General features: G+C 46.0%; 1 long non-coding RNA gene across 1 annotated transcript; it reads left to right on the top strand.

Annotated features, from left to right (window-relative positions):
• Window positions 1–9,174: 9,174 nt before the first annotated feature.
• LOC148005456 (uncharacterized) lies at window positions 9,175–47,825 on the top strand. The gene is made up of 3 exons (XR_015623512.1): window positions 9,175–9,346; window positions 9,564–10,190; window positions 47,165–47,825. It is a non-coding gene; the product is annotated as an uncharacterized LOC148005456 (long non-coding RNA).
• The last annotated feature ends 24,264 nt before the right edge of the window (window positions 47,826–72,089 follow it).

The following is a 72,089-nucleotide window of genomic DNA, read 5'->3' on the forward strand; positions in this document are numbered from 1 at the left end:
GTGTGTGTAGCTGTCTGCTGTGTCACATGTGTGGAGTTTGCTTGCTAGTTATCTGGTTATACCACTCTTCTATCCTCCCTCACTCAGAAATGGCACTGTCCACAGTGGACTGGGTCTTCGTACACTAATTAAGAACTGAAATAATCCCTGACAGACAATGCCCTCAGGCCAACCTGATCTACAGAGTTCCTCAGTTGAAACTCTGGTCCCAGATAACTCTTGGTTGTGTCAAGTTGACAGTTAAAACCAGTGTGCGCATTCACTGTGGGTCATTTGGGAAACAGTTATTTAATGATCGAAGCATGGCCTTGAATAGGAAAATTTGGACAAATTTAGCAATCATTTCGTCTTCTAGGAGGAGCAAAAGCTTTATTCTTTCTGCCCAGTAATACGGTGTGATTGAAAAGACTTTCCACTCAACCATAATGCCATTTATAGAAACCATAATGTCTATCTCTCTAACAAAACAGCTACAGACTTCAGTGCCCTGAATAAAGTAAGGCCAGTCAAGTTTCTCAGTGGAAAGCCTCCACCCCTACACATTGCCATGAAATCACAAAGAAGCTGGAGGAGAGGGTGTCCTCATAAGTTGTCCCTGTATGCATGTGGTCAATGATCTTTATCTAAAAGAGATTTGTGGCTGCAGAGAAATTTCTCACTCCAGGAAAGTGAACCTCGCTGGTACTGAGTACAGTCATATGGCCCACTATTTGATGCTATTCTGGCAGCTTTCTAATTATCCCTGCCCCGTAGTAGCAAGGGCCAGGGAAGGCTATGTCTTCCTGAGAGTTGGTTCTGTGGAAGCAGGAGACTATCACCATTAAAACTGCGAAGACAGCAGTGTTAGAGATGTTTTCCATCCATAAAAGGCAGATTTTGTTACACCTCCATGTGTGACTCTGTGCAAAAGAAGAGTCCCTGTGTGACTCTGGACACCCCACATTGCCAGTCTTAAGAGCAGAGTCATCAACTGAGATGCCAGTCAGCAACAGGACAGCTGGCTGCTTGTTTGTACTTCCCCACGGTTCTGAGTGTGACTGAAATCAATATGATCGTGCTTCCCTCTTGAAAAGCAATTGGGTCTCCGGGGCAGCCTATGATCAGGAACTCTGTCTACGCAGAACTGTGTGATCCTTTGTCACATGCCCCAAGTGGCTGCAGAACTTTTTAGAAACGTGTGTCCTCAGCATCGGTAGGAGGCGTGCCAGGAGTCTAGAGATGGAGCAGGGCAGCAGAAGAAGCCTGGTAGAACCAGAAGGTGATACAAGCTCCTGATTCCTCACCATGGCTGTGGAAATGCCTGCTTCCTTGTCTGCAAACATCAGCCATGGGGCCTCTCTCACCGAGCTACCAGAGAGACTCAGTAAGTCAGGCTGGACTCTATGGGTAGATTGCTAAAGAATATACTAAATCCAGTCTTCTATTTCCATGGATTGCCCAGTGTTCTTGGTAAAAGCTGAGAGCTGAGGGATGACTCAGGCATCCACAGACAAGGGAAGGAACGTTCTGGTTTGCCATGGACATGGCTCTTCATCCATGGAGCCTTTCCTAAGCAGCAAGGCCCCACTGAGAACCTTGACCAAGTCTCACTTCACCTGGAAGAGTGGCCCATGTGTGCGGATTCAGTGGTAGACGGCACGTGAAGCAGGCTGATACTCTGCCAAGGTAAGGCAGATGTTGCAGACATAGCAAAGAAAGTTGAGACAACATTTTCTAGCCTTACACTTCACTTCCCAGGACCAGGCTGTTGACAGCAGACACATTCTGAGACCTGCTCTCTGGGACTGGTAAATGCTGCATCTTCTGAGGCCGCCAAAAGGATGTTCCTATGCGTTGTGTGCACTTGCTCATACATATGAGGCTGTGCATGTATGCTTATGTGCATGCATACGGGGACAGAAGTCACCCTTGGGTTTTGCTTTTCTGAATGCCAGCCACCTTACTTCCGAGACAGGATTTTATTTGGGTTTACCTGGAACCCTCTAATTCAACTGGGCTGGCTACCCAGTTTGCTCCAAAGAACCATCGGCCCCCCACATGAGTACAGGGTTCTCAAGCTTGCGATACCACACCTGGACTGTTTGCTTGGATCCTAGGCTCCCACTTAGGCCCTTCTCTTTTCATAGCAAGCATTTTATGGATGGGCTAACTCCCCAGACCTCATGGCTATCTTTTTAACGAGGTTCTGGAAACTTCCCACACACTGGCTTTATTAATCCTCTCCACCACCCGATGGAGAGTTTAATACCCTACTAATGAGGAAACATAAGCAGAGAAGACAAAAACTCAACCAAAGGCACAAAGCTAAAGAAAGAGGAGGTGGCTGGGTTCATAGTGCCATCCTATTCAAATGCAATTCAAAGCCCTGTGTTCCAGCTACTCAGTGGAACGAGGCAAGCATACGTCTCATCTTTACCCCCAAGGTTGAGCTTCCTTGGAAGAGGAATTTAGAATGAGTGAAACCTTTAAACATCACCAGGAGCCCTCTATGTGACTCAGTCCCTACCTATAAAGTCAGGACAGTGCCACCATTATGTCCCACTGCCTGTGAAGAACCAACTGCAAGAGCTGTGTGCTTATTGACTCATTTAATCCTTACCCAACCCTAGGCTGAAGGTGGGGACAACTATCTCCACTCTACCCTTAGGACAGGTGAGTCACAGCACAGGATGGGAGCAGGCTGCCCACAGAAGCAAGACGATGTGTGGAGAGCATAGATTGAAGTCTAATCTGCAGATAGATAAGCCTTCCGTTGTTGTTGCTAGGGGCTGCCCCCAAAGAACATTGACTGATGCTTCAGAATGACGCTTTTCTTGGAGTCATTCAGTGATGGAAGGGGACTTCTGTGTGTTACAGCCAGCCCTCCATACCTGTGAGATCCACATCTGCCGTGCTCAAACCAAAGTCTTCAGAAATAGTCACAGCTGTACTGAACGTGTGCAGATTTTTCTTCTTGTCCCTAGCCCCTAAGCAGCAGTGCTGGGGCTGTTTAGATATCATTAATACCGTACAAGACCCTAAAGTCACCGAGAGATTTAAAGCACACAGGATGTTGTATGTAGGCCATATGCAATATTATACCACCACTGTCTGAGAGATTTTCAAGTCCATATTTTTATATCTGCAGAGGCCTGAAACTAAACAAACCAAGGATGATGCCTGCATTGTGACTGTCATATGGTTACATGTGAGAGAAAACTCGGATGAATCTGTAAGCAACTGACAGTTCTGAAGACAAAGGCCAGAGATGACTGTTGATGCTTAGAGGAAAGGAGATGCATGGTCCAAGGTGCCCTAAGGTTCAGGATGAAACTGTTTTCTCTGTGCCTTTCATTCAACCGTTTTGAGATCCAGCCATTTTAAATAACTTCAGAAGAAAGGAACTAGGCTGTTCCAGTCTCAGCCCCGAGGGAGGAAACATGACATCATGGCTCTAAAACAAGTGGAGAAATCAGTGGCTGGAGAACAGGGCACCACGGCCACAACACTAGAATGAGAGGAAAAGGCTAACCAGAGGCAGGAAACTGAGTATGAGCAAACACATCCACATATGTCTTCATTTCTCTGTCCATCTATTGTCATCATCTGTCCATCTAACATCTGTTTGTCTGCATGTTATCTCTCTCTCTGCCTATCTACCCGTCTATTATCTACCTATTTTCATCACATCTATTATCTATGGTTGATCATTATTATCTATCATCTATCATCTCTACCTATCATCTATCAATTGTCTATCTCTACATTTGTTTATCTATCATCTATTATCTATCTCTAATAGCTATCTCTCTTCTTCATCATCTATCATCTATGTATCAATCACATCTATCTATTATCTATTTATATACCTATCTATATATCTATGTATCTGTCTATCTGTCTGTCCATCCATCCATCATCTACCCATCTCTCTATCTCTCTATCTCTCTATCTCTCTATATCTATCTATCTATCTATCTATCTATCTATCTATCTATCTATGCATTTATGCATCTATGTATCTATCTATGTATCTATCTATGTATCAATGTGTCTATGTATGTATGTATGTATGTATGTATGTATGTATGTATGTATGTATCTATCTATCTATCTATCTATCTATGCATTTACTATGTATGTATCCATCCATCTATCATCATCATCTATTATCTCTCTACCTGTCTAACCTGTCTATCACCTATCAATTGTCTATCTCTATCTTCTGTCTGTCTGTCTGTCTATCTTTCATCTGTCTATTATAATCATCTGCTTCCTGACTGTGCATGCAATGGGAGCAGCTGCTCATGCTTCCTCCACCATGCTTCTCTCTCATGATGAGCTGAACCTACAGATCCTGACCCAAGCCGACCCTTCCTTACATGGCTTTTCTCCATTATTTTGTCACAGCAATAAGACAAGGTGCTATCCCAGCAGTTTTTCCTGCCTCCCTCCTAACCTCTGAGCACCACTACCTTGCCTCACGATCACAATAGCTTCTAATCATCCAGAATGGTGGATAGCCGGAGTCAGATTGGCTTGTGCGATGCATTTAAGGTTTCATCCTACCTACTCAGTGCCTTGACATTCTATCTCTTGATAGTTTTGAATAATATTCCACTGGCTACATGAACACAGTTTATTAACCTCTTCACCTCCTGAAAGGCATCTTGGTAGCCTCCAAGTCTTAGAAATTATTATTAGGAATAAAGCTTCTGTAGAGGTTCGTACACAGGTTTTTGAACAAATATAGTTTTTAAGTTCTGTGAGTAAATATTGTGGGCTGTGGTCTTTGTCTCGTGCAGTGTGGTGGTTTGAATGAGAAATGTCCCCAACAGGCTCAGGCACTTGAATACTTGCTTTGGAGTTGGGGGTGATATTTGGAGAAGTTTAGGGGGTGTGGCTTTGCTGGAGGAAGTACATTACTTGGGGTTGTATTAAGAGGTCATAACTTATTCTCGCGTACAGCTTGCCCATTCTTTTAGATGTACTTTGCAGCCTGTTCATTGTGTTGTTTTGAATTTCACAGTAAGGTGCTTGGATACAGAGCTTACTTTCATGTATTCATATGATACTTATGTTGATTTTATCCTTTAAATGATTTAACTATATTTTAGATATATCTAATTTTATTTTATGCATAGGAGTGTATGTCTGTCAACCAGGCCTGGTGCCTTCAGAGGCCAGAAGAGGATGTCAGATCCCCTTGAACTGGAATTGTGAACTGCAATGTAGGTGTCAGGACTTAAACTCAGGTCCTCAGTAATAGAAAGTAGTTGTGTTAACCTCTGAACCATCTTCCCAGCCCCCATGTTATCCTTTTTGATGAAGCACCAATGAAGAACTTTAACCCACTTTCCAGTGGGACAGTCCACTGTTCTCTTAATCAGCTGTGAGACATCTTTAGCTGTCTTAAATGGCCTCATTTTTATTAGGTATATCTTCCCATATTCACATCTGAGTTGTGGGTCATCTCCACACTAAGCTGACAATATCTTTTGTAGAGCAGATTTTGATGTAAGAATGTTACTGATATTCTTTTATGGAGTGATCCTTTGGTGGCTGTTGTGTTTGAAAAGTTGTTAGGAAGTCCAAGGTCATGCAGATATTTTTTGATTTTGTCTTTTAAGATGTTTTCAGTTTGAGTGTGTTACAATTTTTTCTGTTGCTATAACAAAGTATCTTGACAAAAAGAAACAGAGAGGGAAGAAGGAATTTATTTGGCTTACAATTCTAGCTTTCAGTCCATCACTGAGGGGAGTTTAAGGCAGGAACTTAAGTAGTCACTAACATGAAACAAATGCAGACATATTACCTGCATATTTTCATCTAGATTTCTCCTGTCTGGTATACTTCAGGAAACCACTTAGGGAATAGTACCGCCACAGTGGGCTGGATCTTCCTATGTCAATGAATCATCAAGACAAGCCCAACAGACATGCCCACAGGCTAACTTAATCTAGATAATTCCTTATCCAGACTCTCTCCCACTCTGATTCTAGATGGTGGCAAGTAGACAATTAAAATTAACCATCACTGGGCTGTACATTTTGAATTAATTCTAGTGAGGGATATCAAGTGTGTGTCTGGCTTTCTTTTTTTATGTGTGGATTTCTGGTTGTTCTAGAACCAGTTGTTGAAAGATAATCTTTTTTTTTTATATCATGTTATCATTCTTCCTTTGCAGTAGGACCGGTTGCTCACATCTGTGAATGTTTGTAAATTTTATTCCACTCCATCAATCACTAACCAGCTTTTCCCTTAACCCTGTATTGTCTTAATTACTGTGTCTTCATAATGCACTAGAAAAGTCAGCCTTCCACTTACTTCTCCATCTATACTAAACTTGATATTCTGAGTTTTTTGTTGGCATCCTCAAAGTATGTTTCTGGAGCTTTAATACAATTATTTAAATCTACAGATCAAGCTGGAGAGGCTGACATCACGATGCCTGAGTCTTGCTATCTGTGAACGCGGACTGTCATCCATTTGTCTAATTTTTCTTTGAGTTCTTTGATCAGATCCTGTAGATCTTCCCTCACATCATCTACATGTTTTATTAGATTTGTGTCTTGGTGTGTCATTTTTGGGGGTGCTAATGCTAAAGATGTGTGTTCTCAATTTCAATGTCTAATTGTTCATTGCTGCCATTTAAGAAAGCAATTAATGTCTATTTATGGACTTTGTATTCGCTCACTTTGTTATAATTATTCACTAGTTTTAGGAGAAATGGTGCCATTTTAATTCCAGAATAAATTTGGTTTTCCTTAGCCACTCACCCCCACTTCACCCCTGCACTTCTTTAGCCAGCCACTCTATCTCATCCTGGCAAGCCACATTGTCCTGTGTTCTGTCACCTTGCTCTTCTCTTTCCTATTTTTTTCTCTGTTTAGTTCATGTATGGAAAATGACAGTCTTACATTGTGATAAGCATCTTCCACACCGTCCCGAGAAGGCATCTTTCCTCCAGAATTTACACAGGAAGCAAACTTTGCTGCCCTAGCCTGTGCTTTCTTTCAGAAGACCCTGGGCTGATGGCGCTGCCTCTTGTGTTTTTCTCTGTATCCTTCTTGTTGGGCAGGAATGTGTCTTTGAGAAACACAGATGGAGGCTGTCTGATTTGGGGCCTTCGAAAAGCAGAAAAACAAAAGGAAACATGTAAACCCTACAGTTCATACTCTCACACTTCATGGATCATTTGGGCAGGTGTGAAATCCCCAGTGTTAAGTAATTTCTCTGTAAAACTCAGCAGCCCTTGCTCCCTAGAGCACGGGGACCTTCCCAGGCTGTCAAAGGCAGATGACAACTTGAATCTCATTTTTTGGTAGGTAAATGTATTTCATGTTTTCCTCTTTTGATAATTTGAAACTTGAAATATATCACTGATATTATGAGAGACGTGAAAGGGTGATGAGTAAAGTTTCGGGATGAGTAAGATTTACCTACGCTAGGAATACTGATGGAGGGCCAGGGCTTGCACTGTGGCAAGATCAAGAGCAGGCTTTGCTTGAGGGAAGTTGTGAGCCTTCTCTCGAGGCTGTCTATAATCTTGTCATGGTTTGGAAGAGGATCCTCTGAATGGAATGCCCAGGTTTATTCTCATTCCCCACCTCATTTAAAGAAATAGAAGAGACTGGCAGGCTGTAGTGACGTCAGGCATGTGATTCTAGGACAGGAAAGATGAATCAAATCTCCGAAGCAGGGCCTTACGTGTTACTGGTATGAAGGGAAGCCACAGGCTGGGATGAGATGGTTCAGTGAGGATACCCCACAGTGATAGGAGGGAGAAGGTGGTTCTGAGGTGAGGGTCCCAGCTGCATGGCTCAGTGCTGCCTGGGGAGCAGGTGGGACGTTGTGCTGCTTGGCACGGAGAGGGTTAAAGCCGGGGTGACTCTCGCATGTGCATGTCAGCAGCTGATTGCAGATGCCTTCTTCTGCCTCCCAGGCCCCTAAACAAACTGTCTGAAGCACAACAGTCCAGATTGGGTGTATCAAATGAGTAAAATGAAGAGAACACCAAGAAATAACTGGTTAGTGATTGGTGGAGCTGGCGTGGGGCTGGGGGATGGGTGTGGCTCCTCAAGATTGGAGAACTTGCTTTAGTCAATGTGCTAATTCAGGACATAAGCCCTACCCTCTTTCCTTTCCCAAGATTCAGCCCTTGCTCCTTCCCCAGTGCGCTCACCCTAGTAGCTGAATGAAAAGCTGACTCAGTCTCTCTCTCTCTCTCTCTCTCTCTCTCTCTCTCTCTCTCTCTGAAGGGGTAGGGTGGTGTGTGTGTGTGTGTGTGTGTGTGTGTGTGTGTGTGTGTGTGTCTTTCTTTCCCTTTAAAAACAGAGATACATTAAAAAAAAAAAAACAAACAGGAGATTTCAAAGAAGCCTAAGCAATCCTAGCAGTGGGGTATTTACAGACACAATTTGTTTGGTTCTGATAAAATGCTTTACTGTTACATTTTAATTTTGGTTCTCAAGCTAGTCTTGTTGCATACATAGGCCTTCACTCTTGGGAGCAGTGGAAGTATAGGAGAGAGAGAGAGAGAGAGAGAGAGAGAGAGAGAGAGAGAGAAAGAGAGAGAGAGAGAGAGAGAGAGAGAGAGAGAGATCCACTTCTCTTTAAACCCTGGTTGGAATGCTTAGGCTTCGAGACCCTCTGGTGGGGGAGAACAATGTAACAGCGCAAGGCCATGGTGCTAGGACAGTAGACCTACTTATCACCCACTAGGCTTCCTTATGGTATATCTAGAGAATCCTAAACCTTCCCTGACCTAGTGAAATTGAGGATGTAATCTACCTGATTCAGGGAGGCCAAGTGATGGCAGCAGGTGAGTCTTGAATGCAGAAAAATGTGATCTTAAATGTCAGCCTGGCCACTGTCTTACATATGACCAAAACTAACTTTCTCTGAACTTGTTTTCCCCTATCAGAAAGTGAGGAGCATCCAAACAGTGGGTCAGTGCTAGGTTAAAGAGTCTGGAACTAGGACAACAGGCTGAGGTATCTGAAAGGGACAGAAATAGAAGAGCCCAGAGTGTTTCAGACAGGAGGTCAGTAGTCATCTTTAGCACAGTGTGAGCACGAGAAGGAAATGCAGTTCGAAGTGCTCTGTGAAGGGACAGGGCATCTGGACAAGAACCTGGCGTAGGGTGCGACTGGGTGTTATCTCTGACTTCTGAATAGAATTCAGGACCATGGCAGTCACACTGTGCTTCCAGGGAGATCACAAGCAGCATGGCAGGCACAAAGCAGGGTGCGAAGAGGAAAGGGTGATGGGGGAGACTGTAAACAGCAGATACTCCTCAGAGTACACAGGAATCCCTCTGCCATAGGGCGGGTGCACCGTACACCAGTCCGTGTGGCAGCTCCAGGTATCTACCATCTTGCAGTGTTATCCTGAGAATAGCTGGTGCTTGAAAGTTGGCTGGGAAGGATACTTAGCATCTGCTGATGACCTCCTCCATCTATAAAGTGCTTTCTACTAGTGTCTACTAATCTGCATCTATAAGAGCCTTCTGCATTAATTATCTAACCTGCATAGCATCCACAATGGGGATACATGCTAACAAACTTTACCCTGTTTTACAGGTAGCATCACAGAAGTAACTAACGTCTTGTCGACCTCCAGAAGGAATGAAATATGACATCATGTTTTTCTCGTAGGTCACGTTGACTAGAGCTACAGCTGGCCCACCTATAGCAGTATTTGCTGAATGAACACCACCCTGGGTCACTGAGTGGGCTGAAGAGGATCATGACACTGTGGAGAGCTGATGAGTATTTGAGAGGCCGATTCTCACCTCCTGTGATCATTCCACGCTGTTCCCAAGGAGGACAGGAGGGGTGTCTAAGGTCACACCAGTAGTAGCACTGCCATACCAGGAATTGGGGGTGAGATGATTATATCTGGAGTTAAAGACCATCCTTGTGTGAGAGAGAATTTGGAGCCAACCTGGACTACATGTGACTGTTTTCAACACGAGAAAATCCACAAAGGAAACACAGCAGGATGGCTCTCTGACTGAGTCATTGTGGGAGCATGGTGAAGAACCTTGCATCTGTTTTTGTAGTGCTTGAGATAGAACCCTGGGCCTTTGGCCTGCTGGGCAAGTGCTCTAATGGTGACTTTTCCTCCCAGCCCTGAGGATCATGCTGGTCAGGAGGGGCACTTTTGACAATGAAAATCTATCATATGGCTTGCAGTACAAACACTCGGTGAGTAAGTTCCCACAAATGGGGGTTTTCCTAGCCACATTTTCTAGTATGTTCTTTTTAATTTGTATAGAAAGCTGAGAGGTAGAAATGCGGGAGGTGTGAGAGAGATGCCAGGAACAACTCAGAAGCAGCCCTCAGCAGGTGAGAGCAGAGAGAAGCATAGAGCCTGGGCTGAGGAAAGCGCGGGGTCCCCGGAGAAGCAGGGAAGCAGAGGTTCACAGAAAGCAGGTGGCGGCTGCCTGGCTGGGGACGGGACTGTGTCTGTGCACTGGTGACATTTGCAAGGACATGTGTAGAAGTGGATTGTGGTCATTGAAAGAGGGAAGAACCGGATGGAAGGTTCTATCTGGAGGTCTCTGAAGAGAGGCATATCTAGGCTCCTGAGGATCATGACACAGAGAACTTCAGAGGAAAGGCCAGGTGGGTGAGCATAGCACAGAGCTAAAGAAGTTATGCAGTGGGGAAGGGTATAATGGGTGTGTCCAGGGGGAGAGCAGGAGAATCTGCATGCCCTTAGTTCACACAGGCCTCCAGGAGGCCCACCACTCAACATGTGGCTCTGGTAAAGCCTGGACATACCAGTGACCTCAACATTCTGGTAGTAACCCTCTTTGTCTGCTTGGCGACACAAGGTGGCCTGGCTCAGGCAAATGTCTTGAAGTTAGATCAGCTTGGTTGTTTTCTAAGTAACTGGGGTGTGTGTGTGTGTGTGTGTGTGTGTGTGTGTGTGTGTGTGTGTGTGTGTGTTTGTGTTGTGTTTGTGTCTGTGTGTTGTATCTCTCTGTGTGTGTTTTATATGTGTTGTGTGTTGTGTGTGTTTTGTGTGGTGTGTGCATATATATGTATGTATGTATGTGTGTTTATGTTTGTGTGTGTGTGGTTGCGTGTGTGTGTCTGCGTTTGTGTTTGTGTGTGTGTTGTGTGTGTGTCTCTGCGTGTGTCTGTGTGTGTGTGGTGTGTGTGTGTATTTGTGTCTCTCTGTGTGTGTTTTGTATGTGTGTGTGTTGTGTGTGTGTTTTGTGTGGTGTAGTGTGTGAGTGTGTGTGTGTGTGTGTGTGTGTGTGTGTGTGTGAGACTGAAAGATTCTATGAGAACCAGTCCACAAATACCTAAACCCAGCAGGCAAGGCAGTGGGGACCACTCAGGTACAGGATGCTCTCTCATATACTTCATTTGGCCTTGCCTCTTCCTCCGAGCTGCTAACTGAGCCACACATGATGTGGCATAGACGGCAGAACTGTGATGTGTTTCTGTTGCTCTTCAGGAGGCCGCCTCATTGTGAGTAGATGAGAGAGACTGTATTCCAGACCCGTCCCCAGCTTCTGGGCTTCACCAGCAAATGTACCTTACGGTGTGACACTGCTCTCTGCCCCTTCGTCTCCTGGCACTACTGGATGGTGCCCTCCCAGGTTGAATGCACCTATAAAGACTGGACACTCAACCTCAAGTTCAATAGTATTTAGAAATGGCAAACCTTTAAGAGGAAAGAGTTAACAGAAAATGACCCACTGAAGGGAAAGAATTAAGGTCCTCCGGTGGTATCAGCAAGTCTGCCCTTTTCAAAAAAAATACAGATTGCTGTAAAGAAGTTACTCTGAATCCTTTCGCTTTCCCTTGCTTCTTGGCTTCCACTCACATGGGCTCTGCAGGCAGTCATCCCCCTTCCCACTCAGACTGGAGTATTACAATGTAGCCAGGAGGAGCTCACCAGCGATACAAAGCATTTGGAGCTTCTAGCCACCTGGGTCCTGAGTCACTGGGGCATTGTGTTTTCACAATGTCCACGGAGTATTTTTTAATACACATCCCACCAATTAAGATCTCATCCAAACCCTGCCTATCTGTAAGAACACTCTCATCTTGTCTTAGAGCACACCCGTGAGCGGTGCGCTCCCCTTTGTCAAGTGCCTGAACAATGACTGTACTTCCAAACAAGACCATATTTCAACCTGTCCCACCAGCTCAACCAAGCCCTTAACCAAAGTTCCTCTGGCACTGCTATGAACTCTATGTGGCCCTGTTACTTTCTAGTCTCTAACTTTGGGTCACAAACATTCTTCTCATTATGAGTGACCCAAGGTTTATATAAAACCATGAGCAAACATGGCTTTAATGGCTGAGGCCCTACAAGGGGTGGGTGAGTGGAAGAGACAGAAAGGGCTTTGTCTGTCCTGGTTCATTCATCTCTGTGCTTCCCACTTGAACGTAGGAGAAGCAACCAAGAAACATTATTTCAAAGTTGGAGCCCTGGAGATTGGAGGGCAGGCAGAAGTTAGGAGGGTGGCTTGGTTCTGAGGAGTCGGGTGGCAAGGGCATGAGAGGCGGAGCCCAGAGTGATGTTGTAGGAGAAATATTCAGGTTCAAGCACATGATAGGGGTCCCAATGCCCCTCCCTACCCACAGAGCAAGGCACACCAGGCTAGCATCCCCTCTCATGTAGGGATGATCTTATTAGAACTGTTAGAAATTACTGTACTCTATGATTGTCCCCTAAGGGAGATGATAATTAGGACCGTTCTACCCATTGCACGGAGTGAAGGTGCAGACATAGAACACAGTCCCTCATGTTTTATTTTAATTTGAAAAAAAAAGTTCTTTGCATGTTATTCCTACAAACAGGGAGGGTGAAGGTTTTTCTTCTCCCCTCTACCAAAACACCAGTTAAATTATATTTTCATAATTTTCTCAATGTGTCAGCTGCCAACAGCACTTTAAATAATAAGAATTGGATCCCTCCTGAACAGGACAGCAATTTTATTGAAAAAAAAAAAGTGCTGGAGGCCCCAGCACTCAGGGTTTTAGGAAGAAAACCACAGACTGGCAGTGGGGGTTTCCATAATGTTGAAACCTCTTGTGGGTTGCCCTGGTGCTGTTTGTATTTTGATGCTAATTCTGCTTCCTCAAGAGGGGCTGCCCCTGTGAGGAGTGAATCAAGTACTCAGGTGATTTCTGTGAACCTCCTTCACATTTTAACTGGTAGAAAAAGGCTAGCGCCTGTGATTGGGCAGTGGGAGAGAAAGGTGGGGCTGGAGGTTTTAGAGAGGGAGAAAGATGAAGGGGGAGACGGGGAGACAGAGGAAGAGAGAGGAAGAGAGAGGAAGAGGAGGTGGAAGGAAGATGGAGCAGAACCACGGACCTGTAGAAGCCACAAGTAGTAAGGCATCTCATGGCTGGGGAATAGAGTCGTGCAGTGGTGAATCTGCCCACTCTAGGCGTGCAGCTCATGTTATAACTGAGTTGTGTGTTCCTTGCACAGGCTTATTGGGGTTGGAGATTTACTGCAACATAAACCAACAGACACACATTCACCCATGATTCTCCCAAGAGCTAGACCACCCTGCTGGCCTAAGGAGAAGTGGGGGAAACGCTCAGGAGGTCACTAGGTGTTTTTCCATGCTGCTCTGTCTTGGGGTGCCTCTGAATCTTATGTGATCAGGTGAGGGATTGCCTTTGAAGTCAAGGCTTCTTTCCAGGGTGTGCAAGAGTGGGCAGGAGAGCTGGTGCAGGCACAGCAGTCACTCTCTTCAGTCGCCACAAGGGAGGGGTGTCCAGGAGATCTCGCATTAGGACGGAAAAAGGGCCACAGGTTTTTTGTCATGGCCATGAAGGGTTTGATCCTGTAGAGATGCCCATCTGCCTCAGCTGTTCCCAATCCAGTCTGTTGTTCTTCTGAGACAGGCTTTCTGCAGGCTGGCCAGGAGCTTGTTGTAGAGAGCAGGCTGGCCTCAAACTCACTGACATCCTCCTGCCTCTGCTACCTGAGTGCCAGAATTAAAGGCATGAGCTACCACACCTAGATAATTTTTGGGGGCACAGGTAAGATTTTTAAATGTGTGAAAGTGTTCATGCATGTCTTATAACTAAAACATACCTCATATGCAACAAATAAAGAGCTCTGTTACTTCTTTATTTCTAGTCTAAAAGTCACTGAACGACTACTCATTGAAACCAAACACTTCAGGTGACACTCAACTTTCCTTTTTCTTTTCTCAAAACTCCCTTCACAGTGCGAGGAATTGTCAGCCCGTTGTCCTCCACCCGGGCAGTCTAGAACACACAGCTTCTATAAATACACATTGCATTCCATTCGTGGAGTTTGCAATGGACGGGTCTTCACTGCAAGTAAAGAAACCAAACCCAAACTAAAATCCATCTCTGAAGTGTGTCACTGCCAAAGTTTCCTTACACCCGTAAAGTCCCTAACCCATCTTTCTCCAGAATGGCCTTCCCTGCCTCTGGCAGGAGCCCAAAGCATGCAGATCCCCTCCCACCATGGCTCTTGTCTGCTCTGGAGTTTGGAATAAATGCGGAGGTAATGCATGCCCCAGGTTGATGAACATGGCTGTTCTCACGTGTGTGCATCCATCCACTGTCACATTTCTTGCCGAGAAATGCTTCCCTGAGCACTGATTTTGACCGTCATTTTTCTTCTCGTTTAAAATGTTCATGCAACATATTCTTTCCCCTCCCAAATTCCTCACAGCTCCTCCATTTTTCTATGGTGGACACTGGGTTGTTTAGCTCCAGGCTCCTAAGAATAAAGTCACCACTGGCATTTCTCTGTGAGTTTGTCTGAGAGAACAAGGCTTTGATTCAGCTCATTAGGAGGATCAAGGCTCAGTTTGTGGTTGAGCGTACAGAGGTCGCTCAATGGTTAAGAGCACTTGTTTTTGTGGGGGACCTGGGTTCCATCCCCAGTACCTACATGGCGGCTCACAACCATCCATAACTCCAGTTCCAGAGGATCCAACACAGACACACAGGCAGGCCAAACACTCAAGCACATAAAACAAAATTAATCTTTAAAGGACTGTAGACTGATTTGAAAGACATTATTTCAATATTTCCAAAAATCCCAATTTCTGTTTAGGCTTTTCTCCTGGGTGCAAAGTTGTGTCTTGTTATCTTACCTGCACTTTTTTGGGTGTCTGATAAAGTAGAAAAAAATTTTTTTCAGTCAACTTCAGCTATGTTTTAAAATTAACTTCTCCTTCCTCTCAGCTTAAATTGTAGGGATTCTCTAACTATTTTGGATGAAAGTTTTCTGTCAAATATGTTTTATAACAGCTCTCCCCCTGAGAGAGCTTCATTTATTTATGCTGCCTTGAGATGAGCGGAATTTCTATTAAGGAACCGTCTTCCATGATAATTTCACACATGGACATAGAGGTTGCTGATGAATGCCTCTGTCTACCCTTTCTCCTTCATCCCATCCTGTCAGTCACCACTCCTCCATACAAGTCCCTTCCTCATGCCCAAGTCTTTTGTTTTGTTTTGGGACCCTTTCCCTCTGAGTTTAACTAGAGCTGTCATTATGACCAAGATCATGGGTACGGAAGTATCTACCTGAGCCTACTTGACGGACCAGGAGACGCACAGCTGAAGACAATAACCTCACCCAACCTGGCCCATCAGTAACTCATAGTTATCTAAGCAGGGGTGGACCCAAAGGAGCCTGTCTCTTACCTGTGACAGATCCACTCTCCTGCAGACCCAGTAAAGACACACAGCTACTGTGGTGTCATGGTTGTCATGGCCATGACTCGTGACAAGTATTTCATAGCCCCACTGTACATCCTTTCCAGCTCCCTCGTCTGTGACGTGTCCACCACAATACGGATGTCCTGTTTAAGGCTGAGAACTCAGCTGCCACATCTCTCAGCACCTTGAGCAGCCATGAGTCTCTGTGTCCGCTGCTACCTCCTCTCCCACCACGAAGGAGCTTCTCTGATGAAGGCTGAGAGGTGTTTGTCCACCAGCCCAAGCATGAATATTTAGATGGTTGTTTAACTCCATGTCAAATTAGCTAACCAACGGTAGTGAGTTCCCTTTCTAGGGTCTGTAATCTCCCCAGCCATGAGTTCTTGGTCCCAAGTCTGAGGAGAGAGCCATTGGTTACTGCATCAGTTATACCTCTGTTGGGCATATCTTGCCCGTGAACTAGTTAGGCTCACGGGCTTTATAGGCAGCTGGTCATCTTTCTCTCTCAGCAATTTGTAGAATGCCTCTCAGCAGCTAAATCTACTGTGTTACCCAGGTCAGGAGTAGGGCCAGCTCTTTGGAGTATGGTGGCCATCTACGGTCAGGGCCAGCTCAGCATACTATCTCAGGCAGCAGTCCAAACCAGGGACCTCTTCATGGCCTTGGTGGTTACATGGGCCTGGGATATCAACACAGACCCCAGATGCCACAGGACCACGGACCTAGACAGGGACCCCCAGCAGCATCATGGCCCAGGTGGCAGCATAAGGCACTCAGATCAGCATGTGTCCCTCCTGCCTTCCTTGTCCAAGGGAACACAGCTCTCAGACATCCACATGGCCCCCAGTGGCAGCCCAGTCCACAAATATCCCCTTGGCCTTTAGTGGTAACTTGGGCCACAGACATCAACACAAATTGCACATGTGGCAGGACCTGAACCCAGCATCCAGGGCCAGGACCTCACTGTGGCCTTCTCACATTGGTCTTGCTCACCAAGTCTCCAGTTGCACCTTTCTCCACAGTGCACAAACCCCTAGGCTTCTCTTAGTCTCCCATCACTCCCCCATGTAATCTATCTTTCCTATCCATCACACATTCACCCCTTATAGCCCATGGTGGTGCCTTTCCTTTGGAAGTCCATTTTAGGAACTTTATACAGTAGTTTAGTAGTTACATCATGTCTACACTACCCTATCCAACTTCCAACTCCTCCTGTATGTTCTGTACTCTTTTCCAAATGCGTGACTTCTACAGTTGTTATTGCTACACACACACACACACACACACACACACACACACACACACACACACACACATTTTAGTATTGGTCTTATGTTTAGGGCTGATGCCTTGTGACTAGATAACCTTTGCTAGCTCTTCATCTAGGGATGGGGCCGTGTGCAATTTCACCCATCCTTATTGCCACGTGTGATACCTATTCTTGGTTGTCAGTTCAGCTACATCTAGAATTAACTAAAACCTCAGTGAGGGAATTTTGCTTAACTTGAAGTATAAGAACTACTGATATGGATCTTTGAGATGCAAAGACACACTTCTAATCAAGAGCCATTAGAGCCTACTTCTTTGGGATCCCAGCATATACTGAAAACCAAGTGAAACATCCAGCCTTACTGGCTGAATATTACTGGATTCTTGGACCTTCCAACCATAGGCAGTCATTATTGAGTAAATCATTGTAATAAATCCTGTTTTATCTATCTATCTATCTATCTATCTATCTATCTATCTATCTATCTATCTATATTTATATGTGGATATATATATATATATATATATATATCACATGACTACTAAGACATGCCAATTAGCACTGTCATTTATGTAAGTCTTGGTCAGGCAGCTCTATCGTTGAGATTTTTTAATGCAGCCTTGTTGTCATGCCCAGGAGGCACTATCTCACAGCAGGCATTCCCTGTCAGCTGGCTTTAACAGTCTTTCTACCCTCCTTTCAACAATGTCCTACCCAGGATCCTGCCTGAACACCTCTGAGGTAGCATCTATGTTCTAAACAGAAGGGTTAGTTAGTTTGTGTTTGTTTGTTTTTGAAAAGGGATGAGAGCCACACTTACCTGCAGATGTAAGGATAAATATTTAGAATTAGAAAATAGTCTTGATTTAGAAAATTGTTGGTTATTGTTTCTCCTTTCAGGTCTATGACCTCTCCAACCACAAGTAGGTTTGCAGAACCAGGGATGGATTCTCTCTTGTTGATCAGCTCTGAAGTGCTTGGTGCTTACCCTCAGGATATAAATGTCACACTGTTGCACCATTGGGGATCTTTTGCCAGGCTGGCCATTGTCCTGGTTCATAGGCATCATAGGACCACTGATTGATTTTCTCCCTTGGCAGCTGTGAGAAATACCTTCAGATACTATGAGAGGCATTCCTCAGAGTGGTCAGTTCCAGCTCAATTCCTCCAAGTCCAGCACTGAACTAAAGGATGTCTTCAGCAATCCAGTTGTGCCTTCAAGTTCTGGGAGGCAAGCAAGGCCAACAGCAAAAGCTGTTTTGTTTGGAGGACTTTTGGAAGCCCCAACCAACTTGAAAGATAATTTCTTAAGCCTGGCATTGGGTTTTAATTAGATAGCCAATTCCCTTTCGGAAGAGCATCATTACCCCGTGTAGCATGACTTTGTGGCCAATAAGACAATGTTCAGCTGGCCAATGCTACACAGACTCTAGGATGTTCTCAGAAGAAAGCACAGGGACCTCCCATCTCAGGTTCTCACCTTTAAGAACAGAGATCTCTCTAATTGTCAACTGGTGGTTGTTTTCTCTCTCTCTCTCTGCCTCTGTCTCTGCCTTGTTCTCTCTCTCTCTCTCTCTCTCTCTCTCTCTCTCTCTCTCTCTTGCTCTTCCACATCCCTCCTTTCATAGCTTCCTTCCTTTCTTATCTTGTACCTACTTTTCTTCACACATCTCACAGTTGTTTTTATGAAAGCACTAATTCAACGGAGTCATTCCACATTACCGAAGCTCAGAAATGTGATCTCTTCCCTTCCAGTTTCAATAAACATATTTTTCTTTCCCACAAGTCCTAAGAAACTATTTCCCCCAACTTCTTCTTTTATCAGAAATCTCCTTTGTTTGCTTAGGATTTCATGACTTTATGTTGTTTCTAATTATTTCAAGCATACTTACTTTATGGGCATTTTGGGGTTCTTCCAGAAGGCTATGTCCCTACTGGTTGCCCCTGTGTGCTTATGTGATTTACAACCTCTGAGCCACCATGCAGATCTAACACACGTGGGCCACCATGTCAGATTCGGTTTTCCTTCTTTCTTTCTGAAGTCTAGAAATTTGTTTTTTCTTGTACTAAGCTCTGAGCCATTTTCTTGTGCTGATTACATATGCTCCTGTGATTTGATTTCTTGTTGGAGGCAGAGAAGTGGGGCCTCACTGCAGTAGTTAATAAATTCCAAGTGTATTGCTTAGGAAACTATTAGACCTTAATACAGTGATCAATGACTACACAGAATCGTTTAGAAAGTTCTTAGTAAGTTTGCACATTGTGAAGACTGTCCCTGGGCTGGCGAGATGGTTCAGGGGGGGAAAGGTGCTTGCTGCTCAAGCCTGATGACCCGAGTTTGAGCCTCAGAACTCAAAGGTGCAAGGAAACAACTAATGTCACAATGTTGTCCTCTTACCATCACATGTGTTGTGATACGCATCAGCACGCACATGTGCGCACGTGCACACACACACTTTTTTGAAGTTCCTAGATAAAGGTAGTAAAGTTTGCATTGGTCAAAAGAGTGGAATCTCCCTTCTGATATCAAACTCAGCTCTAACTGTACTTGGACTTCCTCTTTTCCTTTCCTACCTGGGGCAGCAAGGGCGTGCTCCCCATCCTCTGAAGGAAGCTCCCTCAGCACAGGACTCTGTGACCTCACTCTCTCTGCTCCAGCACCACCAGCACCTCCACAACCACACTGGGGACGACGCCTTCAGCTCTGTGGCAATTTGCAGAGCCTAGGAAATCCTCGTGGAAGCCCTTCTGATAATTTGGGTCCGTACGATTCGTTGTTTTCAATTTCTCTAATTCCTCCAAATGATTGGGCCGAAGGAATGTTGAAATTTCCAGTAACCCAAACCCTCCACAGCCTGTCATACTTCAAACCCGGAGCCGGGCGTCCAACCGAGAATGCAAAACACTTTTTTCACACTTCACTTCTGACCAAAGGAAATGTGGTATGTTGGCTTGGACTTTGAATTTCAATCAATTTAATTCAACATAGATGAAATCAAAGGGTGCTTCCAGAACATCTGAGAGAGTCACCAAGTGCCCCACTGCTCCAACCCTGTCCTGGCAAAGCTGGTTCTGATTTTGGATGTTTTAAGTCCCCTTTTGAAGTTCATCCATGGTGTTCGAGCTTTGGCTTGGCTCTCATTCCACACCACATTCTGTATTCCCTTTTCATTCCGCACGGAAACCAGAGTCAGAAGAACCAGTGGGGACTGTGGTGAAACGGGGGTTAGCATCGTGTCCCCAGGAAAGGAGATCAGGCTGGAGTATTCCCTGCGTGTCTGAAATCAGACTCCGATGGATGGACAGAGCAGACATTCGTTGGCAAGGGCATCGTTTATTGAGCACCTATTACGTCCGCCGTGGCAGTGTCTCATGCTACAGGAAAAATAAATTGCAGGTTTTTGTGCCTAAGCAAGAGCCAGACGTGTAACCAATAATTAGGATTTGAAAAATGTGCTGAGTAGAGGATTCTGGGAGCACAGGAACAGAGGGGGAACACTGGGGAGGACGTCAGGGAGAGAAGATAGCTCAGCTGGGCTTGTGATCACAGCAAGGAAGGGTAGAGGCTACAGAAAGCTGAGGCCAAGGGTGTTGAGGGTGAGAATGGGGACCACTGAGCCAGATGGTCCAGCCACTGAGCCAGGTCAAGGTGAAAGAACTCCCAACCAAACAAAATCAGGCACTGAAAGCAAACCTAGGGACTGTGGCAAAACATGTGACCTTTCTCACAGCGGCAAAAGCGATGTCAATTCACAGTGTCCAGAATACCTCATGAGCCAGGACCTACCGTGAAGGAAGCCATATTCATTTTTAAAAGAGTTTATTATTGTTTTCCGTGTGTGTCTATGTGTGTGTGTGCACACGTGCGTGCATGTGTGTGTGTGTATGTAGGTGTATGTGTGTGTATGTGTGTGTGTATGTATGTGTGTGTATGTGTGTATGTGTGTGTATGTGTGTATGTGTGTGTATGTGTATGTGTGTATGTGTATGTGTGTATGTATGTGTGTATGTGTGTGTATGTATGTGAGTATATGTGTGTATATATATATGTGTGTGTATGTGTATGTGTATGTGTGTGTATGTGTATGTGTATGTGTGTGTGTATGTATGTGAGTATATGTGTGTATATGTGTGTGTGTGTGTGTGTATGTTTTACTTGCATGCATGCATGCATTTAAGCATGATATGCCCGAAGAGGGCACTGGATCCCCTCCCTGAAGACTTGGGTTACAGAAGGTTGTGAGCTGTGGACCGTGTGCATTCTGGGAACTAAATTCTTGTCCTCTGTAGGAACGGCAAGGCTCTTAACTGCCAAGCCATCTTTCCTGCCTCCCAAAGTCATAGTCTTGTAACTTTCCATGTGCCCACTCCGTTTCCAGGACATGATGGAAGGGTATCGTGTCATTCTCAAGGCCATTCTCCAGACCAGGGACCTGAGCTGGGAAAAGATGCCTACACTGCTCAGGGCCACACACATTAGAAATAACACCGACACCGTGGACCCAAACTTCTGCTGGCGTTGCCGTGCCTCCCATGGTCACCGTGGGGGACAGACGGTTGGCAGTCAGGCACTGGCACATGTACCAGCCTCATGAGTGCCATGCTCAGTCCTTGGAATGAGCTTCCCAACCCAGGAAGGAGCACACATCCCCTGGGGATGTTCTGGAAACACAAATGTTCTTCAGCTCCTTCCGGACCTGCTCAGTCACTCTGCTGGGCTCACTGATGTGTACTTCAGCAAGCCCTCTGGGTGATTCTGGTAAATGCTCAAGTTCGCAAGCTGCAGAAACCTAATCATCTCCAGGGCAGAGAAGTGACTGGAGGCAGCCAAGCCTACTGAGAGATGGTCCTGACACTGAGCTCTTATCCTAAGAACTAGGGCTGGTGACTGATGGCAGAGTGAGGTGAGGAGAGACACGACACTGAGAACGGTGGCCAAGCATGCGTTCTCTTTAGAGCTCTACAGCACAGCGAAGCAGTAAGCCATTCCACTAGCCTCACGTACTGACAGAGCAGCACTTCTCAACCTTCCTAAGGCTGTGACCCTTGACTACAGTTCCTTATGTTGCGGTGACCCCCCAATCGTAAAACTATTTTTGTTGCTACTTCGTAACTGATTTTGTTATTGCTGTGAATCGTAATATAAATATCAAACATGTAGGATATCTAAGACCCCCAAAGGGGTCTCACAACTTGAGACTCCCTGTAGTAGAGCAAGCCAAGACCCCTTGAAGCCTAGCTTGAAACTCCAGAGCACCCATTTTCATCTCCACCATGGCACTGGATCTCCGCCTAGCATTCTATGTCTCCACCCCCGTCCCTGCCATTGACTTCTCAGTGTTATTTTACAGAGAGGTAAACTGAGGTGAGCAGAGGTGATGGAGCAGAGCCAGGCAGACAGGGAGCAGACATTTGATGCTCAGTGGTCCCCCTCAGTAGCCGGCTTCAGTTTTTGACTGAGGGATTTCGAATTATCTGCTGTTTTGGCGATGTTGTGAATTAAATTTCAGACTTGGTGAAAATCAAATTTCTCTATTATCCTGATGCTTATAGCCTCAGGATTATTCTTCAAGAGAACCCAGCAGGGGGAATTCCCCACACCTTGGAGAGACAGCACAGGAAGGTGTATGTGAGAGTCTGCGTGGACTGGACTTTTGCATGTGAGCACACACAGTGCTCATGGGCTTCTTTGCTTTGTTTTATGCATGTGATGCGTAGCCCTCTGTGTTCCATGGCACATGGTACATGTGAGGCAGTGGTACTGCCTCCTGATGTATTTTTGCCATACTGGAGGCCTGTTTTAATGTTTTGACCATGTTATGCATATACCGAGTGTATTAGGCTAACCTCTATGCTATTGCTTTCCTTTATGCCCCCTTCTCCTTCTGAACCCCCTCTCCCCTCCACTATTCACGCCTTACTTCCATAGCTTTTTTGTTTCCTTAAATAAGCTTCCCTGGGGTTTCACCAATGATGTAGGCTGGGGAGCACTTGCTGGGCGGAGAGCATTGCAGCAGCGGCTCTAGCACTGAGCAGGAGAATGCTGGACCTGGAGCTCCCGGGCCAATGGGCCTTGCTCATGGCCGCCTTGAACTCCACAGCTGCCCCTGGCTAGATGGAGGAGGTGCCTCTGTTGATGTCCTGGGATCTCACAGCTTGCGGCCAGCTGCTGTGCCCCAGTGCACTATGAATGAAGACATTGTTCCTATTGAGTCTCCTCAGAGGTACCATGCCTTTCTCCATTTCCAATAACATGTCTGGGTCCAGGGAGCAGCTGGGTGGTTCGGTGAGCAGGCCTTCACCTGCACAAGGCATCAGCAGCAGTGCCTGTATGGAAGCTTCCAGAACTCTGTTCTGCTCTGTGAGGGGATGCTGGTTGAGAGATCTCTGTTCATGCATTACATGGCAAGAGCCACCTGTGCCCCAGGACAGCCATGCAATACAGTCCAACACAAACATAAACTTGCTGGAACATGGCATGGGTTTTTGCACTTTATTTCCGGGACTCTGAAGTGTAGTTCTCAACTGTGAACTCTGCAGATGACAGCTTCTTGTCTCGATGTCAAAATGTTGGGCACACCTAAAACCTCCACACCCAGTCCTCTGGCCATCTTGTCAAATCCTCCCAAGACTTGATGATTAGTTCCATAGCATGTGTTTGTGTGTGTATGTGTGTGTGTATGTATGTATGTGTATATGTGTATATGTGTGTATGTATGTGTGTGTTTGTGTTTATGTGTATGTGTGTATGTGTATCTACGATGTATATGTGTGCGTTTATGTGTGTTTGTATGTGTATATGTATATCTATGTGTGTCTGTGTGTGTCTGTGTGTGTCTTTGTGTGTATTTGTGTGTATATATGTATGTGCATATGTATGTGTATGTGTGTATATGTGCATGCACATGTGTGCATTGTGTGTGTGTGTTAAGAGAGAGACAGACAGAAACACACACACACACAGAGAGAGAGAGAGAGAGAGAGAGAGAGAAGGAATACTTTCCCCTAAGCTCCCCAGACTGTGAGACACATAAGCCTTTACTCACCTTTTTTACAGTGGGTCCCCAGCTATTTGATTACAAGGACATTTTCCATATACTCTGCACAGAGCAAGCAAAGTGACAGTGCTGCCTTCCTCCATAACAGGGAGGCTGTGAGAATTCAAAGGTCGTCCTTGGTGACTCTGCTGGCTTAGGACAACCCCTTCAAAGAGTGACTCTTTGGCAGATTGTGCTCTAAGCAAACATCCTTTGCACAGCCATGATTGTTCTGGGTGAAAGAGAGGTGCAGTACCTCCGAGGAGGCCCAACTGAGAAACCAGAGCAACTCTTTTGATTAATGTGGCCGGTTAAGCTAAACAAAGAGATCGGCCATTACTAGGTAGAATCAGCCATTCCAGAAGCCCCCGTGAGACCTGTTTCTGGATTCAAAACAAATTAAATCTCCAGGTTGAGGGGGTGGGGTGGCCGTGGATTTGGGAAAGGCACTGCAGAAAACAGGTCCCATTACTCATTGCTGTGGAACAGAAAATAGGTCATATTTTAGGAAAGTCGGTCACCATTATGTATCTGTAACATTAAATCCCTTCTTACCTGACATTAAGATCACACTCCCATTGGGGTGTCCATCTCTAGAAGCACGGTCATCACTGAAGGGGCAGGGGTGATCACTCAAATCTTCACTAGAGACTAGGAAAGATTAGGGAAGTCTTAGAGGCCCACAGGAGCTACTGAGACCATCCAAGGTAGCATCCTCAACTCAGGAAGAGACTGCAAGCCTTTGAGTCTCCTTTCCAAAGACTTCTTTTCAGCAGAGATGTCTGCATCCCAGGAAAAGACAGGCAAATGGCACACATACTTGTCACAGAGCATTGTGGGTAGCGCAAAACATGGAGATGACCCCATTCTGGTGTGAGAGACGGAAAAGGTTCAGCAGGAAAGACTCAGCTGATGGGCATGGAGAGTTCTGCCTTTCAAACCCACACTTCCACTGAGCTGGCCCACTGAGGTGAAGCTGCCCATCCTCCAACATTGACAAGGAGTGAATTTTGGAAGATGTGGTGCCGTAAGGTCAGTCACATGCTTGACCTGGCCAAGAGCTGGGAAGTCTCTGCGTTCCAGCTTTCTCCATTTTAACCAATTTGTTCCTCAAGTACTAATTACCTTCGATGTGTGTGTGTGTGTGTGTGTGTGTGTGTGTGTGTGTGTGTTGAAGCTGAGCACTCCCCAGCTTGAGGATGCCTCATTTTCCTCTATATTGCATCCACAGTCCTCACACCCTTGAGTCAAACCCTGGGGAAAGTTAGAGTGAGCTGACCATGTTTGCCATCCCATTGTAGTTCCCCTTGTCTGTGACAAGGCGAACGCCTCCTCTTACATTTTCCAGGTAAAGACCAAGCTGGGCTGGATTAAATCCAGGAAGCTGGGGATATAACTTGGTTAGTAGAGCACTTGTTTAACACACAAGTCCCAAGTCCGACCCCAGGCAACTCCTCCCAGTCTACCTCTCCTCTCAGCTCTTGGGAGGCAGAGGCCGGAGAGTCAGGGTGTACGATGGTCCTCGGTTACACTGGGGGTTTGAGAACAGACTTTCCGTATTATTATGTAAGCCCCATGTTGTATTTGTTAACTATTATGAGAAAAGGTAGGAGAGAGTCTGGGGGAAGGAAGAGAGAGAAAGGGAGAGGGGGAGGGGGGAAAGGGGGAAGGGAAAGGGGGAGGGAGAGGGAAAGGGGAGGGGAAGGGAGAAAGGGGAGGGGGAGGAGAGGGGAAGAAGGGGGAGGGGAAGGGGAAGGGGAAGGGAGAGGGCTTGATGATAATGTTCACAGTCTTTCTATTTTACAAATTAGGAGTTCTCCCAATGGAGAGGTGGAGGCTGAGTCTCCCTTCCTGACCAATTATCTTTACCAAGTGTTCCTCAAAGGTCACCTTCCTCTTATCCCCTCCACTCTAGCACCCTAAAATGCAGTAGGAAGTAACCCCTTTTAAGAGCTATCCTCAGGGAAGCTGAGACCTAAGACTGGGTCTCCAGGTTCATTACAGGGTACCTCCCTTAAGAAACAGCAGTGGGATTTGTTGGTGAGAGTTTTGTCAACTGGACCCAAACCTATGTCATCTGGGAAGAGGGAGCCTCAGCTGAAGAATTGCCTCCATCAGATTGGCCTGGGAGGCATTTTTTGACTCATGATTGTTACAGGAGAGCCCAGCCCTCTGTGGGAAGCATCACCCCTAGATGGGTGGTCCTGGGTGCTCTAAGGAAACAGTCAGAGCAAGCCAAGGGAATAACCCAGTAAGTAGCATTCCTCTATGGCCCCTGCGACAGTTTCTGCCTCTGGGTTCCTGCCTTGAGGTCCTGCCCTGGCTTTCCTCAGTGATGGTCTAAGATGAGAAATGTAAAACAAGTGAACCCTTTCCTCCAGAGGCTGCCTTTGTTCTCGGTGTTTATCATAGCAGACTACTACATGGTGTGAGGGAGGAAGGCCCCTCACACAGCTGGCTCTTGCTTCCGACTGCCTTCAGAGAAGTCAGGGCTGGTTAGAGGTCTGTTCTTCAAGACCCGTGCCTCCTGCCTATGACATTGGGTTGACCACATACTCTGTCTGGCTTGAGCCATTGGGTCTCTGCCACGCACATGGGTACAGCAGCTTCTGAACTCGCTCCTCTGCTCCTGAGTATTCCCTGCTCATGGGTTCAGGTTAAACTCCGCTTGTCTTGACCTTTTCTGTGTCTTGCTTTTCTGGAGTGGTGCTGAAGGGAAACAGAGAGGGTCAAATATCTGAACCCCTCTTTTCACACTGAGATCCACAGACTGGTCATGGGATTGCCAAGGCTGTGGGGAAGGAAAGACCCAGACTGCTTCTTGATGCCTCCTGGGAAGTCAGTTTGCCCTTCCAGAGCTTATTTTCTTCTTCTGAAAGCGGGAAGGGGGAGGGAGAGGGAGAGGGTACAGGAAGAGGTGGGAGAGGACTTGAGGAATCCCTGAATTACCAGCTCTGAAGGCTGCCCTCCTCGGGGTCTGCATGCTACAGCACTCTTGAAAGTTTGGATATTGGCAACCCTTAGTAATTCAGAGGGCTCCAAGGGCCATTTTTCTTTTTCTCGATTTTCAGGAATTTGGCTGGAAATACTTTCCCTAGTCCCTTGGCTTTCTGTGACTGTGGGGCAGCTGCCTGCTACTTTGACCTCACCTGTCAGACGAGGACCCACATAGCCAGCTGAACCATAGCTGTTTCTTGGGTGCATACCGAGAACGGATGCTTAGTTAAGGATGAGATAGGGAAGCAGAAGCAGCCTCTCCATCCCTGCTGGTAGAGTTGGTAGAGCCTGCCTGCCAAAACATTGCCAAAGCAAGGCCCTGGTCAGGACATTTGCTGAACCCTCAAGGTCTCTGCCACCCAAGGTGGGGGAGGGACTGGGAGCCTCCAGTTGAGAGTTGAGGCCTCCAGGGCAGAGGCACCGAGCTCTGAGGCTCTTTGGAAGCAAGCCTCCCTCCTGGTATCAACACCAAGATGCTTTTATTTCAATGTTTTACTCTCAAGATCATTGCCAGTATGTCTGCTTTATGTGCACATCTGGGGAAGTTTTGCTCCTATACGTTATCTTTAATTGTTACTTTTACCTTGGACGGGAGCATAAATTGTGTTATCTTTCTTAATTTGCTTGATTTTTGACAGTTTTATGCTTGTAAACAATGCATTGTTGATCACTCCCCCCATCCTGCTCACCCCACCCCCATCCTGCTCACCCCTTCCCCACACACCAACTCTACTCTTCTCTGTTTTCATGTCCCCGATCTTTGGTGATGGGTACGAAGCAGGTGTTGTACCCGTGATCATGGCTACTGTGTGATCTGATTGCCAGAGCCATGTCATGTCCTATAGACTGCCCTGCCGACTCCCCACCCTCACCTCCATCTTCTTTCCCCCAAGTCCTGAGCTAATGGAGGAAGTAACACACAAGCTCCACATAGAACCAAGTACTCAGCAGTCATTCATTCTAAGCACTACTTGGCCTGAACCCTGTGTGGCTTATTCTAGGGACTGCTACTTATTCCAAGCACTGTGTCCATACCCTGAGCAGTACATATGGCCATTAAAAGCTTCTTTGTCAAGCTAGGCCCTACTCGGCTCTGTGGGTATAAATATAAACAATCAGAAGGCAGTTTGACAGCATGTCAATGGAGTTTCTTTTTTTTTTCCGAAGTATGTACAGAAGTCAGCTTCCCCTACTGCCTTGGGGAGATGACTCAGAGGTTAAGGACACTTGCTGCTCTTCTGGGGTACTTAGGCTTGGTTCCTAGCACATCTGAGCAGCTCACAGCTCCAATGTCACTTCTATTCCAAAGGAGCCAATGCCCTCTTCTGGATTCTGTGGGAACCGACGTATGGCCTACACCCACACACACACACATAGAGACACAAACACACACACACAGACACACACACACAGACACTTATACACACAGACACACACACCCAGACACACACACACACACAGACACTCACACACACAGACACACACACAGACACTCACACAGACACAGACACACACACAGACACACACACACAGAGACACACACACAGACACTCACACAGACACACAGACACACACACAGACACACACACAGACACTTATACACACAGACACACACACCCAGACACACACACACACAGAGACACTCACACACATAGACACACACACAGACACTCACACAGACACAGACACACACACAGACACACACACACAGAGACACACACACAGACACTCACACAGACACACAGACACACACACAGACACACACACAGACACACAGAGACACAGAGACACACACACATACACACATAAGACACACACACACAGGTGCCCACACACACACACAGAAAGAGAGAGAGACAGACAGACAGACAGACAGACAGACATAAAAAATAAGTAAATCATACCCAAATGTGGCAATGCACACCTTTAGTCCCAGCACTTGGGAGGCAAGAACAGGAGGATGCATAAGTTTGAAGCCAACCTGATCTTCCTAGTAAGTTGCAAGCCAGCCAGGGCTTTCTAGTGAAATCTTGTCTCAGGGAAAATAAATCTTTAAAGGTAAATTATTTCTTATTTCAGGATTATTTTATAAAACTGTGAAAATGGACAGTGCCCTGAGAAGCGAATTATTATGCACAGACGAGATATGGAATTCGAGATTTTGTATAGGCTGAGAAATAAACTGTTTTCTGTTACTCCCTAAAGATTTATAGGGCCTGCATTCAGTGCTAGGTCGGATGCTGACCTGGGAACAAGCCCTGTCCTTTTGTCCTGAAAGTCTGGGGTTGGCATCCTGGTCCTATCTATTATGAGACATGTGACGTTGAGTGGTTCACCATTGTTTATTGATTCTAAGGCAATATTTTAGGGAATATTTTAACAGCAGAAACAGTGCACCTCACAATTGATGGTGTCTTCCAATTACAACTGTCAGCCTATTTTTCTCCCGTGTTACATAAAGCAATAACGCCTATTACAACGGATGCGGCTCGCACGTGAGGCAATCCAGGCACTACCCCTTCTGCATTTCAATTTCCATCTCTGAAAATGGAAAAATTGCTAACATGCCACGGTTGAGGATTACAGTAATTAATGGATTTAGTGGATTTCCTAGGATGGGCACTCAATAAATGACATACTGTTATTACCATCACAATAACTTATTAATACTAGCTATGATTTCAGTGGAGATGCTCTGCTCATGACGCGCACTCCCGCTATGGAGAGGGGAAAAAAATCTAGATTGATAAGAGTTGGGTTATTTACTCAAAGCAAAGACCATTTTCAAACACAGTGCCTACCTGCTCCCAGAATTACCATTCGCTTTGTGGCAGCTACTCAGGCATACAGAGATGCACGCCATACGTGATGCTACTCACAGACAGTGCAGATCCAATAGCTTACAACCAACGAGCCCCTGACTCGTCTCTGAATCAAGACAGGAATGGCTGAAGTTTCTAGTCCCCCGCAAACCCTCCTCTTCCTTGCTACTGGCTCTGCACAGCTTCGGGAGAAGGATATTTATTTCCAGGTAGCTGTGGTTGTTTAATCAGCCCGGAACCCTTTCAGTAATCACTCCGAATTGCATCATGCAAGTCAGCAAATCCCACTCACTTTAATATACATGAGCAAGTCGGATGGATATTTCTCACTGAAGGTTTTATGGAAAATTTTGCATTTATTGATTTCCCCCTTAAATCTTATTCTTTAAATATGCCCCCACATAGATACACATACATGCGTGCGTGCGTGCGCACACACACCCTCCATATGTATAGAGACATGTATATATTGCCACATATACACATAGCTATGTAAATGGTTGCTATGGCCATGTTTGTTCAACCTAACAAAAATACAGCACATTGACAACACTATCTGTCATCCCCACATTTCACCTGGAGTAGGGACTGTTTGATCTTCCAAAGCTCGCAGGCTACATCAGTTCACAGGGGTATCTTTTATTCATGCACATTAAAATAAAGACAACCATATGCAGGCTTTCCACAATTGACAAAGAAGAGAAACAGAAGCAGGGGGCTGCATGCCGGCTGGACTAGCTGTGGCCACACCCCAGCCCATGTTTGTCCTTCTCCAGGTCCCTTACATTGCCAGTGGCCAGATTTCAAAGGTTTGCCGAACTGGCAATGTGGCCACACTTCACCCCTTTTGGTTAGGCTGGTCAAAGGTCTAAGGACTCAGGATGCTTGTGGCTTCGCACGTTGCATTTAGCAGGACAAAGGTAGAAAAAAAGAAAAGCAAACACAGCAAACAAAAGAACAAGAAACACTCTGAAGTTTCCCGTGGAATTAAGTTCTTAAAGGGACAGTGGGAGGTGGGGGAGGGGCAAGGAGAATTTATAATTCTGTTTTGTGAGAACCAAAGTATTGACTATATACAGGTTTCTGTAAGAACTAAATATTTTTTTTTGAAATTTACCTGAGATCTAGAGAGATGGCTCAGAAGTTAAAAGCACCTGCTACTTTTACAGAGGACCTAAGTTCCGTTCCCAGCACCCACGAGGTTGTCTCATAGCCACCGGAAACTCCAGTTCCAGTGGGATCTGACACCCTCTTCTGACCTCTGCTGGAACTAGGCAAGCATGTGGTTCCCATTCCTACATTCAGGCAAACATTCACTCACATAAAACAAAATAAATGTGTCTACGCCCAATATATACATAAAGGTGATGGCGTGGTCCCGGGCACCGCTGCAGTACCTCTTTGTTTTATTTCAGAGCCTTGGTTTTACGCTTCCATCCCGCAGAAAGAGTGGCATTAAATGACACGTTTGTGATAGATTTCAGTTTACTGTGCAAACCATAAAAATACCCAGCTGTCTCATTCAACAAGAATTATCTGTTGCTCTTGGATGCTATTTTATCTTCTGAAATCTCCAGAATCAAAGGCACTGCCTGCCTCTCGGTCTGTCTTGGAGTAATGCACTCCACATGTCAACTGCATGTCTGAGAATCTCCCAGGAGGCAGCTGGTCCTGTTGAAACCCTGCGGCTTCTGGATCACGCGAGCGTGTCCCTGCCTTGGAGCGTGGGGCTTCGCGTGGCCAGTGAGGCAGGTCCGATGCAGTTCCCTAGGATGCTCTGATGTTGTGTATTCCCTGTAGTTCCCTCCTTTCGAGGGGAACCCGTGGAGATTGTTCTCTGGAGCCCCCTGTGCTTTGCTGTGACTGCCCATGAGCACAGTGGCGACAGGTCAGGCAAAGGATAACCTCTGATCTCTTATGCGTGCACCTCCCGTGTGTCTTTCATGCAGGTCAGCCTTTCCACATTAACTTTGAATGCCATGGGAAGACTTTCGAGGGGCTTGGATTTCTAGTCTGTTAAGCTAAAATTATGTAAATTAGCTTTTTATGTTCCTCCAGGACACATGTGACAGCATGACAGACAGAATTAGATGTGTTACCAGAGGAGGCGAATGAGGGAAGCCTTGTGACAGGAGAGGTCACCCAACTGGTGATGAGAAGACATCTATGGGGGGATGATGTCTATGTAGACCAGTTACAACCACGGTCACCTTGAGCCCCTCCCCCCCATTTGAATAGACGAGGCACCTCCCACCTCAGGAGAAGTGGGTTTGGCAGTGACAGTGGGGCTGAGCCAGTATCTCAGCGCAGGTGAACGCTCAGTCCATCTTGGGATGGTGGCTTCTTTGGGCGTTCCTCTCCAGGGAGAAGCTCCTGGCTCACTCACTAAAGCTGGAATGGCTTCCTGAACTGCAACTTGTGAATTCTGTGTGCTGGGACAGGGGAAATGGGAAGAGGCCAGAGAATTTAATTTTTGATTTCTCTTCCCACTATGGTCAAGGCATTGAACCACTTCACCCAGGTTTTCTTCTTTAGCAGCCAAGCCTCGCAGCAGCCATAAACATTTGTTTTTTGACCCTACCTTATAGAAACCCAGAGAGCCATGTGCCCAGGGTCTTATGCCTACTAAGACAGAGATGACATTCAAACTGAGATTTCTGTGACGGAATGTCCCTTGTCACTTCTGTCCCTCGGTACAGGAAGTGCCCCAAGAGCCCAGGCTTAATTTCCTCTGCTCCCTCAACAGCATGCACAGGATGTCAGGAAAGGAAGCGGTCAGCAGCAGGGAGTGTGACCTTTCTGTCCTGGGAAAATGTTCTGTGATGTCAGTGCACTTAGGGCAGAAGATAGGGATGGATGACATCAAGATTGATACATGAAATAAGCCTGTGCCATAGAAAACCAGGCCGAGCGCTCCAGGAAAAAGACAGAGCCTCTGCTAGGCAAGCCCACCGTGAACAAACTGAAGAGAGGCTGTGGCTGCTCAGAGTGGGTTGCGACTCTCCCGGGCCAGCATTGTTGAGCTGCTACTCCACTTCCGCTTTCAGAAAAGCTCCCTCCCCTTGAAAACCGTCTCTTTCTGCCACTGTTCACGTTCTCAAACACACACGGCAGAATTGGAAATCCCAGCAGTTGCCCTTGAACCTTGGACCCACGCAGACCGCCTGGCGATCCTTTCTCACTTGCCGGACTCTATTGATTGTCACAAGTCTCCTGTGTGGCCTCCACTTGTGGGTGAGCAAAGCCAGCTAAAATCCTTACCTGGGTCCTGAGAGACTACATTTATCTGTTTGAGTTTGGGACAGAAGAAAGACACGGGACTGACTCAAGACAGGAGAACAGATTACTTCTTGTAGGAGGTGGGGGCCTCAGAAAGTGGCACGTGGTAGACAGGACACCTCAGGGTAGTAGTGGATAGCATGGTAGCTCCTTCCAGGACTTGCCTCAGCTATATGCCACACAGAGTGGTGTAGCTGAGCCCCTGTCTGCTGGATTCATTTAGCAGAAACACACATACACACACACACACACACACACACACACACACACACACACACACACACACACACACCCCTCTGCCCTTCAACAATGGAATGATTTTGATGCATCTTTTAACTAACCAAAAGTAACATCTTGACAATTTTAATGGACTAATTATACACTCCTGGTCATCTTGAAAAGTGCCCATTTTGGGTCATTATGTCTTGACAACTGTAAAGGTCCTCAGCTGGAAAATTAAGAAACAGACAGAGAATTTCAATGACTCTGACCTTGGGAAGTCCACAGCCGTCATTTTCCTTCACGTAAGAAGTCCATGAGAAGCGGAGGGAACCCTGGAGGGATGGGGGTAGTGGCTTCAAAGTGGCACTGAAGCTCAGCCCTCTACCTGACCTGAGCACAACTGGAGGAGCCCAGTGAAATGCACCGAACATCAGAGACCATCCGCCATCCCCAAACGCCACAGAAGCAGACCCTGGAACGTGCCTAAGTTTGTGAAATCTGAACACTTAAAGGCCTGTCTTCTGTGACTTTCTGTCCACAGACTTGCTCAGGCCAGGCTATGTGATGGTGAAGGGCTTCCTGGTTATGCTTCTGGTTCCCTTTCTTCACATCCGGGTTCAACTGGGTTGTCCTCTTTGGTAATAAAACCTGGGAGTCCTGCAAGCAGGAGATCTGAGAATGCCAGAGTTATGGCTGATGCCTCCTCTCTGGACTTAAGAGCAGGGGAACCCATGGGAGGGGACAACTCTGAGATCACCTCTGAAAGCTTAAGAAACACAAGACTGAGCCTGAAGGCCAGCACCTAGACTGCTGCCATCAGAGATCAGAAGGGCATCCCCAATTCAGAAGAGAGAGGGATGACAGATCGTTTTACTGCCATGTGTCGTCTGTACCCATGTGACTATATGCTGTCCATACTGATGTCATCAGCTCTTCCTTAAGATGTAAATGACAATGCTGTGTCCTCTGAAAATGCTGCACAGGCTCTCCGTCACGTCAGCACCCCGTCATCAACCAGGTATACTCCAAAAGTTCACACTATCGCCAGGCAAGCCCTTTGTTGAACCCCACAGCCGCAGAGCAATGAGGGGGCACCCCTTCGGAGGTACAGTCACCTCAGAGAAGAATTGAGGTAGGAACTCTGGAGATCACGGGGACATAGCAGTAGCCAGCACAACAAATGCTAGACAAGTATCTCCCAAGCCTCTGGCTCCAGACCAGACTGTTTAAATAACAGACTACTTCCTTCAACAAATGCTGGGCACTGCTGCAGAAAATATTTAATCCCAATCAGGGGGTTTCTATTCCGTCTTTGATTATGCAATTCCCAGATAAAAGACACACGTGACCTTAAGTCTTTATCAGCACTAAAGCTGAGCAGATAGCCACCCTCTGTGCTATTAGAATCTACTTTTCTATCAATAACCCTGACTTATTGCTTACTATGCTCTGCCTGGGCTGCCCTTAACTCCAAGCGGCCCACCTCGCCGCCATTTTAAGATTCTTACCCCATAGTATCTTCTCTTTCCTACCTTCCTCTCTCTCCTCATGGTCTCCTCAGACTCCAAACCTGGGAACCTCAAGCCCTGCCTATCTCAATTCTGTCCAGGTGTGGGCTGTAGGCATCTGTATTCACCAGAGATAAATTGGGGGGCAAGGTCACATAGCATCACTTGGTTACTTGGGTCTTGTACTGACTCTCTTGTCACTGAGGGTAGCCAGGCCTTGGGGACCAGAATCTAGCATTTCAATATAAACAAAAGACCAAAGCTCTCAATAGGACACTTAGGAATAAGATGACAGAAAGTCATAAATAGAGTCTGTCAGATCTGTCTTCCTTCACAACCATGTCACTCCCGACACTGTCAGAGCATGAGACTGGTGTAGGACAACCCAGATTGGTATCCCTTATCCCATTCAAAGACTTGATCTCAGGCAAGTATCGGCCTTGAGTTGCAACATCTTTATCTTTCAAAATTTTGTGCATAAACTCTCCTGCCTTGGAGCGACCTTATCAGATCCAGGAGGACACTGGATTCTGGAGACCTTGGGGAAGCCTTCATGCTATTGATGGCCATGGTGGTATCTCCTTTGTTGCTCTGTGAGGAACTGGAGAGTGTATGCTGACTGTCCTTTGATCTTTTGAGTCTGTAGGGCTCAAAGGGCCTGTGGCATCATGGCAACTCTGTGAAACCCAAGGGGCTTCAAAGTCTAGATGCAGAACCCCCACCACACCACCTTTCTGCAAGACATCTCTTTCCCCTGGCTTCTGAGCTCTCTTTTCTCCCTTCGGCCTGCCCACTCCCAACACCACAGCTCAGCACGGCCAGTGTCTGGGGACAGCTGCTGTACTTACTCAGGACCCTACATCTGGGTCCAGGCTTCCAGGACTGCCCTTGTGGTTTGGTTTATTCATGTCTTGGAAAGCTCCCCGAGAACGGGATCGGTGGGGCTCTGGCCTTGGAGAAAGAATGCTTTTGGCCGTGGCCGTGACCCTATACCCAAGAGCCAGGCAGTTCAGAAACCAGACTCAGCCTTTCCTCACTGAATAAAGGGGTCCTTGTTCCTGGCTGCCCAAGTAGAAACCCTGACATGAGTCAAACTTGAGCTAATAACCAGATCCAGGCTTAGGGTGGTGGGAGGCGGAAGGCCATGATTATTTTAACTTTTAAAAATTGCTTTCAGTTCACGTTTGCCAAGTGGGTAGGAAAATTGAGACCCGTTTCCTCTCATACTTCCTTCTGTAGTAGCCATTCGTATCACCTTTACCCTCAATTTATTTTTGTTTTTAATCTACAGAGAGCATCAGTGTCACATGGCTTCAGACTCAGGCCACCACAGGACTTGGGCTGACACCAAAGACCTAGCTTAGCATTGACTCTGGATCCCCTTTGGGTTTGTCAATGTGCTTCCCAGACCATATTTGTCTCATTCTGGGTGGCTTGCCTGCTTATGTCTGGTCCCTTTTCTTCTGTAAGTCCTATGTACTCCTCAGTGGGAAGCAGGACTACTATAAAACTAAAGATTCCAACTGTGTGCCCTGAATGTCATAGTTCACCCCCAGCTGAGATATCGTCCGACTGACCCATGTCTCCTCTTCCCAGATGTTAGCTCTCCATACTACATCAGCCCAATTGTCATAATGAGGTATGGCCGGGATATATGGCATCACCCATAAAGCTCATGTGTGAAGGCTTAGGCCACAGCTGCTGGTGCTAATGAGGAGTGGACAGATGATGAATGTATTGGTGTACCAGTGGATGACATGGGGACGTGTCACCTACTGGGAAGAAAGGGGTCATTGGAAGTGTGCCTGGGAGAGATATTCCTTTCCCTAGTACCTCCTCCTTTTTCTCTTCATTTTCTTTCCCCCTTCTCTTACTTTCTCCCTGCTTTTCCCTTCCCCTTACCCTCTTTCCTGGCCACCATGAGGTAAGCAGCTTTTCCATACATGGCTGATGCCATCACAAAAGTCTGCCTCACCTCAAGCCAGAAGCAATGGATCCAGCGGACCATGGCCTGAGCTCTCTGAAACTGTGAGTCAAAGGAAACCCGTTCTCTTGTCAAAATTGTTCCTCTCAGGCATTTGTCACAGAGTCAAAAACCCACATAATTCGCAAAGGGTGAGTAGTAACCATGTACCCAACTTATCACAGCTTGTGTGCAAGGGCCTCTTCTGCGTTGACTCAGGAGAGGGCCATGAAGCATACTTTGGTGACAGAAACAACAGGCAGTGTGACAAGAAACAAAAGCTTAAAGATATTACCTGCAAAATGTTTATCTGGTAGTACTCAACTCCTGACAATGCCTTGGCTTGTATGCAGAGGACCAGGAACCAACCTGCTAAAGAGAACAGATCAACTTGAGACAGATGCTCTGTCACTCAAAATGAGGGCATCATGACTCACCAAGGTCTAATGAACATCAACTAACTCAAGTATGGTTAAGTCCAGCCTGAGCTTGATGAATTGTTTAGTCACTCGATCCAAGATACCCAATAGTATTCTAAAACCATTATCTAAGGCCTGATAGCTTTGGGTTTATTTCTTACATAGCACGGCTAGCTGATGAATTGCTCTGTGGTTCTCACACTGGCTGTCCATTTTGGGTCATTTGTCTTCTATACTGTCCCATTTTTGTGGTCCTCTGCTTATGCATTGACTGCCCAGGTAGGTTGCAAGTCCATTATGTAACAAGCCTCTTGGTCACATGATTTCCTACAGGTGTGTTTCAGTGTGTGTCTACCAGTAGACAATACAGGAAACCAGAGAGGTCTGAATCTGCAACTCTTGCAGCACTGTTTTTGTGACTTTGATCTGTGCTGCTAAGATTTCTGGGCATCAGTTTTCCTATCTACAAAGGACTGAACTCAGCCTCAGAGTCCTTGGAGGGACTAATGTGTGTATCCCTTGCCCTGGGCTGTGCTGGACCCAACTCAGAAATAGCATTTTAACATTCTCTATAGCGCCCTTCAGCACAGTTCTCTTAACATCTTCAGCCACAATTTTTGTGTCAGCCCATGTGCATTATATGAGGAATGTTTGACAGGGAGATTAGCCTCTGCAGGCATTAGCCTTTAGGTCTTTGTCTTTCCTTCTGATGCTAGAGATGCCAGGAGACTCATTTCTGTGTAGACACACACACACCCAGGCCACTTGCTTGCCCTGTTCCTTTCACAAGCAGAAGCATCAAGTAATAAGAGAATATGGAGGACAACACAGCCCATGTTGCAAGCCAGGAAAGGCCACCAGGCACAGTAGGGCTAAAATGTGGACCTGGAAGGAGGCGAGGTCCCAGAGTTAAAGCAGAAAGCAAGAGTACACTTAGGGAGGCGAGGCAAAGTGGGAGCCAATCACAGGTCCTCTTTCTCCATGTGGCTGCAGAATGCAGGGAAAGGTTTGATGAAGATGAATTCTAGTCTAAGTTTAAATGGTTCCATGTCTCTTGCATAATCAGAGGCCAGGGCTTCTAAGAACACCTAGCCCTCAAGTCTCGTGGGCTCTTGGTGCTTCCTTGTCTACCAACGGCACCAACTGGCTAAAATAATAAGTGTTGCTTGCATACCAAGTGTTCATGACTCAGCCACTGGAGTCAAACGCATCTGTCAAATAACAACAGATCTCAAGTAGCACAGTTTGAAATGGAGAGGGTAATTAACAGGGCTCTGTCTTCCATATCCCACATGTGGTCCTCAAGTCACATCTCCGTTCATTCTTTTTTTGAGACAGAACTTATGTAAGAGGCTGACCTCACGCTCCCTAAGGAGCCTGATCCTTCTGCCTTCTCCTTCAGAGAGTTGGGATTACTGGCACGTGCCATCACATCTGGGCTTGTTCCAAACTCTGTTTTGTTTACTGAGACAGGGTCTTAGGCAGCCCAGGGTGGCTATGAACTAGCTATGGTAGGGATACGCATCACCATGCCTAGATTATTCTAAGTTTTTAAAAAATTAAATCTACCTAGTGTCTGCCAAGAGTGTGTGCTTGTGTGCAATGTGTCCCATAATAAAAAGCTGAATAAATGATCATTTAGTCATATTTTAAAATTATATCCGTGCATGAACACACACATGGATGCGTCATGCATGTGGAGTGTGAATGAGCCCTTCAAGCATGTGGAGTGTGAATGAGCCCTTCAAGCATGTGCAGTGTGAATGAGCCCTTCAAGCATGTGGGGTGTGAATGAGCCCTTCAAGCATGTGGGGTGTGAATGAGCCCTTCATGCATGTGGAGTGTGAACGAGCCCTTCAAGCATGTGGGGTGTGAATGAGCCCTTCAAGCATGTGGGGTGTGAATGAGCCCTTCATGCATGTGGAGTGTGAACGAGCCCTTTAAGCATGTGCAGTGTGAATGAGCCCTTCAAGCATGTGCAGTGTGAATGAGCCCTTCAAGCATGTGCAGTGTGAATGAGCCCTTCAAGCATGTGGGGTGTGAATGAGCCCTTCAAGCATGTGGGGTGTGAATGAGCCCTTCAAGCATGTGGAGTGTGAATGAGCCCTTCAAGCATGTGGAGTGTGAATGAGCCCTTCAAGCATGTGGGGTGTGAATGAGCCCTTCAAGCATGTGGGGTGTGAATGAGCCCTTCAAGCATGTGGGGTGTGAATGAGCCCTTCATGCATGTGGAGTGTGAACGAGCCCTTTAAGCATGTGCAGTGTGAATGAGCCCTTCAAGCATGTGGGGTGTGAATGAGCCCTTCAAGCATGTGGGGTGTGAATGAGCCCTTCATGCATGTGGAGTGTGAACGAGCCCTTTAAGCATGTGCAGTGTGAATGAGCCCTTCAAGCATGTGCAGTGTGAATGAGCCCTTCAAGCATGTGCAGTGTGAATGAGCCCTTCAAGCATGTGGGGTGTGAATGAGCCCTTCAAGCATGTGGGGTGTGAATGAGCCCTTCAAGCATGTGGAGTGTGAATGAGCCCTTCAAGCATGTGCAGTGTGAATGAGCCCTTCAAGCATGTGGGGTGTGAATGAGCCCTTCAAGCATGTGGGGTGTGAATGAGCCCTTCAAGCATGTGGAGTGTGAATGAGCCCTTCATGCATGTGCAGTGTGAACGAGCCCTTTAAGCATGTGCAGTGTGAATGAGCCCTTCAAGCATGTGGAGTGTGAATGAGCCTTTGTTCTCATTGATGTCACAATTTGCAAAGCTGTGATTTGGGATGTTGGAAACAGTGGCCCAGAAGTGAATGTTCTCCATAGTGAGTATACTGTGAGCCTTTGTATATAGAAGTATATGACATTCTTAGGTCATGAGCCTGTAGAAGTTAGGGATGTGATTTGAACATAGGAAGGTTGAAATCAGACCAAGCAATTGCTCACTGATTACACTGTTGTCACTGTCAAGCTATAAAATCAATGCACAGACATGAGCGTAGATAGGGATGAAGGTACATGTACATGCATCATGCATGCTTGCATTTGGGGACGATGTCAACTCTTTATTCTGCTAGATCTCCCATAGTGCACATAGAGATGCTCGACAGTGATGACTCTGGCTCCAGACGACCTGTGTGAGCCTTAACTGTTGTGGACTATCGTTGTTGATACAGACCTAGTGAGAACAGAGCTGAACCAGAACTCCACTCTGAGTTCCCTACGCTGCAGCTCCATTGCTTGGTCAGTGTGTGTGTGTCTTAAAGTTTTACTGCTGTGACAAGACACCATGACCAAGGCAAATCTTATAAAGGACAACATTTAATTGGGGCTGGCTTACAGGTTCAGAGGTTCAGTCCATTATCATCAAGGCAGGCACATGGCAGTGTCCAGGTAGGCATGGTGCAGGAGGAGCTGAGAATTTTGCATCTTCATTTGAAGGCTGCTAGCAGAATACTAACTCCCAGCCAGCTAGGGTAAGGATCTTAAGCCCACAACCACAGTGACACACCTACTCCCACAGGACCACTCCTTCTAATAGTGCCATTTCCTGGGCTGAGCATATACAAACTAAAACTCTCTCTCTCTCTCTCTCTCTCTCTCTCTCTCTCTCTCTCTCTGTGTGTGTGTGTGTGTGTGTGTGTGTGTGTGTGTGTGTGTATGTGTGTGTGTGTGTTAGGGGTGCACATGTATATGTGTGGGTGTTCACCCACACATGCACATCCAGGGGTCACAGGTTTATATCAGATATTTTTCTCTGTGTCTCTCTGCCTTGTTTTTGAGACAGGCTCTCACACCAAACCTGGAACTTGACATTTCACGTAGACAGGTTAACCCCTCAGCTTTGTCTCTTTTTGCCTCACTTGTAGCGTTTACATGGGTTCTGTGGATCTGAGCTCAGGTTCTTATGCTTATGTGACAAACATTTAGCCACCTGAGCTACCTCACAACACTATAGATTTGGCTTTTAATGTAATGAACGTACTCCTGAGGTGCACATCTTCAGATGGACAACAGTGTGGTGGGAGTGATGGAGAATCAAGCCAGACAATGACATCTCATGGGCATTGAGGGCCATGAGTGCGGGAGGAGGTGACCTCCGCACAGAACTAAACAGACGAGTCCAGGGCTGGAGTGCACACAAGCCAGACAGTGTCTTCGGGATGGAATGGGTTCTGCAGAGCCATGAATTCCCCACCTCGCTTCTGCATGCAGTCTTCACCCTATCCACGTACTAAGTGTTGCATGCACATACAGTGTAGTTATACACAGGGATGTGAACAGTCCAGACCTACTCACAAAAGCCTACTTGATAGTCCAGGACTCTAAGGATCTTTGTGGTTATGGGGTCTAGAGATCCCAGAGGGTACCTCTGTTTTGTTCCAGGGACGTGATTTTAGCTATAACTTTGGCTCTAGAGAAGGGGCTGCTGAATGAACCATACATGTTGCCCACTCTTGGGGTGCTCAGATATGCTGTAGAGAAAGGCCTGGGTTGGGGGGGGGCAGTGCCAGAAATCTGAGGCTTTTGGGAATCATACAAATGAGAGGCTTGCTAGGATCTCAGAAGAACCTGGTGAGTGAGGTGTAGGCTTCCCCATGGTGTGCTCATCCCAATGCTGCAGGGAAGGGATGTAATGTCAAAGAGAGGGAAAACACATGAATCACTTGCATTCGGGGGAGACTGCAAAGTTATCATTTTGAGTTCATCTTTAAGCCCCTGTGGCTTCCTAAGGGTGTGCCTCGTTGCCAGGTGGGCCTAGCTTGTGAGCAAAGCAGAGTAGAGAGGGAGCTCTCAGCCTTCAGTTCGGTCTCTGAGTCTTCTTAGAAACTTTAAGAGATGAGTCGCAACCAGCCTTTGGGGTGAGACCGCATCTTGGAATCTCTACTTGGCCAGACTTGAGTTGAGCTTCCTGCCTCAGAAGAATAGGCCCTCAGTACAATACCAGGCAGGAGTCCAGTGGGAGAGAAGCATCTGTGTCCTATGAAATCACACTAACACCTGGCTCTCTCCTCATGTCTCATCAGACTTAAGATCGCCTCTCACTCTGGTCTACCACTGTTTTAGCCAGCGCTTCCGATCCCATATTGTGTGTCTCTTGGTAATTTTCCACCCATTGACCCCCCACCCCACCTCCTTGCCATCACTTCCCAGGTGTCTGTGCAGTGATCACAATGAAGCCCCAGTTCTCTCTCTGGTGGAAAATCCCATTGTAATGGACCCTATACATGCAGGCATGGCGCCATTTTACTCAGGGCAGTTGAGTGATTTTGTCTGTGATAGGTCTCAACTGATGCAGGATACATCAGGGCCCACGTGCCACAAAGCCTTCTGTGTATCCCTTTCTTCTCAGAAGGTTCAGGAAAATGATGGAAGAGGTCTCAGAAATTTCTAGGATGTCCCAGGTGGCCCTGCATTCTCTGACAACCTCTTCAATGCCTCGTCTCTGATGCTCCCAGATACTTTGCAAGGCCAGTGCCAGCTGTGGGGATGGCCCCCCGATCTTTGAGGTTCTAGGGCAGCACTGACATGTCTGACCTCTATCTATCTAGACCAGATGAACTAACTGTTTTCGTGCCCGCTGCTTTCTGTGTCTCTCTCCTTATCCATCAGGGCAATCACCTACTTTGGAGGTGAGCAACCCAGCAGGTTTGGTGATGAGAGGAAGAGATAAGAGGTACTGTATCCTGGCCTGTGGCTTCTCCAGGGTTCTCATGGTCCCCACAAGGCCTAGCAGCTGGGCAGAGGCTTCAACCCTGCAGTTAGGCCCTGGTTGTGGTTGAACTCACCACTCTACAGTTGAACATAAGCAGATAATAACAGAAAGCCAGCTAGAAGTGGTTTGGCCTGGACTGCCTTTTCAGGAGGTCTTTGCTGCCCTCGGAGTACAAGAAAAAACTTTGTTGCACAAGAGCCTCTTTATCATATTGTCAAGCTTTGCCTTGGAGGACTGTCCTGCCTGATGTATGGCTGACCCATTGTCCTGGGTGGAGACAGGGAGGGGACCTGAGCCCATCTTTACATTTCTCTGGTCTCTATCAAGGGCTAGATTGAACACATTGGGGAAGAAGAGGATATCAAATGTCCATCACAGTGTCACAGCTTGCAATAGAATTGGGGTTCAGTCTTGCCTTAACTGGCCTTATGGTTGTATGGCTATTTGCTGTGGGGACCTGAGCTATCACTGTAAGATATGAAATAACAATGAAGAGATCCTCTGGCAGGCTCAATCTCCCACTCCTCACAGGGAACCCCTGGGTCCGAGATGAAGAGCATCACATGGACAGCTTCTGAACTGGGCGCTGAGGGATACATCCCCGCTCCATTATCACCTCAACAAGTGTCGAGGCCATCTGGTGATTCATGTCCTTCACACTGCAGGAGCTCGGAAACTCGGGGATGTCCAGGTTCATTCCTTCGCTCGGCATAACATGTGTCTGTGTCTGACAGCCAATCACAATAATGAAATAAAATGCGGGATAATCCATGTGAAACGGTAAAGGACAGCTTTGTGGTAGATTCCTTCTTTGTAACAGAAACATTCTTTTGAACAGTCAACTGCTCAGAAGAGTACAGCTGTCCTCAGCCTTGCCTGTGTATGAGCTAACCAGGCAGTGCTGAGAGCACCAGAGCCCTGGCTACGAGCTTTGATTTATGAGGTCTGGGGTTCTGACAAAAACCCTTTCCTCCCCAAGTTACACTTGTTCAGTGTTTTATGACAGCACCAGGGACCAAACTGCTTTCACAACTCCATTAAAGAACTGGAAAGTCGAAGCTCTCTAGTCATCATTCTCAAGTACCCAACTGCTTAGGATACACATCTACAAAGGACATTATTAGAATCATGTTGGGTTTGGTGACATCGTGTGTTAGGAGGATTATGGGTAACTTTCTAAAAAAAAGAAGATAAGCAAATATAGACTCCCAACACCAAGAACTGAGTCATTTGTCCTCAGCAATATCGACTAATGTCATTCAAAATTGACAGCTTAACAATGCAAGAGAGACTACCTTATATTTCTATTCTTTGACAGTTTCATATGAATATATAATGAATTTTTGTCATTTCCACTCCCTTACTGACACTTATACACTTTCCTACTCCCACTGAAACTCCTCTTCGCAAACAACTTTCCACTCCTGCTCTCAAGACTTTTTGAGAGTGCCGGTGAATGTACCTGTGTGTGCATGGTCACTTAAGCATGCATGCACACGGGTGTATGTGTTGTGTGCGTGCGTGCGTGCATGTGTGGATGTGTGTGCACACCCGAGTTTAATGACTTACTTGCATAATCATGGGTGAGATGCTATAATCGAGTCGGGCAAACTTGTAGTGTTTACATGACTAAAGAAAATGACATCAGAAAGAGAAAGAAGATAAAGAGACGCTGGGCAGGATGAGCCATTCTCAAGTATACCCCTGAGTTTGCTGTGCTGTGCATAGAATCCATCTGATCTTTGTTCACCGTTCCTCTTGGCTTAGTCACCGAAATAAATATTCTTCCCATTTATTAGCTCTGTGAACATTCGTTTTGGCTGCTGAGTTTTGTTGTGAATGTGTTTTTCATTTGCTGTCTTTACCTGGGTACATATTAGAATTATTTTTCATTAATTTATAAGTTCTCTTTCTAGATTAAGGATATTAATATCGTGCCTTTATGTTCCAGACATTATTTGCCGGCTTGTTTCTTCCTTTTACACTTTAGCATGTTTTCGACAGTATTTATTGTCTCTTTTCTGAGAGTTAATGGAAAAAATATATTCATGAGCAAAATTTGAAAAGCAAAGATGGGAATGTGAATTCTGAAACAAAGTATGTTTTGATTCCTCAAAATAATCATGACTACATTTTGGTGCATCTCTAGCTGCTGACAGGAACATGAGTTGTTGTTGTTATTTTTTTTTCTTCTTAAAAAATTGAAATTATGTAGTGCATGCTAGCTATATTGTAGCCTGTTTTTGTGAGTGTTTATTTCCCAACCAATTGTCTTCTAAGGTGTGATATTTCATAGCTATTAGCTCTTCTGTTACAGAGTTGCTGTATATTATTTTAAATAGTTGCATGGTACCCAGAAATCTTGAAGCTTCCAAACATTACTCCGAGTAAATATTGCAATGAGAACCCTTCAAGATGAATTCATCTGATCCTGTAGGTTGGATGTGGCCCTAAGCATGGGATTGTGAGGATCAAAGATAAGTCTATCATAAAAATGTGAATAAGAGTAAGACAGTTCTGTGGTTAAGAATGCTTCCAAAGGACCTGAGTTGGCACCACCCCCTACAAATCAGGGGGTTCACAACTGTCTGTAACTGCAGCTTCACTGGATCAGACTTCCTTTTCTGGTCTCTCTGGGCACATGCTCACAGGTGGCATGTGCACACACACACAGACACACAGACACACAGAAACACACACACAGAGACACACACACATCCACACATACACACACAGACACACAGACACACAGACACAGACACACACACACAGACACACAGACACACACACTGATTACAGTATGGGTGACATGTACCCACATAGTCCCGAAGGCTCTGAGCACACAGAATGGGATGTAGCTAGTTCACCAATGCAAATATTCACAAGGGGAAGGGGAGACACCATTGTCAGAGAGCTTGAGCCTGGTGAACATGCATCTCAGGCCTCATAAAGACTCAGCTGGATGAGGATTTCTCTGAGATAATAAGTAATATTTAGGGAGGTCAGGATAGGTGCCTGTGACCAGGGAGCCCAGGAGCTGGAATTTTGGAGGGAGCTTTCCCATGTATGGAAGATGTTGATGGAGAGACACAAGGGACATCTATTGATGGGAAATATGGGGAAAATGAAAGCTTAAAGGTCCAGAGGAAAGATGGGGCCCGAGGGCAGTGTAGACTAGGCTCCAGAGACACTGAGAGGGAGAGAGCAGAAGTGTCCATGCAGAGAAATGACAGGAACAACTCAGAAGAAAGACAGCCCACAGAATCACTGCCAGGAAAGCTCCCCTGGTCCCTCGGTCTCAAGGGTATCTGACACATTGGAATCTGTAGCTGTGATGGTGAACACAGAGGAAATGCCACCTGCCTATGCAGTCTTGTGCCGATCAGGACTGGAAAGGCAAGCATTGCCCAGATAACATCCATTCTTTGAGGTATTGTTAGAGTCTCCTGGGGTCTGGATTGACTTAGTATAGGATCCAGGGCCAGGCTGCCCAAGTCAATTCACATTGAGACTGGATTGTCTCTGACACGCAATGTCTTAACACTCATTCATGTGCTTCAGAAGGGCTATCCTGCATCAGGGAGGGACATAGATGGCTCCCAGGGACCAGCCTGCTTCTCCCTAGCTCCCCTCAGTTCAGGGAATTCTCTTGAGAAGCTTTGCAATGCTGCTTTTACTGTCTCATTATTTTAGAGGTGTGATGCAGCTCCAGGTTCCCCGTGCACACATTTACCTGGGACTTAATATTCTGTGGTCATTTCCATCTTGAATGCATTGGAAATAGGAGAGAAGACATGAAACATCACAGAGATTAAGGATGTGCTGTGAAGACCGTGTGTGTGTGTGTGTGTGTGTGTGTGTGTGTGTGTGTGTGTGTGTGTGTGTGTGTGTGTGTACATCAGGCCTTGGCACAGGAAAGAGTCAATTCCATTTCTATAGAGTCTTACAAAGCATCTCCAGTCCTCGGTGAGAAAGCTACACTCAAGGTCCTATACTTAAGGGCTCCTGACTCTACCCCTCAACTTTGATCATGACTTTCAGCCTATGCTGTGTGCTTTTTACAGTGTTTTTGCATTCTGTTCCCAAGGCCTGTAGAAAATTCCCTACTCTCTCTCCATGCTTGGGAAATTTCAGTTCACTTTTAAAAACAGAGTTGAGGGTCAGGTAAGCCTCTTCGGAACAAGCTCCAAGCCATAACTGGGGCTTTGCAGGCACTGTGTGTTTTCTTATGGATTGCTCTGCTCTCAAATTTAATTGTTGACTCATTTTGCATGTATTCAGGAAGCACTTGATGGGTCTGTTCTGAGAACTGAAGCTCTCAGAGCTCATCGGAGAAGTTTCTCTTTGAGGTGGACAGTGTCGACACACAGAACTACAACTGGTCAGAGTTAAGAAAATAAATGCCAGTGTGGTGCTTAGCCACAAATGGGACAACTAGAGGCTCCACAAGGCTGAAGGACCATCTCAGGAGAAAGGATGGAAACATTGCAAGAGTCGGAGGCTGAGAATGACCCGAGGGAAATAGTGTTTGGACAGAGAAGTCATGGTGTCATTGATTGTCAGAACAAGATTTCTACAAGATGAAGCTGGTCATACAGGAGAGAAGGTTCATGAGGACCTGCACCTAACTGAGAAACAATGAACAGTTGATGGCTTCTATGGAAAGATGAATCAGTTTTCTTCAAGGGTGTGGACCATGGCATACAGCTAATGGAACTACCCATATCCAGGGTGTGCGAAAAGCCTGAATTGGACTTGTGTTTTTAAAGAGGTCATGAAGTTGTGGGCGAGGGTCAAGAGGTGGGAATGGATCCGGAAGGAGCTGAGGTGAGAACCTGGGATTGAATATGATCAAAATGTTCTGTATGAAATTATCAAAGACTTTGTAATTTTTGTAAATACTGGAAGTTTGGTGAATAATAATTTGGTGATCTGTACAGACTTCTGCCTATACAGACTTCATTTCCCGTGATCACCTGCTGAGGGATAGCCTACCACCCTTCTTTCCTCTTGAAGAAACAAACTGATGAAGACATAAATCACTTGTGTTAGTTATGTCCGTATTGCTATGATAAAACACCATAACCAAGACAGTTTATGAAAGGAAGCATTTATTTGGTTTATGGTTCCAGTGAGATAACAATTCACAACGGGGAAGCAGGCATAGGAGGCAGTAGACAGCTAGAGTAGCAGCTGAGAGTCCACACATCAAAGCACAGACAAGAAACAGAGAGAGCAAACTCAAAATGGTAAGAGTGTTATGCAAACTCAGAGCTTGATCCCAGTGACATACCTCTGACACGACCATATCTGACTGAGTACCCAAATGCCCAAGAATATGAGGACATTTATTATTTGAACCACACTCCACTCTCAAGCCCCCATAGACATATTGCTGTACCATAATACAAAAAAGCATTTAGTCCAACTTCCAAAGTCCTTGGAGTCTTTCAGTCTTTGGTACGGTATTCTGCTATTAAGAAGAGACACCATGACCACAGCAACGCTTATAAAGGAAAGCACTTAATCAAGGCTGGCTTATAGTTTCAGGAGCTTAGTTTATTACCAGTATGGTGGGCAGCATGGTGGTCATGATGTTGGAGAAGCCAAGAGTTTTAGATCCATGTCTTAAGGCAGCAGGAAGAGAGGGTGATACTTTCCCCAACAAGGCCACGTCTCCTACTCCCTCTCAAGTAGCACCACTCCCTAATAAATCAAGCTTTAAGATGTGTGAGCCTATGGGACCATTCCTCCAATATGTGAGCCTATGGGACCATTCCTTGTCGAACTACCACAGGTTGGTTTGGGATTTACAACTAAAGAGGGGTAAGATTGCACCACCGTCCCATCAGAAAGCAAAGCAGCAAAGGCAAGAACAGCTGAGCCTCCGTGTCTTAAACTTCAAAGAGGAAGCAAAGAGAAAACTCAAGAGTGACAGAATTCTTTGCAACTGCAAATCTTACTCCTAGTGATATACTTCCTCTAGTAAGGCCTCATCTCCTAAACCTCCCTAAATAACCACCAAGTGAGGACCGAGCATTCAAATGCTAGACTATTGGGGTACATTTATCATTCAAACCACCACGGCATCCAAAGACATACCCGTAGCCATGTCTGACTTGTCTAACATGCCACTAGGGTTTGAAACCAACCAACGGAAAGGAAGAGGGACACTACTTTTAAGTAGAGGCCCAAGGAGCTCACAACATTGACATAACCCATAGGACACCTCAGGACATCAGGCCTGTGGAAGAAATAGACACAAGTCACAAAACTATGAATCACAGCGGCTCATACTGTCTGACTTAACTATTGAATTTAAGGGCAGTATTTAACACGCCTGTCCTGGGAGTCCCCATAGGGGGGAATGTGTCCTGGGAGCTGGAAGGCCACTGAAAGCCTTCTCTTTGACATGAGACTCTGAGACTCGTGGCTGGAAATGTGCAAATCCACCCACCCCCTGATTTAAGGAAGCGGCAGCCATCTCTGTCCAAAGCAGCTGCTTGGATACTGAGTAACGAATACATCTTTAATGAGATCCAAACTCCAGCAGGATTTATTGATTGGGAGCTATTGCTTTTGCACACAGACTAGTATCCCAGGCTCACAACGTTCTTTTATTTATTTATTTTTTCTTCAACTAGTTCAGTTGGTTTGAATTAGAGACATGTGGCTCAGGCTATTAGCTAAAGCTAAGAAGAATAAACCTGTAGCGAGAAATTTCGGCAAATGCCTCCCCCTCCCACCACCGCCACATTAAGAAAGTGTCTCAGAGCCCTCCATGGAAAAAAGAAGGGGGGAGTTTTGAGGCAAATCCACTGTTTAGGGAAAAGAAGCCACATGGAAAAACCAAGGCCATCGTCCAAGATGTAAACTAACCCAGCCAGCATCCTCTTGCAGCCAGATGGACCGAGGCGGGACTTGTGCGATTACTTGTTCTGGATCTGATGAGCTCACCAGGGTCCAGGCAGACCTGAGAAAGCATGGCAGTCCCTAAACTATACCCACCGAAGGGAGGGCGTGGGGCCCCGAGGGAAGATGTCTGTTCTGCTCCTGTGCGTTCAGGGCGAAGAGGTCATGCTTCACTCCATGGCTGACAGGAGGGACCCAGAATCACTCTGGATTCTCTTCTCTCTCACCCTCACGTGAAGCACCCTAATAAACCCAATTTCGTTCTCATCTATTCCTCTTCCACACTCTCGGGGTGGCGGAGGCTCTCCTCATAAGGTCATGCTTAGACTCCTGGACATGGCTTGCCCCTGAGGCATCTTCCACACTCATGATTGAGTGGCTCTCTTACTTTGGAGAGGTTGCACCAGCTTATGGGTGTGTCTTACCTTTTGACATTACGACTGACATCATCCTCTACAAAGTTCACACTGAGAACCACGCAGTTATCTTTCCCAGCCCAAGATTTAAAAAAAAATAAATTCCTATAATGCTCTAAGTGAGTTTTGGTTCTGCTTTGGGGGAGTTTATGACTGTCATGGGAGGCTCCAGTCCATTGGCTGCAGGCTGGATTCACTTGCCTAAGAGAGGATGCCTGGCTCCTAGGTACTACATAGGTGACATCCAACCTCTGGTCCTCATCTGCTGAGTTGCAAGCTTCCACCTCACGGTGTCACCTTTACAGACAGAGCAATACTGCCATGCCTTATCCACCATGCTGAGCCAGGCCCACGAGCCAGAGGGAACCTGCAGTGTAAAATTACCACAGGCCACTGCAATTAAACACTAGAATATTTTTTTCTTTTAAAATCCCAGAGGTCCAAGGCCTAAATGCAAGCAGGCACAATTTTGTCTGTGGCCTCCACAGTGTTTTATAAATGGTCCTCTGTCTGTGTGTGGTTGTGACATGCTCTCCTCCCCTCCGATCCCCTCTTTCTGGGGATCTTGCTTTTCCCCCTCTCCAGCACTGGGGTACAGATGCACACCACTATACCCAGCTTTTATGTGATTTGTGAACGCCTGGACACTCAAACTCAGGCCTTGTGCTTCTGTAGCAAGCACGGTGTCCACTGCCTTGTCGCCTAACCCCCTCTCCCTGCTTTCTACTTCCTTGTGAAGAAATGACTGTTTGGAAACATCTGAAGAAATACAGCCATTGTTTGTCCTTTTGGAATCTTCCATTCATGTCCCTTGAACAGTACAAGGAAGGTTGGACAAGAAATTCTTTGCCACTGTTTTCTCCTCTTTCAAGATTAAAAGAGAAATCTAAACACAGGCTGCTTCCGGGCCCATGTGGGGTATAAATGGTGTAAGCGCACTGGCTGGCCACTCAGACTGAATGAGGTCACCTGGTGCCTGTGCCTTCCTGTAGTCTTGTCTTCTTGGATGCTCTCTGCCAGTCACATGGCCCAGAGAGGAAGGGTAAAGCCTTGCCTGTGCTTGGCTTCAAGTTCCCCCTGCCTTTTCTGTCTCCTGCTCAGTGACAACGTGGTTTCCACTGTAGACCCCTAATCCACCTCCGTCTCTTCCTTCAGCTCCTCATGGCCCATGGACAGCATTTGACTTGAACCCAAAGTGGGTATTTGGGATCTGTGGTGCCGAGATGTCCAAGGGGTGCTATCTGTCTCTCCTGACAACCCAAACCTTATCTGTTGCCTCCTTTTAGAATGTCCCCTTGGGCTGTCCCCAAGACGCGTCCACACATGGCTCTCAAAAGCTGAGAGTTTTCTCAATGCTGGCTGCACCTCCGAGTCTCTCAGAGCTCCCCTGAACACAACTCACCTGCGTCATGATTCCACAAACCACACTCTCTTGACCCCACCTCCCCTTTGTCTATGTCTTCACACATGTCTTAAGGGAATACGAAATCCCTCCTGTCAAGACAATGGGGACATTTGGGAGTAAAATCAGATGAGTGAGTTCGAAGGTAAGAAAATTAGCTTGTGGTGCCAACCTTGGTCCTGGTGTCTATAGAGACCTGAGGATGGATAACGTCTCAGAATAGCATGCTTCTAAGCAGGGAATCTACTCAGTTCATGTCACATCTTAGTGAAAGGAAAAAGAGCTTTCGTGGAGCCTTGAGACACTAGGAAAAAAACACTTCCTATTGCGGGGCAGAAAGATCCCAGCTCGGCTCTAACTCATCTCTTCGGGTTTTCAACCTTTGGCTACTTGCTTTAAGTTCTGAAAGTCCCCTGTTCAGAAACAAGAAACACAATATTGAATTTGACAGGTGGGAGCTGTGAGGATCCAATTATATACCATAAAAACCTAAACTGAGGGGTGCCACACGCAGGGTTTAATTCACTTCTTTAAACATCCACACTATGCTTAAACACTAGGTGCTGTGTGGCTTATTAAGTTGCTATGACAGATGAGGACACTGGTGTTGGGGATTCTAGAGTCCCCGCTCTCATGTCAGCTTAGCTCTGCATCCCTGCCTGACTGCATGTTTCCTATCCTTCCTGAAAACCTATTTTCCTGGGGGTTACATGGGAGAAGCCAGCCTATGCTCGGTTCTAACCTGAGACTCTTTGTCAGACCTCGAGATACTTTTTAGGTGGCACAGCTGCCTCCCACAGGGCTTGATCCCAGATCTGTTTCCAAACTTGGGATCTCTTTCCTGAGCAGCATGTCCTGACTCTGTCTGAACATGGCCTCCTGCTCCTGAGTACAGATAACGATGGCTCTGGTGACATATTCTCAAGGGGACCCTAAGGAACCTTTGCTTTTGGGGACAAAACATATCCACAGGATTTTCCCAGAGGACAGTTCATACCAAAAATTTATAGATGTGCTTTCCCTTTGATTTGGAGTCTCAAATTCCAAAGATGTTTCTTCAGCAAATACCAATGGTCTTCTTCAGGAAATTATTGTATACAAGATCTCTATGTAAACAATGGCATCCTCTGCTCATGCTGCTGGAATTCTAGAAACATCACAAAGTAAGCATCTACCAGTACTGAAACATTAGGGACATTATGAAGTAGCCATAAACCAGTCTTTAAAAAGGCACATTCTAAAAGGTTGCTTGGTGACATAAAACATCTCTACAGTATTTTTGAAGATATATGTATATATATATGCATATATATATTTCAGAAGTCTATTTTAATAAGAACATTTAATACTTGCACAAGGAATTGTAGGTATTATCAGCATCAATCAATAGTATGAGTGTTTGTGTAGGTGGATGGGGTAGGGCAGAAAAGAATTTTCCAATGAAATATTTCTGAGGATTTAAAGGTTATCAAAACCCAAGGAAATATGGAAAGTGCAAGAATAAGGTAGACTGGGAGCTAGGAAGGCAAACTGTTCAAAGAATTTCAGGGATCAAAGACCAGCTGGGGTGTGAGGCAGAGAGAGAGGGTCAATAAGGCCTGGGAAGGTCAGTGACATTTGAGAGCCATAGGGTATCAGAAGGTGTTTCATGGTGCTAGGAGGCCCTGGATAGATTTAGTTCTAAACTGCGGGTGTATATGTAGGGACATGTATATCCTAACAGGAATGAATCCATACCTGAAAACATATCTGCATTCTCATGGTCATAACAGCCAAGATAGGGAAACTATCAAAAACCTCTTGTGTGACCTCCAGGAAAGACACGAGCAAATCCCTGTAAGTCCCAAATGATGTGCTGATGGCTGATATAGAAAGGTGCAGAGGTTCATCTTGGAGAACCAATGAGAGCAGTGGAGTTTCTCACAGGAACATGAGTCACAGGCAACTTATAGAAACATGAGTGACTCAAGGGTGCTTGTGTCTCTGAAAGGCCCACCCCAGCATCCACAGAGCTCCCCTCACAGCTTGGAGTCAGATTCACTTGATTCTTCCCCAGAAAATAAAAAATCTGTAGGAAAAGTTAAATAATCTGCATGTTCTGGAGCTGGGGTCATGATTTGAGGTGATGATTTTGATCACCTTGCCGATGTTCTAAAGAACCATGCATTGCACACTTTAGAAATGGTGAGAGTTTTGCTACAAACAGGATAAAGCTATCTTAACAGTGGGCATGTCACCATTTTTAATGCAAAGAAGAAAGACACAGCTGCCGTCAGCCAGATATAGTCACGTGAAAAGATAGATTTGTGAATTTCATGGCAATAGGACAGGTCTACACGCATGCTCAGTTGTTCCTGCCTTTGAGAGTTTACTTTGGGTATTTTCTTTGTCAGGATACAGGAGCTTGAGAGCTAGGAGTCCAGAGTCTGCATTGAGTTATTTGGGTGAGGATGGATACATAGGTGAGTTTATAAATAGTTGCAAACACTCCATGTACACCTGTGTGGGTGTCTCTAATGTCTTCTAGGGGTTCACTCCTGGGTCTTCAACATGATTTAGACAGTGGTGATGTATGGGGTTTCAGACCGATATGTCTCTGCTTTGCCTCTTTGCAAGGCTTAGGGACCAACTTGGGGATATATTTGTTGTTGTATTGGTTGCTTCTTTTTCTAACTTCGATCTGGCTTCTAACTGTAGGTTGATGTCATTATTCAGGTGAAGGCAAACAAGATAAAACAAGGCCTGTCACTGGATGAGAAGGAAAAGAAGTGGGGACAGTGGCTTTATAGAAGGAGAGGGTAGAGCCCCAGTGAGGAGGAGCTGAGAGAACATGGTGGCAGATGTTAAGATTCTTCTCTGCACATAGTTACAGATTGTTAGGACTATTTTTAAGGGCTTTTGTGTTATCTAGATGGGCAAAGTATATCTTATCAATTGGATCAGAGGATATTGCATAGTGTGCTTTCTCATGTGGCGACTTAATTGAGTTCAAGAGAGTGTATGGTGGCCGGAATGCACTGGGCCAACCATAGAATTGGAAAGTGTATGCTGGCATGGTGGAAACCAGCCAAGAGAGCTGTGAGTGAGGGTTGGGTGGCCTGACAGGGTGCTGTGTTGGAATGGCTCACCAATGGTTGGTCAGAAAGTAGATGGGGGCAGCGTGGAGCCATTGAGATAAATTAGCATGGGAACCAATTCCGCCATTTTTTATTATTACTGCACCACATAACCTAGACCTTTCTAAAGTTCAATGACTCTCAATGGCATGGACCTTTAGGGTCTCAGCTAAAGAATAAGGGATTAAGTCAGCATTAGTTGATGGAGAGACTTGAAGGCCATAGAGAACCTGGAGCTGTAACTACACCATCATGGGCTCAGAGTTGGGCAAAGGACAGGAGGTCTGACCAAAATGTCATTTTATCATTTCATTATGAATTGATACTTCACGCAAATAAGCATATTTGGCAAGCTTTCCTATGGTTAGAGTATCAATGCTGTGATGCTGGCCTGGTTAGCATGTGGACTTCATATAGGTGCTGGGTTGGAATGGAGCTGGAAGGCAGATCTGGCACAGGGAGCCAGGGTTTCATCACCCCATAGCCCGGCAACTTTTATTAGAACTCTAGGATTAGTGGTGACCCAGGGAGGTTTTCTGTGCATCTGTAAATCCATCCAGAGTTCTGTTGCAGGGCAGTGTAGGAAGGGTGGGCACAAGTAGGTCAATTGGGTGCTTTTGTGAACCAACAATGATGGAGAACCTTGGAGTCTCCTTCACCCAAGTGACTGCAGTTTGTATTAACCAAGGAAGCTTGGACTTCCATTTACCCAAAGGGCAGGGGTGGGTATTGGGTAGAGAATGAAATTCACAGTAGATGAAGCTAGCAAGAAGCGAGGCTCCTGGAATCAGAAGGTAGGCACACCCTGTACTGAGAACGCAGGGCATTGCCTTGTGATTGGATTTGAGGGCTTACTCTCAAGGTCTGAAACAGAACAGAGTACCTGGCTAACACAGAGAAGCATAAGCTTGCCAGTGCTTCCCAGCTCCAAGCTTGTTACAAGGGCTTGCCCTTTCTAGAGGAGGGTATGCCATTCTTCACTAAGGGTGGCAATGTGGGACAGAAAGGGACAGGCTTAGGATCAGAGACTTTCCAGGTCTGTGACATCATTCTTCTGGACACATCACTACTCTCTAAATCAGGGATGGACCGGGCAGCATCTGAGGCTACTCCTGTTTTAAACCAATTGCAAAAGTAACAATAAGAAATTACATTAGATGACAAACCTGAATGATTTTAATAGAAGGGGAAAAGAAAGTTCAAATTTATTGTGTGAGGGAGGTTTAGCAGTGCAAAGGAATGGACCCATACTGAGGGTTTGCTTGGAGCCCAGTTCTTTCTTATACTTTTCTGTTGTCCAAGGCTTCCTGTGACATGACATCCTGGCCCAGCCCAGGGTGACAGAGACCAAAATTTGTCAAAGACTGCACAACCAGAAAGAAGCTGATGTGAATCTTTGCTGTAAAAAGCCAAGAATAAAACAGGACCATACCACAGGCCCTCATACTCTCAGTTTAATGGCCATGATTAAAATACTTAATGGTCTCCACAACACTCTGAGGCAGGGACTCTGGGGAGCTGACAGATGATGAAAGTGAGATGTTCTCCAGGTCAGAGGGCTAATAGAACGTTACAAAGATGCAGGATTCTGCAGGAATCTATGGGAAGCTTTGATGATTCTATTGGGATGTCTGGCATAAAGGGGGACATATTTGAAAGTCTGCCATTGTAACTGAAGAAAGGAAGACCCGAAATGTGAACCTGGAGAGGTCTCAGACCAACCCCTACTTGCTTCCCTCTTTATTGTGCCATGCTTGACCGGACCCACCGTCTCTCCTCTGATTTGAAAGAGAAGATGGTTGCAACCTCTGAAACTGGATGTATCATCTTCTCCTCTCAGCCAATCATCCCAGTTTTCAAGAGTTCCTCTGTCTGTTTCCTTGACATTCTATCATCTTAAGACTCATTCTTTCAGTTGTTGCTTAAATTACTCCATCTTTGATTTCCCTAAACTATGAAGGCTCAAGAGTGAGTACATGTTATTGCAGCTTAGGGAAGAGCACAGACTCTCCCAAGGGATAATTTTTAAGAAAAGAAAGATGGATGGGAGAAATGGCTCAGGAGTTAAGAGCACTGGCTGCTGTTCCAGAGGACCTGGGTTTACTCTTAGCACCCACATGACAGCTCCCCGCCATCTGTAACTCCAGTTCCAGAGGGATCTGTGGCCTGCCCTCTTCTGGCCTCCTCAGATATTACACTCACAAGTGCACATATCCACCCAGTCACAAGGTTAAAACAAAATCAAAATCATAAAAAGAAAAGTAAAAGAGATTGAAGGAAAGTAGATACATATAGGATCCTGATAGGAATCAGAAGTGACTCACTTCAGCTAATCATCTATTTAATTATTCAAGGAGTATTCATTGGGCCCTGCCCACACTGCAGGTGTCTAGGTTATCCTGGCAGAAAACACAGATGACTTGTTTTCTCACTGGACACAGACAATACACAAATATCCAAGCATCAATCCTCATAGCACAGTTCTATAAAAGACGTGGAAGGCCGTGGAGATGGCTTGATCGCTAAAAAAAAATACAAAAATACCAGTTGGCTCAAAAGTATACAAACCTGAGTTCAAATTCCAGGAACAGAAGTGAAAGCTGAACTGCTGGCACGAATGTCCATAACCATAGGGAGAGCCAATCACACAGGAAGCCAGGCCTTACTCCCTTTGGAAGAGTACACTGAAGGATGCCAGGCAGAAGCAACTGAAGCCAATTTGTAGATTATAAGGTAGACAGTAAGAACAATGGAATGGAAGTTTCCATGTAGCACATCTTACTTTTAATTTTATTGTATATTTAATTAAAATAAAATTATATCATTCCCCTCCCTCTCCACTCTCTATTCCTTACATCCCACCGTCAAATTTATACCCTATTTTTCTTTTTTATTACACACACACACACACACACACACACACACACACACACACACACACACACACAGTGGTAATTGAAGGCCTGTATTTTATTAGACACACAAGAGAGAGGAGGCTTCACTCCAGCTTCTGCCATGACCCAGGCTTCCAGCCACTTTCTACTGGACATGCATGTGTTTATTTTCAGGACCATTCCTCCCTGTTTTCAGGTAGAGTTTCTCCCAGGCTTGGGATTCAGTCACTTGGGTGTGTTGTCCATCCAGTCCTAGGATTCCCCTGTCTCTGCCTCCCAGGGTTGGTGTTTTTCAAGCTCACAAAATGTCACATGGACTCTGATGTTGAACTTGGTCCTCTTCTTTGCATTGCCATAGGCACTTTAAGACTGAGTCTTGTCTGTGGCATTCCACTAGACATCCCTGTTGCTACAGTTGATGGCTTTCTAGACTCTGTCGGGGTCAAAGTCTCCTTGTTGGTGAAGCCCCTGGCTCCATGAGATAGAATGACAACATCAAGCTGTCATGGTCATAGTTTGTGAACTCAACGCAAGCTGAGGTCATCTAGGAGGAGAAAATACATCCCTCAGACTGGCCTGTGGGAAAGTCTGTGGGGCATAGTTTTGATGAGTAATTGATGTGAGAGGGCCCAACGCACTGTGGGTTGTAATATCCCTAGATAGATGGTCCCAGATTATATGAGAAAGCAGGGTGAGCAAGCCAGGAGGAGCAAGCAAGCACACAGCATCCCCCCATGGCCTCTGCATCAGCTACTGCTTCTAGGTTCCTGCCCTGGCTTTCCTTTATGACAGCCTATAAGCTGTAAGATGAAATTAACCCTTCCTTCTCAAGTTACTATGTGTGTTTATCACAGGAATAGAAAGTCAAGTGAGACACTGTCCTCTGGTTTTGTGCTGCTGACATGGACAGTCGTGTTCTGTCTTTTGCCCTCCAGTTTGGTTACTTGGATATCAAACTTTGACAACAGTATCCAGTTACTTGTGCTGTAGAGGGCTTTGTTACTAGATCTTCAGACCACACTTTCCTGTCCTTGTCACTTCTCAAGGAGCGCCAGGACCTTGTCTTGTCCTTGGCAGCAGCAACCTACTGCTTGAAACTCCAGGTTCCTGAAGCTCATCTGTTTGGTCCTAGACAACCTAACAACAGGACCTCCACGAAGGGGTGTTGGGAGCCAAACCTCTGGGTTTCAAGGGAGTGATTCCGACCTGCCTCCAGCTAATCTCAGAGCCATCCTCATACCAACCAATATGTTTTCTGCAATGTGAGGTCAAAGTCAGGTTGTCCTGTTCCGTGAATAATGAATTCTAAGTAATATTAATAGTTGAGTGACGCTGATGCTTCTGCAGACGTGTCAGCCTGTCTCTGTCTGCTGTCACGCTCATCTCACTGAGAGTGTGCGGAGACAAAGTCTCTCCCCTCCCCAGCTCAGACCTAATACAGTGCGGGCGAGCGCTTCCTTCCCACTTCTCTCAGACATCTGAGATTGATTTCAGAGGCTGAGCGCTCAAATTAGAAAGAGTTATGGAGATAAACTCAGAGACGAAGTTACCCTGTTGAGGCTTAGAGAACAACTGCTGAAACTGTGTGTGTGCCTGTATGTGTGTGTGTGTATCCATTTATGCCTGTGTCCGTGTGTCTGTGTGTGTCTGTGTGTCTGTGTATGGGTGCGTGTATGTTTGTGTATCTGGGTGTGTCCGTGTATGGGTGTGTGTATGTTTGTCTGTCTGTGTGTCTCTTTGTCTGTATCCATAAGTCTCTCTGTGTGTACAATTGTGTGTGTGTGTGTGTGTATGTGTGTGTGTGTGTCCATGTGTCTGTGTCCATGAGGGGGGCATGTATGTCTCTGTGTTAGTGTGTGTGTTCCTGTATATGTCTGTGTGTCTGTGTGTGCCCATAGGTCTCTGCATGTGTGTGTACCCTTAGGTTTCTGGATATGTGTGTGTGTGTGTGCCTATAGGTCTCTGTGTATGTCTGTATGTACTGTGTGTGTGTGTGTGTGTGTGTGTGTGTCCGTCCTGTCGAGAAGGTTTCCTCATCCAGTTTTTTTTTTTTTTCTGGAATCTTGGAATTCGAAAGAAAGAAATACAGGTTCTCATGCCCACCCGGGAGGGTGATAAGCTTTTTAGCATCTGCCCAAACCCAGAGTGAATGGGCTTCATAGTGTTACAGGGACACAGCGAGGCTCCGCAGAGGGAGTGAGGTTGAGTCCACCGCTCTGGATGCTGTTTTATTCTGTGCTGATCACTGAACCTTCTACCTGCTGCCTGAAGACATGGTCAGTGATTCGTAGATACTTTGGAAGATGCAAGATAACATTTCACTTAAAAGATACTCTCTTACAAACTAAACTTGAAAAGCGAAGGTCTTCATTAGATTAAAAACAAACAAACAAACAAACAAGGGGCTCTGAATAAATGCACACCTGGCAACAGAGACGTCACATAAAATACAAGGCAACAATAACAAAAAGTTGCATCTCAGAAATTTTTCTGTGATTTATTTTACTCTCCTTTCTGTATATAATAAAAGGGCCAGCCCTTCTGGATTTGAACAGACGTGTAAACTACACCATCAGGCCGAGGAGATGGAAAGAGAAGGCTCCAGTCTTCAGCGAATTGCACCGCAGTCCTTGATACAGCCTGCCACTTCTGGTGAGGGAACAGTCTTTGTTTCTGAAGGTGGAGACATGGGATGATGGGAGAAGGTTGGGAGTTCAAATTTGACTTGGTATTTCCACGTGTGAGCGAGCCCTCATTGGATTGTCTCATGTCTCCTGGGATGCACAGTTCACCTAACAATTCTTTACGTCTCTAAGAGGAGGCTGAACTACTGTGATTAATGACAAGGAGATCTCAGGTTCAGGGGAGTGACAGGCTGTGAGTGTATAATAGATCAGTGTATTGGCTAGCAGTCTTGGCTGTGGGAGTCACATGATGGGTATGGTACCAGAGGTTCCCTCGGACTTTAGATCGCAGTGATAGAGGATTTGGGAAGGCAGATGGTCCAGGAGTTGACTTTAGATTCTTCTTGATCACAACTGAGAGGAGGTAGGTAAATCAACCCATGTCTATGACCAAGCAAAGTTTCAGGAGCAAAAGCAACAGGTCCTCAGCTCTGGTGTCCCGGGGGTGCATAGTAGAACATAACCCAGGATGCAGCCTCTAAAGTCTCCTGGTGTCACGGAATCAGCCACAGTCAGAGTCTGCCTGGCTTAGAGGGTAAAAGTGCCTGCTCCTCAAACTAAGGTCCCAGCTGGGGAGCCGAGCCTCTCACCTCCCACTCATCCTGTGACCTGTACATGGGCTCAGGCGCACATCCATGCAGGCTCACAATAACAAGTAAAATAAAAACCCGAGTTCATAACCTTGAAAGAGACCACTAGTGGATGAAAGAGACAGCCATGGTATAGGACACATGCTTTGCCAGATTCTTATTCGATGGAGGGTTTAATATCCGAAACATAAAAAAAAGAAATGGAGAAAATGGAAGAAGAAAATAATACCATCAGTGGACAGGCACATAACAAGAGATGGCAGGGTGGGACAGACTATTAAAAGAGGGAGCCTGAGACACTTTTTTTTTATCATTCTTAAGCTCCTAAGTAGGATGGGTGCCCTATAGAAAGAGGCCCAACTCTCTGTTTTGGGGCTCCTGAAACACCTTGTATTCCTGCTGAAGATATCAAGATGAGAGTCCTATGGGGAGGGGGTGTTCTCGTGCAAAGATAGATTGTGGAACATTGCACATGTATATATGTGTCTGTGCATACAGACGTGCATATGCATCCAGGTCAGAGACTAGGGGTATCTGTGCATGCGTGGTGTAAATATTCATTCATAAGTGTATGCAGAACCTATGCAGACCCAGGCTTTCTCTAGTTTTCTTCCATTTGGATTTTTTTATAGTCATGGGACAAGGCTGCTCCTGATTTATAGACTCTGGCTGGGCCTGTGAGTCATGGCAGACAAACCCTCTTCAACAGGAGTCTGCACTTACTCACTGTGCACGGAGTAAATGCAAGATGAAATCCATGTCAATCCCATGAGTTCTGCTTGTGGGCTTCAGGGAATGTCGTTAACATACCTTTATCTCCTTAAGATAAACATATGTAAAACTCTACCCGAAACCCCCAAATCTGCTCATTAAGACAGTTTCCAGTGGAAACACAGAAGCCACACGAGGCAGATGGAGCTTGGTGAGGGGCTGTGGGTGGTAGCAAGGGACACAGATGTAAGACACGGGCGATCGGTTGTTTATCTGTGGCCCGGGACACAGCTTGTAGGTGTGGGGACACACATGAAGAGGGGGAGAATGAAGAGCATGTTGGTGAAGAGATAATCATTGCAGGCAACTGGGGCTCAGTGATGCCTCCACAAGGTCATGTTGCAACTTAACTCAAGGAACATTGCTCTCAGAATTCAGTCCTGTTAGGTCCCTGATCCTCGCCGTTGCCATCTCCAGGAACGGATGCAGAGGGAAATGAAGTATCTCAGCCATTATTGAGTTCTGTAATGGAAGGTGTTCAGATAGGTACTGAGCAGGGAGACGCCATCCCCCAAGGCTTCTTGCTGTATTTGCTGAATCGGTTCATGACTCACTACCAAGCTCTCAACCTTACGTCTGTGATAACAAAGCCAAAAATTAAGACATAGTTTAATTCATTTATCAAGTTTTAATTCCATTCTATTAAAACATCTTTTCCCCCCTCATGATGAGCAGCTTATTTAAAAGATGTGTTTCAGAGAGCACGACCTTATTAAAGCTTAGATTGTGAGTCATGAAAGGCTTATCATTCCACTGTCCTGTCTTCGAGAGTCTATGCTGTGCTCACCTCAAGAACTGCGATCGCCTTGTTCACACCTGTGGTGGCTTGAAGGTAAATGGTGCCCATAGGCTCACAGGGAGGGGCGCAATTAGGAGGTGTGGCCTTGTTGAAGCAGTGTCACTGAGGGTGGGACTTGATGTTTCAGATGTTCAACCCAGGTCCAGTGTGACACAATCTCTGCATGCTGTCTGCTGATCTGGAGGTAGAACTCTCAGCTCCTTCTCCACCACCAAGTCTGCCTGGATGCTGCCATGTTTCCCACCATGGCAATAATGGACTAAACCTCTGAAACTCTAAGCCAGCCTCAATTAAATGTTTTTTTCCCTTTAATAAGAATTACCGTGATCACGGTGTCTCTTCACAGCAATAGAAGCCCTAACTAAGAGAACCATTTCGTCTTAATGACTGGAACACAGTAGAAGCTCAAACCTGTGTATTGACAATGTTCAGACGGCACCTGAACTTGCCTTAGCAGATTTTATGATTAGTGAAGTGAAAGAAATAGGAAAAGAAGATGATGCTGAGTGTGTGCCCAATGGACTCTGCTCCTTCACCTCCTCAGAGGACATTAAAGTGGACTAATCCTGGAAGGCCATACCGTACAAAGGGCCATGTGAGCCCAACACAACTTCACTTCGAACACCAGGAATAAAGAGTAATTATTTGTTGTTGTAAAATTATATATAAAAAAAGTTGTCTTTTACCATGCACTAGATCCGGCACCGCAGTGCCCCAAGACATCTGCTAGATAACTTAAGTCTCAGTCAGCAAAGCCTCTCACCCGCTCTGCTCCATCCCATATCACACTGCCCATGGCTTCTCTCTGAGGCTGGCAGCAATCTCTCTACCCATCTAGTTCCCAAGGCAAATTGCCACCATGCCAGACATACACATCCCAATTCTGTGGCAGTCTAGTGTCTCCAGCCATCCCATACTCTCTTGAAATTAAATTGCCACATAAAAGAACACACAACACAATAACCTCTGATCCCATTGATAAGATATAATTGCCCACCTAGACATCCAAAGCCCTGTACACATCCATCCCTTAAGAACATTCATAACAACCTGTAAATGTGCAGAGAAAAATCTTAACATCTGCCTCCATGGGTTTAAACTAACTCTCTCTCTCTCTCTCTCTCTCTCTCTCTCTCTCTCTCTCTCTCTCTCTCTCTCTCCTGCTCCTCCTCCTTTCTCCCGTCTCCTCCCTTCTCTCTAAAACTTTTCTTCTGCCCATCCTTCCTTCTCGTCCAATGACAGGCCTCGTTCTATCTTGTACCTGCCTTCACCTGCGTGATGACATCATCCTACAATTACTTGTCTTCTAAATTGTTTAACATAGTTAGTTGGAAACTTTATGTTTGAAACAACTTGGGTGAGTTGACTTTTCAAACTGCAAATTGTATGTAATCTTAAATAAGAACCAGATATCTGTGATGAAGATTTAGTGGCCAAATTGCAGTGTACTAAAATTACAATATACATTAGGCTCTGAAGTCACAGTGCTAGAGCATAAGATAATTTATTAACTTATTAATGGATATATTAACTGCATGCTGCATAGCTTATATTTCAGATTTACTAAGTTACAAAATCTATATCATAATATTAGTCTTGCAGGCCTTATTTTATTATTGTGATCACTAGGAACCTGTGGCTTACTTTGTATTTCTTTTGAACAGGGTTGTCTTAGGAAACACAGCCCAGGGACATACCTGTGTCCTTGTGGTTGAATAGAAGCCAGGAACACAAGTTTGAATTCATCCTCTGGCAATCCCAGCTTTAACTCACCAAATAAATAAAAAAGAATCAGGAATTAGCAATTTCTAGAACAAACCTGAAATATATCTGATTAAATAGTTCTTAGCTTGGCTCAAAACCAGCTCTTGTAGTCTGATTTGTAATGGAGTTTTCACCTTCTAAACACAATCCCTAACTCCATAATCATTTGACCCCATGCAAAATTTTTTATATTTATACATATAAATGCATGTATTATGAGTTTTTTGAGACAAGGTCTCATTGTATATTTCAAACTGACCTGGAGCTCAAGAACATGACCCTGTCTCAGCCTCTCCAGCACAAGAATTAACAGATGCCTACCTCCATGCTTTATTGGTATATATTCTTTTATTTTATAACATATATGCATGCCTGTATGTGCCTGCTTCTATATGTACAACACATGTGTGCCTGGTGCCCGCAGATGGCCCTAGAACTGAAGTTGTAGGAGGTTATAGATTACATGGGGTGCTAGGAACAGACTCTTGGTCCTCTGAAAGAACAGCCAGTGCTCTCCTTAAAAGCTGAGTCATCTCTGGGCCTTGGCTCATATTATTTTGCATCTACTACTGGTGTTCATAATGTGGTTTTCACACAAGTGTGTGACAGCCTTTGAGCATGATTTGTTTCCAAACTATGCTTTCACTGCCCCCCCCCCGCCCCCATCTCTTAGTCCCTTTGTTCTTTTGCAGTCTCACTCCTACCTGACCAATAGAAGGCTCTCAGTAGAGGATGGAAGGTGGGACTTCCTGTATACCCTCTTGTTTCTCTATGAACTCTGAGAATAATCCCCACTCACTGCTGGGGCTGTGCAGCCAAGGGGCATGAGGACCATGAGGACCAAACTGAAGTCTGCCTGAGCACCTAGAGATTGGTGATGCAGTCAATGGCAGCCAGTCAGGAACTGCCACTTGGGGGATACGCTTGCTTGGGACCAATGGGACTCTAGTAGAGGGTGATAAAGGCCCTTCCCTTGCTTGAGACCATTGGGACATGGATGGGAATGGGGGACACCGGGCAGGACGGAGGACTCCTAGACAAATATTAGCACCAGGTGTCATTCTGCTTGTCCAGATTTCGGAGCCAGGCTTTTCTTTAATGCTCTCAGGTGGGGCAGCTAAGCCTCCATCATTTCAGCATCACCTCAGCCTGCTCTTTTTCTCTTTCATGTGTCAATGTTTGAACAGTTAACGGTTCCGCCCCATATCATCCTTCGAAAGGTAAAATGTCGCCTTGTTTTCCTGATGGAGAATTGGTTTTTATAAGCATTTATTTATTTATTTGTATATGTATGGATATAGGTGGATGCTAGCCCGTGTCACAGTTCACAGGTAGAAGTCAAAGGACAAGCTGTAGAGATCCATCACGTAGGTTCCAGGGCTGCTGCAACTCAAGCCATCAAGATTGGCGCTAAGCAGCCCCACAACCCCCTAGATGCTGACTTGAATAGGATCCCTTGCATTTAGAAATGTAAATTGTGCCAGTAAACCACGTGTCTAAGAGCATACGGCTGGCACATACTGGACTTGATGGGTTATGGAGGATGAGGCTGGAGGGGGAGGGAGAAGATGGAGAAGAGGAAGGAAGAGACATTTTCCAGTGGGTAGGTAGGAAGGGGGGGGCTGTATATCTGGAGGAGTGGAGGAAGGGATGGATATGGTCGAAATACAATGTATGTAGTTCTCAAAGAACTAGTAAAACTCAAATTAAAGACAATGAAACAAGAAAACATACCTACAACAGGCCAAATTCCACAATAACCCGAAAACGTTAAAACGTGCCGTAATAAACAGATTATAATTAAAAATGGTGAGGCGCAGACAGCACCACTTTTAAGTTAATGACTAATGGCTCACACTAGAAGACAAGGGAGATGAAAGCCAACAGCTAGGGATTCAAAGGCAGGAACATGAAATAAGTCATTTTTTATAAAAGAATCATTAAAACTCAGAAAGGAGGAAATAATAAAAACAGCACAATAGAATTACAGAGACAATAAAAAAAAATACACTGTCGGGCCAGTGATTGACAGGGAATCTTCCTGTGTGGTCATTTCAGTCAGAGAGAAGCGGTAGGAACAGGGAAGGACAGGGGGCCACACCGAGGAGGGGCTGTGAGCCTGGCAGGACGATGCGGCCAACTCTGGGGCTCCATGTGCGGCTGGATCGAGGCGTGCGTGCGGGAGAGCTGCTCAGACAAATGAACTGTTCAACGCACCTTCACGATCAATGGGAAAAGCCCAACAGAAACAAATCAATGAGCTCTTTAGCTGTAACAGCTGCCTTCTTTAGGATGGAGAGAGAAGGGAGCCAATGTGCTGTTGATTTTTGCTGTAACTTCAACAAAATAGCCCAAGATGGGTCCTCAGCTTCCTCTCAGTTGGTCAGCGGGAAAGAAAAAGAGAGCAACTCAAATTGGGAGTTTTCAACCCGAAACAACTTTTGACACCAGAGTCAAAGGGAGACGCTCTCAAAGGGAAGTTGACAGCAAGTTCAGTTATGGACACAAATGGGTATAAATAAAATAATATGAAATGAAAAGCTAAAAAATATATATTAAGCGGTTATAGAAAAATCAATTCCAAGTAAAACTAGAAACACATGGGTAACTTAAAATTAGAAGGCAAATTAATATATCTTATCATATAAACAGAATAAGAAAATAAAACTATATTGATAAAATTTATGCAATATATATATATACATATATATATCGTCCATGTCAAAATGGATGAAATTTAAACACTTGATGAAGTTCACACATCCCATTATTATAATTATATAAAATATCCTGTTTATATACTGCATGTTTTATATTAATACATTCTAATATTCTATTATTAGTATGTATATTATAATATGTACATTACAAATTACACTATATATAGTGTATTATCAGTATGGGGCACTTGACAGACCTGAAACCCATGCTTTTCAAACTAATCTCTTCATAAATGAGAAGCTAAAAGTAAGTTTAATTTTCAAAATCCAACTATATATTAGCTCATACAATATCATAAGTGTAAAAGTCACTAGAAAAACCAAGTGACTCTCATGTCACTGCTTAAGCAAATGAATGCTGAGCTAGCTTAGACAGGGAACAAAATGAATAAAGGCAGAGGTTTTAAGGGAAGAGACCAAATTGTTGTATTAATGAAGTTAATGAGGCTTTCTGTAAGCTTACAGACACAAGCCCAAATTATTCAGCTGTATTTTTATAGGGCCGAGACTAGAAAAGGCTTGTTTTTATAGATACTGTTTAAGCAGCAGCAAAAACCCGCAGCCCTAGCAGGCCTTTTTCATCTCACTGAGATCTCTCCCTTGTCTCTTCCTTCCGGGCAGGAGATGTGTCTCTGGTGGATGGGAGGCTTGGTCTGCCCTGAGGGATCAGGAAAGAGCTGAAGTCAGAGGACAGAACGAGAGGACTCTTGGGGGAAATGGAAGCGTCCCATCAACGCAAAAAAGTTGAGTGTGGACGAAGCCTTCCACAGAAAGAGAGCGGGGTGGTGAAGTGGAAGAGAGATGTAGATGTCATGGGGCTGTGGGGCAATGGCTTGGCCTCCCCGCTGTCCCCCTAAGCTTAGCAGAAGCTGCTGACTGCTCTGAACTAGATGATGCAGGTGCTGGTTCTTGCATATGCAAACTGGTTCACAGACCCACAGAGCTACCAAGAGGTGACTGCACTCCTAATCCCCCCTCCCTCCCCTGGTGGCTTTAGGAAGTGATTTCCCCAAATCCTTTCGCTTGACTTGAGTCAGATTCCAAGCCTATGTGGAGGAAAGTCAACCCTGAGAGCAATGGAAGCCAGGACTCCACACAGGCTAGGAAAGTAGGTATTCAGACCTTGCTTTGAATGAAGGAAGTGAGGCCTTGTGGTTAGGCCTTCCTGTGGATGCTCCGCCAACAAGCCCGGAGCTCGCACAGGGTAGGCGAGATCAGTGAATGGCTTTGCACAGTGTAGGGACCATTTCAGCAGAGGTCCTTGCATGAGCGGAGACCTTCTGTGATCCTGTGGCTTGTTGGGTCCTAGAGGCAGCCAGGTCGGCTGTGTTAAGAATATGGCAGGAGCTGGCTGTCTATGGAAAGGAAGAAAACACAGGACTAAGTAGGTTCAAGGGTTTCCTCTGAGGACAAGCAGCAACTGTCCTGGGGTCTGAGTGCCAGCTGGGTGCCTGATTAAGAGACCAGGCCCCAGGAAAAGAAAAGGAATGGTTGCAACACGAGCGAGCGCCTGCGTGTTTTGGGAGGGAGGGTGGATAGAGGGAGGGAATATGTGTGTGGGGGGAGATAAGAGGGTAGGGAGGGATATGTGGGGCGGGTCAGAGGAAGCCTAGCGGGTGTTTACAGGAAAGGCCTGGGAAGGCCAGGCAGCCCACGTGACCTGCCTTTGATCCTTAATCCAGCTTCAGGTGGGTGCTCAGAGCCAGACAGCGCTAATCAGGGCTGTGGAAGCTGTAGAAGTAGTCTGGGAAGCTAAGTGGGGCAGGGTGGGAAGAAAGAGAGGAGAAAGAGCTTAAGACACTGGGAAAAGAAGTCTCCGTAGGATAAAATTACCAGGCCGGACAGAAGGCGGCAAGGCAGCAATGGTGGCCACACCCACCCAGGAGTCCGCCCTGGCTGCCAGCTTCTACCCAAGACTGCGGAGCAGATGGAGGCAGCTGGAGACTTGAGCCCGGAGAGACACCGCTCCTGCCAGCTCCCCATGAGTGGGTCTAGGTATAGGATCTTTGGAATACAAAGGAACGATCTAGAACTCACAACGTGAGAAGTTAAGGAGGCTGCTCGCCCTTCTGGAAATGGGCCTCCAACAACAGCAGCCAGAATCCACCTGGTCAAAGCTGGAGTTGGCCCTGGAACTTTAATGAGCGCCTTGAAATATGTATCACACTGACACACATAAATAAATGCCTTTTCTCCAGACAAAAAGAATAATAAAGAAAGGGAGGGGGGAAATGTTGGTCGCCGGATTTATGCTGCCACACAAGCTTGGATGCCGATCACTTATCTGAATAATTAAGCAGTATCAGCCAGCAACCAGATCTCAGAAACCTGATATTAATCCATCCCTCTTAATGGCAACCCGGGCTGCTGTGGGAGCTCAGGCGAGACTTCCTAATCCCCTTCAGCCTGCGTTCTGCCACCAGAACCCAGCCTGGCTTTCCAGAGAGGCCGGGACATGCCACTGGCAGCTTAAGCCTCAGGCTGGGTCTGGATGTAAAAGGCACGTCGCAGATTTTAAAGGAGCCAAGAGGCCTCCAGCCTCCTCTGGAGGAAGGAGTGGGCAGCGCTCCTGGTCTGTGTCGACTGGCAGTGGAAAGGAGGCTTTCTCTCCCTGAGGTTTGGGTTGATAAGAAAGATGGCATTCAGCCATCGGTCTGAAACCCGGCTGGAATCTGACCTCGTCCCCTACCTTCTCCATTGGCCCTTTGCTCTGGTTTTTTCTGTAGGGTGGGATTTCCAGCTGTGTTTGGGTTTCCAGAAAGAAAACATTGCTATTCAGTGAATTCTATCTCTTATGTATGTCTATGTACAGGAGCCGATGTTTATGCATGATCAGGTATGTTTGGATGGGGGTATAGGAGGGTGCGTATGTGATTGTCAGAGGCCAGTGTCATGTATTGCTCCTCAGGGACCAACCACTTTGTTTAAGGAGCCTCTCATTGGCCTGGAGCTCACCAACTAGTGTAAGCTGGCTGGCTGGTACCTTTCCAGCGGTCTGCTTTTCTACAGTCCTCTAGTGTACCATGACAACTAGTTTTCTTTCACTTTGTTTGGGGGCGGTAACTGTATGTGTAAAATGAGGCTACGTGCACCTAAGTGTGCACTTAGAGGCCAGAGGATATCAGAAGTCCTGGTCTGTTACTTAGCCTCATGCTCTGAGACAGGGTTTCCTCACAGAAACTGGTCCTTGTCATTTTCTAGCAAGATCCAGCAATCCTCCTGCCTCATCTCACTCCAGCTCTGGGGTTGCCCATGCCAGGTTTTTGCATGACTGCCATGAAAGTAACTTAAGTTTTTCATAGTCGAGGGGCAAGCATTTTGTTGACTGAGCCCCCAAAGATGTTTCTTCTTTCATCATGGGTCTTCCAGTAAAAGAGGAAGCGGGGATACAGGCTATCCAGGCCTTGGGCCATTTGGGTGGAGAACTGATGGCACTGGTGTTTGGACCCCAGGCTGTCATTGTTCCAGTCACCTGATATTTTCCCTCCAGGTCACTCTCTAGCTGACTTTGCTACTCTAACCTCTAAAGACTGCTGTCTTCTAGACACCTTCACCAAATTCTCCCAAAAAGGAGTTCTGACTGGTTCGTTTAGACTCTGTCCCTGAAGAAGATACCCAGCCTATAGTAATTTCAGGAGTCACTCTCTGGCCAATCTGTGGCTGGTGACCTCTGGTGACTCACAAATATCAATCATTTTGCTGATGGGACTTGAACACTCTCACTAGACAGAGCAGGCATAGAAAGGTAAGCTCCAGAGGGCACTGGGGACCTGCACCAGTTTTCCTTTCTGGTGTGGTTTGAGTCCCTGCCGGCTCTCTGTGCTATACACCACTGCAAGGAATGGACCATTCCTGGTCCCCCCTATAATGACTTCAGTGACCAGTTGGTGCCCCAATCACCCATATAGAGAGTTCAGTGCCATCCCCAGAAAGAATGAAGCAGGCTGCAGAATGTGGGCTGCTGAGATTGCTGTAGGAGAGGTGCCGTCTCTCTCCTGTGGAGGGTGAGGGACTGAGATGCTATGGGCTGAGTGGTATTGTTTAGCCCCCGAGGAATGGCTGGGAAGCAGGGAGTGTCTTCCCACTCTAGATGTCAGAACTGGCTGGCTTATTTTTCAAGGTGCGCTCTCTGGCACCTCCTCCACTGTATAACGCATTTGGTGCTATTGGTCTCTCTGCCTGGACAGTGTGCTCTTCGTGGCTCAAAGACCACAGCACGAATGGGACCAGAAGGCAGCCTGTACAGTGCATATGAGGAGAGAGAAGAGAGTGAGTGCACTTTGAGCTAAGGCCTGGAGGTCCAGAAGAGCCACGGGAAGAGGGAGAAGTGAGCCTTGCACATACTGAGTTCGGGTCAGCTTCCAGGGGAACTTCCTACCTATCAGAACACTGCTTCCCACAGCTGCACATTGCAAATGACAAGGAAGGCTATAGGGTGGAGTTAGTAAAATGCAATGAACTTGTGGTCACCTGGATGTTAAGGGGACACATGGTGGTCTAAGACCACAAGGGATTAGAGCATCCGATCTTTCCAGGTCCTCATCCAAGGTTCCTACCACGAACTCTTTACATTGTTCAACATGCCCGAGCTGTGTGGCTTCTGCATGTGACCCTGGCATTGCAGAGTGAGCAGCCTGAAAACCATATATACATCAGTAGCACATGTGTGCACACATATACATGCATACAGGCGCACAAATGCACACAGAGACACACAGACACAGGCTTGCACATACACACATACACATACACAAACAGACACATACACACACAGACACACACTTGCACACACATGCACATACACATGTGCACACATGCACATAGCCACAGACATACATGCATACATACATACTTGCACACACATGCACATACACAGACACATATGCATACACACACACACACACACACACACACACACACACACACACCCCATTCCAAATGGGAGGCAGATCGCTGTTTTTGAACCACAGTTATTTGCTGACATCGAACCTTGAACATCAGAGTGGCTCATCATTGCTGTTGGGAGAGACAGGCATCTCCCATGGCCTCTAGACCTCTGTGAACTGCAGAGACATTTTCCTTCCTATGATATCATCTCCACAGAGTCCTCTGCCTTCGTCCTCTTCCTGCATTCTGTC

This window comes from Rattus norvegicus, chromosome 6 (genome assembly GCF_021556685.1).
Source record: "Rattus norvegicus strain SHRSP/BbbUtx chromosome 6, alternate assembly SHRSP_T2T, whole genome shotgun sequence".
Taxonomy (NCBI): Eukaryota; Metazoa; Chordata; class Mammalia; order Rodentia; family Muridae; genus Rattus; species Rattus norvegicus.